Here is a 72,089-nt window from a genome sequence, read left to right on the forward strand (position 1 = left end):
CAGGGAATGAAATTTGTAAATTTCGATTGAAACATTCACGAATGCCTTAACCCGAAATGTTTGAGTAAAACATTTCTTCATTGAGATATATGAAAAAAACGACGGCTGAGCCAGCACATTTATACAAGAAATTTCAACGTCTAGCAACACTAAAATTTGCACCAAAGGTCAAAGAAAACTGCAGAATCACCGCACACACAGCAAACGAAGTCCTCGTGAACGAAAATAACTGAGGGCAAGAGACGAACAGCAGAACAAAATGGTGCTGGCGAATGATATCACAGTTCAGTAGGTGACAAATACGGATAAAATAAAAAATAAAAGAGAACGACCACCATTTACAGTGGAAACGTGGGATACAATGAAGGGTATAATCAACTTTTCCTATGTAGGTAACATTTCTCCACAGACAATAATCCTGTTTAGGCTACATAACATGAAAATAGCTTTTTACATTATCAGTGAGTTGCTTTACAGCTCGGTTTATAAGGCGGATCGGTTCTCGGGTTCGTGGGAGTACATATTTATACATAAAATTTCTTCAAGCTGCTACAGGGAACAGACACAGTTCCAAACTCAACATTGTAGACATAAATGCTACATGCAGAATCGTTTCACAAAAATGCTCGATGCCACGCACAAATAAATGAGTCTGTCTCCAATTCTAAAGCATAGATCTTAAGATAACTCACTAGTGAAAAACAGTCATGACATTGGTTTAATGTACCAATTAGAAACGTATGTTCCTTACAGGAAATAAGGTGAGAAAATCCAGAATGACAAGCCTACCTCTTTCATATTTTTCTCGTGTAGTATACTTGTAAACGTGTCAAATGCAGTTTATATAACAGCACAATTAGAACAGAAATTTCAGTAAATACATACCTTAACGTTAGTCTGCAGCAGAAACCATGTGCGCTCTTTTTTGTAATGTGCTTGTAAAATCTTTATGTCGTATTTGACATCTGCCATCAAAAAATTTTAGGTGTATGTTTATGTTCAGAGAATAATGCACAACTGGCGTAAAGAGTTTCACTTTTAAGCTTCAGTTAAAAATAAGATTTTCACAAATGCCGGTGGACATGAATCTTCGATGGCGTTCTGTTAAAGTGGGTATCTCTCATGCGTAAAGCACTTCGGATTTCGGTAGTTAAAACACCTCGGGATTCAGAGTAATAAATAACCAGTAAGTGAAATTATTTCTTCTTACAAGACGCAATATTTAATGTCCTTTTTTTTTTAAAAAAAAAACACACACACAACACAGTCATGTTTCAGTAGTGCTGTACGATACGTAGTGGATTAGGTTTCGTTTCGACAGGTAGTTGCACCCTTCTGAAAATATCATTTTCTTATTTTCTACGCTATTTGAGTAATTTTTACGCTATATCATCTAATGTTCCTAAATATCTTTAGTTACTTTTTTAGTTTTTTTTCACGTTTGGTGGATCTTAATCTCTATCGCACAGAACGTGTCAGGTCTTCAAACAAAATACATTTTCTCTGAGAAAACATTCGTACATTTACGTAACTGTTATTTTTTTAATTTCTATTCTTGATTTTAGAACAAAAATGGGTAAATGTAGCCCAAACAACATATTTTTGATATCTTCGTTATCTACCAGGGCCATTAATTAACAATGAAGTTAGTCGAATAGTTTTATGGCAGCATAATTTTCTCCTTTCTATGCAAAAGTAAGGTTAGGTTGCGATTAGTGGAGGTTATGTCTGCTCCTAATGTTATACCTTTTTTAGTCCTACTGTTATTTTCAAATTGTGCCTAATAGCCTACGAGAAGTTCTAGGATGGACACTACAGACTATACTATCCTTGCAACAAGTTTCATTGCAATGAATGGCGTGTATTGTGTAAGCAAGTATCCCACAAAAAAAGTAAATAGAAGTATGCAAAGTAGGTTAGTTTAAAAAATCTTGCTCTACTCGAACGGTTGAGTATGTGTGTGACGTATGATTTACAGTTCAGGTTCTAGTCAGCACGCATGAACAGGTGTTTTTAGTAATTAATTTCACACATTTCCTTTCCCCCATTTTGTATTGCTATTATAATCATGTATCTTGTCTGGTGCAGAAGTAAATGAACTGTGCATTTTTGTAAGTTAAGTGCACTGTTTAACTACACCGTAAATTTTGAATAATGTTTGTGGAAATGGCAGACCACAAGGAAAGAGACTTTTATTCGAATCCTGGACGTGGACTTTGGTCAAACTTCTATAGGTATGTAGAAATCAACGTCTTTACGAGTGATGAAGATAAATCTTGGGGGCCCATAGACTTGGACTCTACGCAAACATACTGTATGAGTCGTCGAGAGCCTCCGTGTTTAACGTGTGCATGGGCAGATAATGAACTATTGGCATAACTGTCAAGATAACGCAAAATTTGTACGCGAAGGCGACAATTGGAGAATTGTGACTCAGTTGACAACCCAGTACAAAAGTTCTAAAGCGGCAGCACATCACTTTCACTCACACGAGGGCATAAAAAATTCTATTGCCTCCACTGCACCTCACGTTTTATGTGATTCTGGCAGGTGATACTGATGGGTGGTGATATAGCCACACGAAAGATTACTACGTTTTCACTTACGGATTGTTGTTACTGTGGGAGCTGTAAAAATATTTACACGTATTCTTGCGAAGAAAAACAAAGTAGCTACATCGAAGTGGCGAGGTATCGTCAGGGAGATAAATCTTATTCAGCTGTCAGGGAGTGACGATGGGTTTCATTCGTTCACATCCAAACTGCTTCCCTGATGAACTGCCTGCCTCTGGCGACGAGTGGTATGTGCTGGTTTCATAAGATGTCATGGTAAGTAATGCTGTGCTCGCCAGAAGGACTAGCTTTGCTTTCGTTTTGGCAGGCAGCCATGCGTCGTACAATACAATATCTGACGAGGTTTCCTTCCTTGCAAATAAACGACATCTATACATTTTACTGAAGTAAAGCCTGACGTCGCTTTTTCTGTCTGTATGAAAAAGGCTACAAGATATACTGTAGGGATTTTGATAGAATTTTCAATAATAGATAGACTGATTCACAAGGAAAGTTTGTACATTCGGTGCTACCAGTGTGAAACCGGGCGGGCCGCTAATTGCTTTATACAATAAAGGAATTATTCAGCGGATTAAAGGGCACCTCTGAACGATTCGTTAGGAACAAAAACGTTCTGCAACCACCACCATACGTCTCGGAAGATTCACCAGCAGATTATTGCATTCATATATTTGAAGAAGGCTTTCGGTAATGTGGAATGAAATGAAACGTTTTCCATTACTAGGTGGAGTGATGTCAACTAGAGCAGGGGTGTCCAACCCGCGGCCCACAGGATGCACGCGGTCCAAAGCAAGTATCAGTGCGGCCCAAGAAGTGAGTCTTCATCCTACGATCAGTACAGTTATAATAAACTGAACATCTACGATTTTAAACTCTCCCACGTGGTGACATGAGTTAACCACATATATATTCGATAGTCCCCTGCCACCTCTTTTGTTTTCTCTTCTCGGCGGTTCTTGTCAGTGTTAAGTACAGGGTGTCCCAAAAAGAATGATCTGATTTTAAATAGAATTGTTTATTGGGAAGAAGGGCTTAACACCAACAAATTGCACACTAAATTACTCAAAAAAGATAGAAGTTTATCAAAATCCATCATAAATGTTCAATATGTCCTCCATTGGCTGCACGGACGACATCTAGCCGATAGCCGAATTCATCCCAAACTGAGCGTAAGGTGTCACTGTCACTGAAGCTACAGCAGCTGATATTCTGGTTCTTAGTTCATCAATGTCACGAGGTAAGGGAGGAACGGAAACACATTGTTTGACATATCCCCACAGGAAGAAATCACATGGTGTTAAGTAAGAGGATCAAGGAGGCCAAGAGTGTAAAGCCTGGTCTCGCGACGCCCTATCCAACGTCGAGGCACGTTGGCATTGAGGAAACTGCGCTCGTAGCGACATCTAGAGGGTTCAACTGAAACTCTAGACCATGCTGACTACATCTAGCGCCGTTTCAGTTACCTACTGACATTTGTCTCAATATTATTACAAGTTAAAACGGGTCATTCTTTTTGGGACACCCTGTATATTCCGTGTAGTCCAAAATTGCTCGTCTTCTTCCAGTGTGGCCAAGATAAGCTAAAAGGTTGGATACTCCTAAACGAGAGGTATAGGAGCTTAATCCATTCTCCTTATACGAAGCAGTTTGGAATAGTCAGCACTAATTGTATGATAAAATTAGGTAAGATGTAAGCAGTTATTGCTCGTTGTTACCATTTACATTTAGTTTTTGCACTAAAAAAGTAATACAACTTGACTTGCGACTAAATGACAATATAAATAGTGGAGAGAAAACACACTGTCCAGCGACAAATTTGCTTAGAAAGATATTCACTACGTAGCTGCAAGATGGCCGTGTAAATAGATTTATTTTTTTCAGCTGGGTGCTCGAGAATGTGCAGTAGTGGTCTGAAAGTTGGGTTGCAAGATTTTGAAAAGGAGGAAAGTATCCAAAAATTATTGGGAACATCATGTTATTTCGACGTTTTCAACTGCTTCAAAACGTCTCGAAGACGCATTTACTATCAAAGAATTTAAGTCTGCCACGAATTTGTGTGAAAGGGTAAGAAATGTGTCAGCAGAAGAAGAAGAGATGCACTAGCTAATTGTTTCGTAAGTGAGTTTGGTGAAGTGTGTTAGTGGGACAACAAAAGGTAAGATGATACATAAGGCTGCCACATTTAATAGTTCTGTCTTGATTCTTATTTTCGGTAGTTGATAATGAAAATTCGTCTGAAAAAACATTATGCAAACAAATCTGCTGCTGAAACTTCCTTGCAGATTAAAACTGTGTGCCGGACCGAGACTCAAACTCGAGACCTAGGTTCCGAGTTCTAGTCTCGGTCCAGCACACAGTTTTAATCTGCCAAGAAGTTTCATATCAGCGCACACTCCGCTGTAGAGTGAAAATTTCATTCTAAATCTGCTGCCGTTGCTTCTATTTTCTATTTTCTATTGTAAGATGGCAAGAACTATGCCCCTTACATGAAGTCATTAAAGATCACCTAACTCACGTTGAGCGAACAGTAGGGCTGAACAAAATGACTGACAAGGCACAATGCATCTTGCAGAGGGTATAGTATGGATGTAGTATACTTGTAAACGTGTCAAATGCAGTTTATATAACAGCACAATTAGAACAGAAATTTCACTAAATACATACCTTAACGTTAGTCTGCAGCAGAAACCATGTGCGCTCTTTTTTGTAATGGGTTTTGTAATGTTTTTAAAGTAATTCACACGACATGAAAACTTTGTGGAAACGAGTCGATTTACTGGACGCTAGTTTACCCCAGGGAAGTATTTAGAACTGACCGTGGCCGGCTGGGGAGCGGCGAAAGGAAGCGACAATAGGCAGCTTAGGGTGGCTCAAGCTCTGAGAAAGCGGTAATGCGGCGCGGCCTCCAGCCGCCTTAAGATGATTGACAGCATGGGTGGTTGACCCCGACCACATGCTGATGTACCGGGGAAACAGACGGAGAACTTTACGCCTGTTGATAAATGTCCGTCGTCCCGTTTTCAGTGAAACATGCGAGAAAGCCGCGCAAAGCTACGGTGGAGCGGTCAACAGAGGTCAAAATATGCGTGTTCATGACTATAGCAACTTCACGGTTAATTCACGGTCCGCAGAGTCTGAAGTAAATCAGGTGAAGAGCGACAGCATGAAATACGCCGGCCTCCGATGACAACGTAGGACCGAGGAATTTGAAGTACTCTCCTGGGAATCAGAATTACGGAAAACTTGGTGTTTGTGCAGACGCTAACCTTGATGGGTGGCCTGGGAGGAGCTACATAGCAGAAGTTGAGAAGAAGAGAAATTTTGTGGGAATTTGTTCACTTCCCAGACCAGGCATTGGTCGGCGCTGGAAGCGACGCATAATTAATGCGACTTGCGCTGCAATTGGCGTAAGTGATCTTGCTGGAGAGGAAACTGAGGTGAAGAGCGGACTGTGAGAAGTCTCCGTAGAGGTCTTCCATTCCCAGCTTGCCTAGAGTGCGGATGTGGCGTTCTTTACTCAGCTTGCCTGAGAAAGAGTGAGCATCTCTGCAGTTTAGGACTTTGCAAATGCAACGATTGAGCTTGGAGATATAAAGTTTTGGTTCAGCTATGTACTGAGCAAGATGGCTAGGAGTGAATAGATGAGCGCAGCCTTGCAGCACCACGAGGTCGGCCGACGTCCACACAACGACGCCACTCCGCCATGCTGTATTCGGTGATATTGCGCCCACTCCGGCCACTGATTAATTTGTTGGATCACGTCGGCAAAGTTTCCTCGAGGGTTTCATGGGCCGTGTATTGTAGAATTCTTCTCGCACTTCGCATTACGCCTGGGTCAGTCGATAGGAATTACTTTTGAGTTATCACGCTTTACACCACGAAAACGCAATTTATTACCACTGCCTGGCAGGAGAGTCTTGTAATGTGATGATTGAAGGTCGGGAGTTAAAATAAATTTGTGCTAATCGACTGCATCTGTTTTCAATCAAGTAGTTGAAATCCCAAGTCACTTTCTTAATTAATTTTATGTTCAACATTTGCATCTGGTGTTCAATAGCTGAATATAACATCAATGTGCACCCCTTTTTAATTAAAAGTGATCAATTCTGAATAAATTAATGACAACACTGCCACCGCAGTTCAGTCAGGAGTCACAGGGCCATATTACCTTTTGCGTTATCCGATATTGCGGCAGTTTTGCACTCTCTGTTGATCTGTTAGTCAGTTAGTTGGGGTGAACACACGCCAAAACCAGCTAAGTGACGGGTGGGGTGTTACACTATTTTAGAGCTCTGCTTACTGAATATGGTTTGTTTCAAGTATTATGTTTCTTGATGTATCACTCTTTCCAGTGACGTAGTTATCGATGGCGATCACGTGGCTTAATTCATGTGATGGAAAATGAAAAATACCATTATTGTAAGGTGGAAACACTATCCTTTCTCACTCCCTGTAAGAAATTATAATGGGTGCTGCCACCGAAAATGATTCTTTCTGTAATTCATTGCATCTGTTGCGCACGTTTACAATAAATAAGCCTTAACTCACGAGGTGTGGTTTCGTAGACAGCGCGAAAATTTTCACAGTCACTCTCGAAGGTCACTTGTTTGTTGCTGACACGTGTTACTGGCAGGTGTTAGGATCTCTGGACCGCGCCTCGTGAACTATATACCTGTTTTCTTCAGTCCGGAACCGTATAGTATAGGGTGCGGCACGTAGAGTCAAAACATGAACATAAAATAACATGTAATGTATTTAATACGATACTCACCTTCACAGCAGGTGCTGAAAGCGTCCCCCGTCCACTTTAGCACACATGTGAGCATGCTTGAGGGGATTCATATATACCTTTGTCAGTTCTTGTATCTTGGTGGTGTTGATGACATCCTGGATGCTCGTCTTGAGATCTTCATTTGTGTGTGGATTCGTTACGTATACTCTTCCCTTTAACAGTCCCACAAGTAAAAGTCACAACCGAACAAGCCTAGCGACCGAAGAGGTCACAAGCCTTTGCCGATTGTCCTCTCTAGTGTATAAACTTCGTGGACACGGGATAATAATGATGCTGATGTGTGGCATGTTGTAGCGTCCTGCTGAAAGTAACATAACTGACGCTCCTCTTCTGTCAAGTTTGAAAAAACTCGTCCAGGATCCCCAAATAAACGTCACTGTTCATTGTCGCCTCAAAGAATATTGGACCCACAAAGCGTGTGGAGAAAATGGCACACCAAACTCCAATCTTCTCGTCATGGAAGGGGACCTGTTGGATCACGTGTGGATTTTCTGTCGACCAATATCGGTTGCTTTGGGTGTTTATGTACCCAGACCGATGGATCCACGCCTCGTCACTCATGATGAGCCCTAGTGGGTCCAAGACAGCACTGGCAACATGAACAGAAATGCACTCTCTTCTGTAAGTCAAACTCCTTCAGTTCTCGGACAACACTTACGCGGTACAGTTTTAACTTCTGTCACCTTAAGCCACGTTTGCAACTACTCTCAGTCACATGAACCTGTTTGCTCACTCTCCTAATTGACTTGCGAGGGCTTCTCGTCATTATCTTCTGCATCTGCCTCTTTAATTCAGGTGTGCAGACAGGTGGTGGTCTGTTCCTGGGAACATTTTGAACCGATCCTAGGTTGTTGTTGTGGTCTTCAGTCCAGAGACTATTCTGATTCAGCTCTCCATGCTACTCTATCTTGTGGAAGCTTCTTCAAATCCGAGTAACTACTGCAACCTACATCCTTCTGAATCTGCTTAGTGTATTCATCTCTTGGTCTCCCTCTACGATTTTTACCCTCCACGCTTCCCTCCATCGCTACATTGGTGATCCATTGATGCCGCAGAACATGGCCTACTAACAGCTCCCTTATTCTAGTAAAGTTGTTCCACAAATTCGTTTTCTCCCCGATTCTATTCAGTGCCTTCTCATTGGTTACGTGATCTACCCATCTAATCTTCAGCATTCTTCTGTAGCACCACATTTCGAAAGCTTCCATTCTCTTCTTGTCTACACTATTTATCGTCCATGTTTCACATCCATACATGGCACCCACCGCTCCATACAAATATTTTTCTTGACATTGCTAGTCTACATTTTATATCCTCTCTTCTTCGACAATCATCAGTTATTTTGCTCCCCAAATAGCAGAACTCATCTACTACTTTAAGTGTCTTGTTTCATAATATAACTCCCTTAGCATCACCTGATTTAATTAGACTACATTCCGTTATCCTTGTTTTGCCTTTATTGATGTTCATTTTATATCTGCCTTTCAAGACACTGTCCATTCTGTTCAACTGGTCTTCCAGGTCCTTTGCTGTCTCTGACAGAATTACAATATCATCGGCAAACCTCAGTTTTTATTTCTTCTCCAAATTTTTCTTTTGTTTCCTTTACTGCCTGCTCAGTAAACATATTGAATAACAACACTATCTCACTCCCTTCCGAACCGCTGCTTCCCTTTCATGCCCCTCGATTCTTGTAACTGCCATCTGGTTACTGTACAAATTGTAAATAGCCTTTCGCTCCCTGTATTTGACCCCTGCCACCTTCAGAATTTGAAAGAGAGTATTTCAGTCAACCTTGTCAAAAGCTTTCTCTAAGTCTACATATGCCAGAAACGTAGGTTTTCCTTTCCTTAACCTATCTTCTAATGTAAGTCGTAGGGTCAGTATTGCCTCACGTGTTCCAACATTTCTACGTAATCCAAACTGATCTTCCCCAAGGTCAGCTTCTACCAGTTTTTCCATTCGTCTGCAAGGAATACGATTAAGTATTTTGCCGCCATGACTTATTAAACTGACAGCTCGGTAATTCTTACACCTTCTTTCTTTGGGATTGGAGTTGTTATATTCTTCTTAAAGTCTGTGGGTATTTCGCCTGTCTCATACATCTTACTCACTAGATGGTAGAGTTTTATCATAACTGGCTCTCCTAAGGCTATCAGTAGTTGTAATGGAAAGTTGTATACTCCCGGGGCCTTGTTTCGACTTAGGTCTTTCAGTGCTCTGTCAAACTCATCACGCAGTATCACATCTCCGATTTCATCTTCAATTACGTTCTTTTCCATTTCCATAACATTGCCCTCAAGTACATCTCCCTTGTATAGACCCTCCATATACTCCTTCCACCTTTCCGCCTCCCCTTCTTTGCTTAGAACCGGTTTTCCATCTGAGCTCTGGATAATCATGCAAGTGGTTCTCTTTTCTCCAAAGGTCTCTTTAATTTTCCTGTAGGCACTATCTATCTTACTTCTAGTGAGATATGCCTCTACATCCTTACATTTGTCCTCTAGCAATCCCTGCTTAGCAGTTTTGCACTTCCTGTCGATATCATTTTTGAGACGTTTATATTCCTTTTTGCCTGCTTCATTTACTGCATTTTTATACTTTCATCAATTACATTCAATATATCTTCCGTTACCCAAGAATTTCTACTAGCTTTCGGCTTTTTACCTACTTGAACCTCTGCTGCCTTCACTATTTCATCTTTCACGGATGTTGTCCGCAGCTCGTGGTCGTACGGTAGCGTTCTCGCTTCCTGCGCCCGGGTTCGATTCCCGGCGGGGTCAGGGATTCTCTCTGCCTCGTGATGACTGGGTGTTGTTGTATGTCCTTAGGTTAGTTAGGTTTAAGTAGTTCTAAGTTCTAGGGGACTGATGACCATAGCTGTTAAGTCCCATAGTGCTCAGAGCCATTTGAACCATTTCTTTCTCGGATCCTGTACGCCGCCATTTTTCAATCAGTTCCTGTATAATGCTTTTTGCTAGCACAGAACGTTCTGGAAATTTCTCCTGAAAGAAATTCTTTATTTTCACAAAAGATCCAGTGCGAATGAACGCTTCAACAATGGCAGCCTGCAGGGGTAACGAATACGGCAGTATCACACACTCACACTAACCCGGTTTTACACAACGAGGCCTTTTTCTCGACTGGTTTCTACAAGCTTCACTGGCTGCGGCTGCAGCTGCCTTACACAACAACAAGATTCCGCGCAGTGTCCGTACATCAGAGGAAATAGTTAATTCGTGCGCGACTGCTTCGCTTTTTCCATTATAATTGACGCGGCGCATGCACTGGTACATTATTGCTGCGTACGACGGGTCGGTTTTACGTGCCGCACCCTGTACAAAATGTATTGTTAGGAACGTGTCTGTTTTAACTTTCCCGACTTTGATGAATTACTTAGAAAATGGATGGAGGAAGGGGTCAGTGATGTAGATCGAGTAATAGATGAAAAATGCGATTCACAATAGCCAGTGAGCACCGTTCTGCTTTCGAACAAAAGCATTATCCATGGGAAGGACTTCAGGAGAAAAGTAATGGGAATCTGCCTGTTGCTCCAATAAAATGCTTAAAAGTGTTAGTTAAAGTCAAATGGGTTCTGAGTGGTGATAAAGGAAAAATTAGATCCCAGCAATGAATGTCAGCTTTGCAGACTTTCTTTTTGTACCTATCGAGTGGAGTTTTTTATGTGTGAATTTAAACCCTGGGATTTAGTATAATGTGGAAATTTACTTGCTACAGAGCTAGTATAGTTTTTCAGAATGTAAAATTCAGTTCTCTAACAGTCCATTTATGTGTACTATTTGAGAAACCACACAAACGCATGTCATTTTTATGTGATAAACAGTAATATGCCGCAGGCTTTATTTAGTGCAATAAAATAAACAAGTAGCATTTAAACAACACATAACTAATTAAAAAAATAACTATTATATAACATAAAAATATCAAATGATTTGTGCCTCAAATGTCGGTTTAAACATAGAGGTCCCGGAGACTCCACCTCGTAGGGAACGTTACAGAAAAGTCAATGCGTGTGTTGAGAGATAATCGAGAAATTAGAAATTTATCCAACCATCTAACAACCACGCAATGAATACCTCAAAAATAACATCGTTGAGAGTTTTTATAAATATTTGATTAGCCCTGTACTTAGTCGCTTATCGAACAATGTTGTCATTGGACTACATCAGATCCGCAACTCAATTAGTCTGTTTATAATGTGCCGTTGTGTTAATTCCGTTGTTTTGTAGACATGAAGATCACTATTAAGTAAACGCAGACTTTTAAAAATGTACGCAAAACTGAACTAAAAGTTATTCAATAAAAAGCAAATATCGGTAAGGCAATAATAATGACGACAGGCGATAACACAGTGCAATCAACTACGATGATTTAACAGCGCTCGATCGAATGTTTCCACTCAGAAGTGAATTCGTCGGACAGCATCGTCTGCTTTCATTCAACTGCTTCCACAGACTGGTTTCACTCTGGACAGTGAATGAATAATTCAACCGATGCGTAAAGCGACAACAGCACCGGTTTATCCGGTTGCATGTGTTAACGGCGCGGCTCGGATTTCGCTCCCAGTCTCTCAGAACAGTCCCAACAGAATTGTACGTGAACAAATGATAGTAGTTTATCGTCGCTTGAAAAAAGAGGCAACAGGATACAGAGGATTCATGCAGTTTTATTTAAAAGGTAACGAATGAGTGTGTTTCAGCGCCCATTTTCTGGAGCTCCGTAGCGATTCTGCGTTCTTCCATTACGTTCGCAATGAGTATATCCAACATTCGACGAACTACATCGGTGACTGAAAGATTCTTTACAGCGCAAGAACATGTTCTTCACGAAAATTATTCGGCTTGTACGTCTACAAATGTTGCCTCTCGCTATCAGATAAATGAAACAAAAATACTATTTCAGCATACTGCAAAGTCTTAATAATTTGTACTCGGCACATCATCATTTTACTAGGTAAGTTAACTATTGCAGGATCAGAGGCATAAAGAAATACATGATTTGTAACTAACCGGTTACTACGGGTTATTCTTTATTATTGGGAATGGAAATACTTATTGCTTATGAAATCGACGTGAGAAGAATAGGGTCGCCACCGACTCAAACCATACAACTAATCAAAGATTTGGTCGAGTCGGAAAATAAATTAATTTGATCACAGACCAAAAACTCACAAAAATGCATACGTTGTGACGTCGCTCACAGCGGATACGATGTAATTAATAGTATTGCCCGTGCGCTGTTCACGAAAATCAAACAAATGCATGAACACTGCATAAGATCAGCTCCCAGCAACACACCTGAAAATATGACTTAATCTAAAGCATTTGTTATAAAATACAAAAGGAGACTAATCACTGGACCTGTGCATAAGGAAACGCGTTGGATGTGCTAACGGGAAAGCTACGAGGTGAGTGGCTTAGGCGCAAAAACGTAATCTCGGAACACAAGAGAAAATTGTAGATAAAATCATTTATTCCTAAACTAAGGATGTGAGGCATGTACACGATTCCTGATAACACGTGGTTTGTGGAGGCACAATTTCTAGTTATAGTGCCAAATTCCACCAATATCACATCACACAATCATGTTAACATTATCTAAAACAAACATGCGATCGGACAGATAGTGATGCCGGTAGCCCAACAAGTATAATGTTGTACCACGTGGTTGGCTCCCCACCGACGAAAGACACATAAAACAGGGAAAATTTACGATAAGGCAAGGCTCTAAATATTTAGAAAGGTGAAAGCTTATGCAGGCACAGCTGAAGGCAAACAGACATTCATACAGAAGCGAGTGCTCACTTCTTATCGACACTTTTGTGTGGCGCTCTTCCGGCGGATCCAAGTCTGCTACAGAAATTTGCTAAAAGAAAAATCTGCCAAAGTTTTGCATTCCTTGCTGCGGCAAGGCAAAGCAATCTTCCAGATTTGAAAAGCGAGACCAAAGGCTAACAGCTCTCCCCTCGCCAAGTAACAACGCGCCACGCGGTCAATCTAACTCACCCTTCTTCGACTGGAGCACAGCTGTGGACGCTTCCCGTACCGGCGGCATACTGCCTCCCGCTTCTCCAGCCTCTTCCACGCTCCGCGTGGACCGGAAAACCCCAAGATGCCATTTCCGCCACCAGCCTAACGCAGGTGGATTTCTCACAAGTAGCGGAAACCTCTTTGCCTACTTGACCACTACCAGAGTTGGCTATTCTGTACCAGTGCTGCTGAATCTGTACGACTATCGCAGACTTTCTGCAGCAGACTACGCCACCGTCTAGCAACGTGACACACAACCACATTCATTCAATCACACTACTATGAGAGTAAAGAGAATAGAGAAACAAGGAAATGAAAGAAAAATGGTAATGAAAATGGGCTACCGGACTAACGAAAGGTGGCTACAGGACCCTTTCAGATTTAAAAGTAATTTATTCATTTATTTATGTTTGATATTGAGCAATAAACGGAGATTTTTCTAACATCTTTGAACTTGGATCGTGATTTTTCTATAAATATTGTAGAATCGTGTGTCGTTTTGCGTAACTTTTTGCTTGACAGAGACGGCCGGGATGGAACATACATAACCGATAATTGGACTTTAACGAGTGCAGGCAGCTATACAAGTACGCGGTGGAATTTCAGCAAATAATATGAACATGATAATAGATTCTTTTTGACTTCAGATTTTCAGTAAACTGACTATTTTTTGAAAATATATAATTTCTGAAAAAATTGTTACTAATCCATTCAACCCAAACACATTTCTGAAAATGTTACGACAGAACCTCTTCAAACCATAACTCACGAGGTATGGTCTCTCAGACAGCGTTAAGATTTTCGAACTCGCCCGCTGTGGTCAGTTGTGACGGAATGCTTCTATGTTCTCCTTACCCTCCTTAAACTGCCAGCCCTATAATTTTTTGCTGTCGAGGGATCTATCTGTTTCACCAGTAAAATCAAATGTGTTCTTTGTGGCGATGAGAAAATTTTAGATCCCAGCAATGAATGTCAATTTTGCAGACTTTCTGTTTGTACCGATAGAGTGGAATTTTTATGTACAAATTTTTACCCTGGTATTTAGTTTTATGTGGAAATTTACTTGCTACACAGATAGTACAATCTTTCAGAATGTAAAATTCAGTTATCTAACAGTCCATTTGTGTGTACTATTAGGAAAAAAAACGCACGAAACTATGTGATATTGTGTGGTAAATAGTAAAATGCTGCAGACTTTATTTAGTGCAGTAAAATAAACAAGGAGCATTTAAACAACACTTAAGTAATTGTAAAAGTAAATGTTGCATAACAAATTTGAAACTTCAAATGATTTGTGCCTTAAATCTCGAGTTAAACATAGGGGTGCCAGAGCCCCTACTTCTTAGCATACGTTGTAGAAAAAAGTCACCTCGTGAGTCAAGGGTTAAAGGCTGTGGATAATGTCACTCGGGTGGCAAGAGCGTTACATGGATATTTCCACTTTGTGCGACCCCTCGCCCACGGAGGCTGATTCATTATATTTAATAATTCAGAAATACTCACGGAGAAACTAAACTGTTTCGTGTATTCAAAGACACTTCGTGTTGCACTGACTATACGTGACATGATAAGCTTGAAAGAAAAAAATCGTTTATAAAAGGACAATCAAAATGATGAAAATGTGATGTTTTGATTTATTTCTCACAGTTAGAGAATTTTACCCACATCTACCGATCTGAACCAGGATGCGAAAACATTTAAAACATTATACAGTGTGTTCCCCTGCACTGATAATTAATTTACAGACTTCAAACACCGTGCCTCCTAACACTGATCTAAAACAAAAGATTCACTATTACTGCAGGAGTCCGGAGAATTCCACACGTGTTATAACAAAGGATGTGAGAACGAAGGAAACACCGAAATGTACTGAGGTGATTGTATGCATGACTTAGTATATTTCTGCTTGTTATACGTATTGTTCAGTGGTTGAATTTTGGTTCATTCCGTTAAAAAAAATCACGGGATGTGTTCTACATATTTGGTGAGGAAGTTGCATCTTTGTATATAAATTAGCCAATGACGTTACGCCGCGGTGGCCGAGCGGTTCTAGGCCCTTCAGTCCGGAACCACGCGGTTGCTACGGTCGCAGGTTCGAATCCTGCCTCGGGCATGGATGTGTGTGATGTCCTTAGGTTAGTTATGTTTAAGTAGTTCTAAGTTTAGGGGACTGATGACCTCAGATGTTAAGTCCGATAGTGCTTAGAGCCAATTGAACCATTTGAATGACGTTACGTGTGCAGATCTTTCATGGTTGATTTTAGATTTTCTAATAGGCTCAAACTGTATGATAAATAGAGTTTTTGTTCTTTTGAATACCATGTATAAAACAGTAATGTAAAATGGGGTTACTTGGAGCAGCGGTGTAACTTCAAAAGATTTGCAGTTATCTTGTTTTCAATGTTGGGATCATGGTGTGCGTAATATAATTGTTGGTTTTGTGTGTGATTCTGAACAACCATACGATGAGCAGTAATTTTAGCAAGAAACTGAAGTAAATCAATGAAGTTCTTGCCCTCTAGATATGGTTTATCTTGTTGATTATTAATGTTGTTAACAGGTAGTGAATCTTATTTCTATATAGTATTTCCCTTATCCTTATGAATCGCAAGTGTGTGTTTGGAGCTTACGGGCACTCTACGGCGATGTTGTCAGCGCTCTGTCAATTGCTAATGAAGAGAAAAGACTTCCACCTGGTATCACCACAATCTTGCAGTAATGTACTAGTGTCTGCATACAGTCACCCAGCAGGACATACCGGCGTTGCCTCCATTCTCACATCATTTCCTATAATACGTATGGAAAGTTTTAGAACTCTTGAAGTAACAGTAAATCTGTTGCATCAGATCTGTGTCAGCAGGCAGGTGGGTAATCAACAGTACTAGGAGACTACTATGTTTTAAATTGTGTGTGATCCTGGTACTGGTCGGTAGATGTCGGATAAGTCTCTAAATTCGTAGCTGATTTTAGATTGTCTAATAAAATCAAACTGTATGATAAACAGAGTTTTTGCCGTTTACAGGTTTTCCGTGAAACTGATAACGAGAAACAAAGTAAAACATACATTTTCGTAATTTTATAAACATTGTAGTTTAAACGAGTTGTTTTTAATTCACGACGTCATATATAGCCCATGTAATACTCAGTGTTTCTAAATACACAACACAGTTTTATTTCTCCTTGATTATTCCTGAACTGTTACATATGAAGAATCACCTTGCGTGGCCGAGGACGCCCACGGAAATATCCCTGTGATGCTGTTACCAGTCGAGAAGCAATATCCACTGCCCTATTTAAGTGACTGAACAGCTTACTTATCGTGTTCACCTTTTCCCTTGTCCCTTAGGTTTTGAAATGATTTACCCAATTCCTTGCATACATCCACGCTTTCCTGTGTATTTTCTAGCGTTTTGTCCTACAGAACCGGCCTTTCAGCCACTAGAGAATTTAATCACCAATGTTTACCAAACCTTACGTAGCCCTACGCGAAGAAGTTGCGAAAACAAAAAGATTGACAAATAACCTCAGAACGAATTTACTGATAATCACGCTGTTGTTGCCTCGAAGACTGCTGTGCCGTGCGTGGAAGGTGCGATGGCGTCATTGTAAGCCACTACTCCATACGTGACTGTGCTAACGGGATGGCAGCCGTCCACTGCAGTGGGAGCGCCCGGCAACTTTACGGCTGCTGTGTGACGTTTGGATGGCAACAGTCCGTGCCGCGCAGATATGATAGCTGTAATACGCCATTCCACATAATGATTGTGTACGTGGTACCGTATACACATTTACTGGACAAGTGCCAAAAGAACCCAAGCCTGTGCTACTACTTCTTAACGTCACTACAGAACATTTCTCTCACGTCGCCTCCGTGGCGCAATCGGCTAGCGCGTTCGGCTGTTAACCGAAAGGTTGGTGGTTCGAGCCCACCCGGGGGCGCAAATTTTAATCATCAAATACGTTATATTCCATTGTTATGTAAGTGAAACAATATCAAGATCATACTCTTCCGAAGCCAACTGCGGCTAATGCGCTATGCAGCGTCTTGAACTTCGTTGCGATGCGGTCTTTGTCTTTCTCACAGAAAGCTACGAAACTTTGTGCGGTTCATCAGAACTTTTTGATCACCCCTAAAATTCTGAATACTGCATAACGTTGAGAAAAATTCGGTTTCTTAATGATTCTCACAAGGACATGCATCTTTCGGCAAAGTCGTGGCTTCGTTCAAAAGGTGTGTTTACGTCTTTCTCAGTTTTATTTGTTCTTCATTTTATGTGAATTGATGATGGTGGTAGTAGAGGCGGAGCGAATCCGTCCAAATTTCCCTCGAAAAATAAGGCCATCAGTACGTATTGACTAACGAGTACGTACCTGCAGTTTCGACGGTAGGTAGTTATCGTTAAGTAGAATCCTCGGCAATGACTAACTAGCGACTACTTAGCGGCCATACCAACGTCGAAAGTACAGCGTACAGTGCTTCAACCCCTCTTCAGAAAAAGAAAGTTCACGAAGTGTGTTTCACTGTAGGGGTTTTTGAAGGAGAAGTTACTTACAGTTGCGCTGTTACGTCCCTCGAATACGGCACTTTACTAAACGTATTTGAAAACAGAAAGTTTACAATCACAGCGTATAGCACGTTTTACTGATGACTTTTCAAGCGAACTACGTTTTTTTTTTTTAAAAAAAAACGAGGTTTGTGCAGTGCGCAATGGGGAGACGCACGATGGAAATTATTAAAAGAGAAAGGAAAGCAAATAAATCGATCGAAGAACATAATGCAGTGTGACATAATTGGTGACTGGAAGTGAAATGAAATGTTTAGTAAACGTAGGAAGCCGTACGGATGGTTAGATAACCGAGGTAGTTCTTCGATATATTCTAAGAGATAAGAAAAGCCCATTAGTGGAAGTTACGAGTATGTGAACGACATTAGAAAACATGAAGAAGCAACGTGATGCAAGTCACACAAAGCCATAATTCATTCTATAGTCTAAAGGGTTCTTTTATCCAGCAGTAGGCGTCAACTGGCTGGTGATATTATTTGTTGTTCAATAGTCCAAAATATGTAAGCAGTATTGACAATGACAAATAACTTTCTAATGGTATAACGACTCAATTGTGTGACTTAAGAAGTAGCTAAAAACCTACCTCATCCCTTAGTTACGCGTAAGTTGTAATAGCTATGTTATGGTTAGCTGTCTCAAGGATCTCAATAATTATGAGGGGTTGTCATCTACTTCAGGAAATTTGTTTCAGCTAAGTTCTTTCAGAGCTCTGTCGAATTCCTCCCATAATATTTTATCCCCCATGTCATGTTCATTTACTTCCTCTCCTGTTTCTATAATATTTCGTCCAAATTTGTCTCTAATATTTCGTAATATTTCGTTCAAGTTTAATTCCTTAAAGAGAACACTATGTATTGCTTCCACTTTCCAGCCTTCCTTTGTTTGCTTAGTATGGTCTTGCCATCTGAACGTATAATACTCATACAGGTGCTGTACTTTTCTCCAGTCGCCTCTTTAACTTAGATATACGCTGCCATTTGTCTTTCTCAGCGACATGAATACTTCTGTACCATGATTTCTCGTCTACACATTCGTGATTTTCCTGTTTTTACACCCTGTCAGTTATATTTTTTAGACATCGGTATTCCATTTTCCCTGCTTCATCTTTTTATATTTTTATATTTTCCCCTTTCGTCATTTAGACTGTATCGGTAAGGCCGACCCAACCCCCATTGTCTAAGAATGGAGCTCCACTCTTTAAAGATGTTATATCTCCCGAACTATGTGCCGTTCAATGTCCGCCCCCTGTAGCTTGGCTGGCTTCCCGCCTGTGAACACGTGTGCCGCTGCACATAGTGCGTCCCAGGCAGCCGAGGATTACCGGCCTCTGAGCCTTCGCAGCGCAGGATTAGCCGAGCGGACTCGGGTGCTGCAGTCATGGGCTGTGCGGCTGGTCCCGGCGGAGGTTCGAGTCCTCCCTCGGGCATGGGTGTGTGTGTTTGTCCTTAGGGTAATTTACGTTAAGTAGTGTGTAAGCTTAGGGACTGATGACCTTAGCAGTTAAGTCCATCAGATTTCACACACATATGAACATTTTCTGAGCCTTCACCGGCCGCCAACGGAATTCTTGATTTCTGTCTTTGGTAATTAACTTTTGGAAAACCACGGCTGCTGTAAATCGTAGTGAGACTGTGCAATGCACGTTTAATCGAAACTTTGAGAGACCTACTGCCTTTGAAATTATGGATTGGGTAATAGACGATGTAAGAATTCCCCCGGAAAACATTACTGGACTGCAATAGGGCTTCATAGTGAACTCGTTGTTCATAAAAATTGGTAACACTGGGGAAATAGAGAGGATTCTGGGGACAAGTAATGGTATATGGAAATTTCGAGCCGGCCGGGGCAGCCGAGCTGTTCTAGGCGCTACAATCAGGAACTGCGCGACCGCTACGGTCGCAGGTTCGAATCCTGCCTCGGGCATGGATGTGCGTGATGTCCTTAGGATAGTTAGGTTTAAGTACTTCTAAGTTCGAGGAGACTGACGACCTCAGAAGTTAAGTCGCATAGTGTTCAGAGCCATTTTTTTTTTTTAATTTCGCCATAGGGACGGACAAATCAGCAACATCTCGATACAGCACTCAGGATATGGTGTTAGAAACATAAAGATATACAACCTGCGCTTTGAAGTGCCAGACGAGGAGATTGCGAAAACTCTTAGGATATACAGGCACGTAACCGCGATAGCCAGAGAAAAATGGTCAAGGGCGTACAGGATCCAAGTAAACTCTGGAGTGCGGTCCGTGAAAATAGACCTGCGAAAACACATCCCGTCCTTCGTCACGGTATGTGGACACAAAGGTTTCGTGGCATATAGCGGACAGCCGCAGACATGCTCCATCTGCCACGCTGCGGAACAACTGCCCACGTAGACGACCAGCTCAGCTGCCAAGAGAAAATACATATGCAGGGGCAATAACAAATCTGAACGCTCAATTCGCGGCGCTCAGAATCGAGGAAGCAGGAGAGGTGCAGCCATCAAACGGAAGCGATGGAAGTGGAAAACGCCACTTGCCCTGCTAGCCAGCAGCCGCATGAGGAGGAGGAGGAGGAGGAGACAGCAATGGTGAGCGAAGTCACGACGCAACCCCTACCCCCGGCCCGGAACAAACACCTGCACCGTCCAGCCTCAACAAAAGGCAGATTAGCGAAGGGAGCTCGGAGGAGGCCGAGGTGCCGCGGAAACCGGCTCGCACGCAAACCCAAGGCCTTGCCGCGAAGCAGACCACCGAACCGAGGTTAGCCGAGGCAGCAGCGACGGAAACCGCAAAGAAAAACACCACTCCGGAGATGATACGAGAGCACATCATCAAAGAGAAGGCAAACCACAGCACGAAAGCTACGACGAGGAAAAGTGGAGAGACTTCTAAATAAAACCCACCCTCAGACCACGGAAAAGAACATGGCAACAAACAAAAACCATGAAACGTAGACATCGAGACACAGCAGAAGGAGAGAAAGAAAGAAAGAAAAGCATCTCCTCGAGCTTACAGGAGGAAGGCGGAAGCGGCAAGTTGTAACACCCTAATGAAACCCAAAACCCAATTAGTAAAGACCATCATGATGAAAAGTAGGGAAAAGTTATCCTGACAGGTACGACAACTTTGGCGATGATATAGCACCAGCAAGTCTTGATAAACACCAACATTAAGCATTACAGAGTAAGTTTTGGTAGAAAGGAAGAAGGAAGAAAGGACATCTTTAGTTATTTGCCAAACATCTAAGTAATAATTGCAAAAAATAGTTCAAATGGCTCTGAGCACTATGGGACTTAACTTCTGAGGTCATTAGTCCCCTAGAACCTAGAACTACTTAAACCTAACTAACCGAAGGACATCACACACATCCATGCCCGAGGCAGGATTCGAACCTGCGACCGTAGCAGTCCCGCGGTTCCGGACTGCAGCGCCTAGAACCGCACGGCCACCGAGGCCGGCTCGAGTAGGAGACATTGACACGAATACATGAAGAAGATACAATTACGCCGAGGGTTAAAGCTGACGTAATTTTCACGATACTTGAAACTAACAGAACTACCAGTGCTAATTAGTCGTGCGTGCGTGTGGCGTGATGTTTATAAAGTATTTAGCGAAAAGGAACAATACAATTGTTCATCAAAAGTGGAAATTCAATGTGTCGTCTCCACCATTCTTTGAATATTTGGCAATTGCTCATCAAAAGTTAATGAACAGGGACTATTTAACTTGGAAGTAAATTCGTGGACTGTTAGTTGTGACAAGGAAGGTATAGACATACATAATATTACGACGCAAGATAATTAAGACATTGTTAAAGAGTATCTGTGGATCTCGCGTCATATAGAGCGAACAATTTTACTTAGCAACGAACAAACAACGACCAATACGATCTGCAATTGAACTTTTTCCTCGCTTTTGGTGATGTGGACGATGCGCATGAGGGAAGATTCATCAATTACTGCACCAAAGTGTTAACCGGGCACATAATAATTCAACTTCAAACCATGAGAGACAATCAGAGTGCGCAGTTCGCATTAATAAGGAAACTGTGCGGACTCGCAGCCTTTTCAGATCTTGTCTCTCGTTAACCGACGGAGACATCCATCATCGCGCATCGCGTCTCGACTCCACCGACCGAGCTGTTGCACTAACAGCTCCACGGCGTCGAGAACACCAGCACGCGGCGGAGTGGGGACATCACAAAGTCCAACCGACCTGGGAGGTCCCCTCACGCCTTGGACACTGACTCCAACTCAGAATGATCACAGCAATTGGTCGCAGGTACACAGTTGCTACAATAAATGTAAATAAGATTTCTTCACCAGTGAAACTCAGCTTGCTAGCTGATTTCCTGCGCCACAATGCGATAGACAGAGCACTGCTGCAAGAAGTCGTCTCAACAAACATAGAGTACGTAGCCGGATACAATGTTATAACAAACATCGACCCTGAGGTAAAATGCGTCACAGCAACCGTTATCAGAGACAACATTGAATTTGGTGTGGCACGTCGACTTCCTAACAGCCGCGGCATTGCAACAAAAATTCAAAATACTCTGTTTGTAAACATATACGCTTCCTCAGGTACAGAAAATAAACAAGCGAGATACCGTTTCTTTAGGCAAGAAATCTGCGGCCTATTCAGAGAAAACGACGAGAAATTACGAGGGCGAGTCAAATGAAAACCTTAAATATTTTTTAAAATATTATTTATTGTGCAAAGGTGGAACAAAGCTGTATCACTTTTCAATATAATCACCCCCACGCTCAATGCAAGTCCTCCGGCGCTTACCAAGTGCATAAATTCCTTTAGAAAAAAATTCTTTTGGTAGTCCGCGCAACCACTCATGGCGTACCTCTTCATCAGAATGGAACTTCTTTCCTCTCATTGCGTCTTTGAGTGGTCCAAACATATGAAAATCACTTGGGGCAAGGTCTGGATAATATGGTGGATGAGGAAGGCATTCGAAATACAGGTCTGTGATTGTTGCAACTGTTGTACGGGCAGTATGGGGCCTTGTATTGTCATGTTGCAAAAGGACACCTGCTGACAGCAATCCACGTCGCTTTGATTTAATTGCAGACCGCAGATGATATTTTAGGAGATCTGTGTATGATGCACTGGTGACAGTAGTCCCTCTAGGCATGTAATGCTCCAAAATGACGACTTTTTCGTCCAAAAACAGAGTCAGCGTAACCTTCCCTGCTGATGGTTCTGTTCGAAACTTCTTTGCTTTTGGTGATGAGGAATGGCGCCATTCCTTGCTCGCTCTCTTCATTTCCGGTTGGTGGAAGTGAACCCAGGTTTCGTCCCCAGTTACGATTCTTGCAAGGAAGCCATCACCTTATCGTTCAAAGCACCGAAGAAGTTCTTCACAAGCACCAACACGTCATTCTCTCTTTTCAGGAGTCAGTTGCCGTGGCACCCATTTTGCAGACACTTTGTGAAACTGGAGCACATCATGCACAATATGGTGTGCTGACCCAAGGCTAATCTGTAAACTTGTTGCAATGTCATGCAGTGTCACTCGGCGGTTTTCCTTCACTATGGCTTCAACAGCTGCAATGTTCTGTGGAGTCACAACTCATTGTGCCTGACCTGGACGAGGAGCATCTTCTACTGAAGTCACACCATTTGCGAACTTCCTACTCCATTCGTAGACTTGCTGCTGTGACAAACATGCATTACCGTACTGAACCTACATTCGTCGATGAATTTCAATAGGTTTCACACATTCAATACGCAAAATCCGAATAGCAGAACGCTGTTCTTCCCTGGTGCAAGTCGCAAGTGGGGCGGCCATCTTTATACCGATACTGCGACGGTATCTGCACTATGCTGCCACCAACAGGCCATTCTGAACGCTGTTTGTAGCACGCCTACCAACTTACAGCATAACGGCGGGAAATTTCGATTTGTTATTACAACTTTAAGGTTTTCATTTGACTCACACTCGTAGTTATTGGAGGTGGCTTCAACTGTGTTGTGGTGCGATAGGACCAGATACCTACTCCAAATATCTGAACGGAACTGCGGGATGAGACAAGAAAAATGGAGCTCAGGGATTTGTGGAGACAAAAACACCCACACAGAACTGACTTCACATTTTTCCACCACAACGGCAAAAGTAGGCTGGACAAATGTTTCAAATGGCTCTGAGCACTAAGGGACTTAATATCTGAGGTCATCAGTCCCGTAGAACTTAGAACTACTTAAACCTAACTAACCTCAGGACATCACACACATCCATGCCCGAGGCAGGATTCGAACCTGCGACCGCAGAGGTCGCGCGGTTCCAGACTGAAGTGCCTAGAACCGCTCGGTCACAATTGCTGACTAGGATGGACAGAATATATGTGTCTCGCCCCCTAGTAGCAGCAATAGGTAGTGTGGAAATTAAACCAATGGCTTTTCCCGGCGGGGTCAGGGATTTTCTCTGCCTCGTGATGACTGGGTGTTGTGTGATGTCCTTAGGTTAGTTAGGTTTAAGTAGTTCTAAGTTCTAGGGGACATGACCATAGATGTTAAGTCCCATAGTGCTCAGAGCCATTTGAACCATTTTGAAACCAATGGCATTCTCCGACCACAGTTGCCAGATATGCCAAATAAGCTTGCCACAACAGAAGAAAGAAAGTGGCAAAGTACAGTGGAAAATGAATACAAAAGATCTGAAGGACAGCAGACTTCGCAAAGAAATTACTGAAATGTGGGCAGATTGCCTAAAGATGAGAAACACAGCAGAAACAACGATCGATAGCTAAAGCAATGATCAGGAAAACTATAATAAAATATGCGAACAAGACCTTTTGGAGAAAATGCACAGCGGATTTCTACACGCAGTGCACGAGAGACGTAATCAACTCTTCAGCAGCCACTGAAGCCGACTACCTGTCGAAATTAAGAAGAATAAAAACAAAGCTCATAAATATGCAAAAAGAGGACACACAAGAGAGAGTAAGAAGAAGCCAACCAAAGTGGACGATCGAAGAAGATCCCGCTACAATCCACCACATCTGCAGAATCGCCCGAAAGAAGAAACAGAGGCCGATAAAAGAACTCCAGAAAGAAGGCGGCAATAAGATGAGACACCACAAATTCTGAAAGAGATCCACAATCATTTCTGCCAATTATACAGAAGTGAAGCGACTAGCGAGGCCGAAGCAGACGCCTCTCTCCGCAACCTGTCAGATGTTCTGACAGACGAAGAGACGGCAAAACTGTTAGAGAAAATGTAGAATGACGACGAGTATGACATCGTAAAATCTAGCGCAACGGGAAAGTCGCCAGGAGCGGATGGCATTCCGACGGAATTTTGCCGCGCCTTCTGGGATGTAATCGGAGACACCATCACGGATGTTGTCAATGAAGTGATCGGTGGGACGGAGCTCCCACAAGAGTTCACAAAAGAAAACCTAATTCCTATCCCGAAAAATGGAATACCAAGCAAGATCGACCAATACAGACCAATCACGCTATTAAACGCCGACTACAAGATAGTCGTGCGATGCATTGAGGACAAAATGAAACTAGTAATGGCCAAGGTCATAAGTCCACATCAAACATGCTCGGTACCAAGAAGAACATTTTTGAAGCAGTTGCAGAATACAGGAGGCCATCAGTCTATCGGCCGTAAACAGGACAGAAGCGGTGATCGTGTAGATAGACTTCAAAAAGGCCTTCGACAGAGTGAGACACGACTTCCTGTTTAAAACTATGGAGAAGTTCGAACTCGTGGATCGCTTCCTGCGAGTCGTAAAGAACATCCTAAAAAGTGCTACTTCAACAGCCACGCCACAAAACGGATACCCATACAAAAATCAGTAACACAAGGATGCCCACTGTCTATGTCTTTGTTCGCAATCGCGCTGGACCCGATGTTGAGGCAAGTCCAAAACGACATCAAAGGACTCACTCTCCATGGAGTGACGCTAAAATGCAAGGCCTATGCGGACAACATATGTTTCTTCGTCAGCGATAAAGCAGACCTCGGCAAGATAAAAGATACCCTACGAAGATTCGAGCAAGCGGCAGGAGCGAAAATAAATCCACAGAAGACGATTCTGCGACCTATCGGAAGCAAAAGACTTGTAGATAGAAGGGACTGGTACGAAGTGGTAGACACACACAAGTGTCTCGGGTTCCAGTTGTATGCATGTCCGCTAAAAATGGCCGCGCAAAACTGGAGATCATTACTGCACACCATAAGAGGGCTGGCGGGGACAAACGCCAGCAGAGAGGTTTATCTATACCAGAAATCCAAAATGATAAATGAACAGCTCCTATCGAAAGTATGGTTTCTCGCCCAAATTTGCTATCCACCAAAAGAAATAGCACGCGCCATAGAAGGGGCAATCCAGTATCTTCTCTGGCGATACGAAATTTTCAATGTGCAAAGGACAACTTGCACTTTAGGTGTGGACGAAGGTGAACAGGGCCTCGTCGACATCCAACGTAAAAGCGCGGCGCTGCTGATACATCGCACGAGTGTTATCGCAGATAACTACCCAGACGACATTACATCTCGCATGGTAAATGCGTACAGGACAGGATCTCAGGAAGCGCCGGTTAACGTCGCAGATATCCCGTACAAGCTAAAATACCAGGTGGTCAAAAAGTCAGTATAAATATGAAAACTGAATAAGTCACGAAATAATGTAGGTAGAGAGGTACAAATTGACACACATGCTTTGAATGACAAGGGGTTTTATCAGAGCCAAAAAAAAAAAATACAAAAATTCAAAAAATGTCCGACATATGGCGCTTCATCTGATCAGAATAGCAATAATTAGCATAACGAAGTAAGACAAAGCAAAGATTATGTTCTTTACAGGAAATGCTCAATATGTAGAGTTGTCGGTCGATCACGATACACTTGCGACTTCAGGTAACCCCAAAGCCAATAATGGCACGGACTGAGGTCTGGGGACCTGGGAGGCCAAGCATGACGAAAGTGGCGGCTGAGCACACGACCATCACCAAACGACGCGCGCAAGAGATTTTTCACGCGTTTAGCAATATGGGGTGGAGCGCCATCCTGCATTTTGGTTCTAATAAAACCCCATGTCATTCCAAGCATGTGTGTCAATTTTTACCTCTTTATCTACATTATTCTGTGGTTTATTAAGTTTTCAAATTTATATCGACTTTTTGATCACCCGGTATGTAACAGATTTTTACTTACAGAGAGGCTATGTACTAGAAACGGTCGTCGACAGCCGCACGAGGACAACAAAGAAGTTATACATAGGACTACGAGGGGAAGCACAGAGAAACAGGATAGAGAGCAAAAAACCAGACATAAACTGGAAACAAGTATGGAAGAACTTGAACGAAAACGCACTTCACACGAAGATAAAATCCACCTGATATAAAGTTATAAACGAGACAATACCGACCAACGCCAGACTGGCTGCAGTATGCGGTAAGGTTAAGGCCGTCGGAGAAATGCCACACCTGCGATCAAAGAGTCACATTAGAGCACCGCTTCCAGTGCGGCAACGCAGCAACAATATGGGAGACTTGTAAAGAAATGGTAGCGCTAATAAACAGAACGGCACGATAAGAAGCGAGCTGCTGACCGCACCAGACATAAAACCCTTTCCGAGACAAAAGAATACAGCAACTTCATAGATCCTAGGCCAAAGAGCCCCCTCAATTATAGACTTCAAACAAAAAAACAAAACTGAATACTTCACATACCTATGGGATGAAAACAGAAAACCCATGGTGTCCAAAAGCTATCAAACAGAATTCACGAATTTCCTACGGATAGCCCTGGAGCGGCCGTCAGCAAAGGCATCCCCCCCCCCCCCCCCCCACGTGAGGTTGTCTCCCCGTCCGGTGCAGACGGAGACACAGCTGAGGGACGACAGCGGCCAGCCGCAGACCGCAGTCGTCCCCCCCCCCCCCCCCGCGCCATCCCCACAGCCACAGCCCCGTCAACTGCTCCCAGCCCACATAGCAGCAACATTGCCCTAGTGAAGTGCGCAAAAATAATCAATGTGCCCCAGTGATTGTGCATACAAAAGTGATACACAGTGATTTATGCCCACAGTAGTGCCAATCTCAAATATGTGCCACTGCCAGCCGGCCGCGATGGTCGAGCGATTCTAGGCGCTCCAGTCCGAAGCCACGCGGCTGCTACGGTCGTAGGTTCGAATCTTGCCTCAGGCACGGATGTGTGTGACGTCCTTAGGTTAGTTAGGTTTAAGTAGCTCTAAGTCTAGGGGACTGACGACCTCATATATCAAGTTCCATAGTGCTTAGAGCCATTTGAAACACTTATAGTGTCCCTTTTGAAATATATCAAGCCGATACATATGAAGTAAATAATAAAAGGACTCTCAATAATATTAGATGGACATAAATGACAAATTGATTATGAAAATGAATTAAATTAGCTTCAAAGAAAGACTACACTCCTGGAAATTGAAATAAGAACACCGTGAATTCATTGTCCCAGGAAGGGGAAACTTTATTGACACATTCCTGGGGTCAGATACATCACATGATCACACTGACAGAACCACAGGCACATAGACACAGGCAACAGATCATGCACAATGTCGGCACTAGTACAGTGTATATCCACCTTTCTCAGCAATGCAGGCTGCTGTTCTCCCATGGAGACGATCGTAGAGATGCTGGATGTAGTCCTGTGGAACGGCTTGCCATGTCATTTCCACCTGGCGCCTCAGTTGGACCAGCGTTCGTGCTGGACGTGCAGACCGCGTGAGACGACGCTTCATCCAGTCCCAAACATGCTCAATGGGGGACAGATCCGGAGATCTTGCTGGCCAGGGTAGTTGACGTACACCTTCTAGAGCACGTTGGGTGGCACGGGATACACGCGGACGTGCATTGTCCTGTTGGAACAGCAAGTTCCCTTGCCGGTCTAGGAATGGTAGAACGATGGGTTCGATGACGGTTTGGATGTACCGTGCACTATTCAGTGTCCCCTCGACGATCACCAGTGGTGTACGGCCAGTGTAGGAGATCGCTCCCCACACCATGATGCCGGGTGTTGGCCCTGTGTGCCTCGGTCGTATGCAGTCCTGATTGTGGCGCTCACCTGCACGGCGCCAAACACGCATACGACCATCATTGGCACCAAGGCAGAAGCGACTCTCATCGCTGAAGACGACACGTCTCCATTCGTCCCTCCATTCACGCCTGTCGCGACACCACTGGAGGCGGGCTGCACGATGTTGGGGCGTGAGCGGAAGACGGCCTAACGGTGTGCGCGACCGTAGCCCAGCTTCATGGAGACGGTTGCGAATGGTCCTCGCCGATACCCCAGGAGCAACAGTGTCCCTAATTTGCTGGGAAGTGGCGGTGCGGTCCCCTACGGCACTGCGTAGGATCCTACGGTCTTGGCGTGCATCCGTGTGTCGCTGGGGTCCGGTCCCAGGTCGACGGGCACGTGCACCTTCCGCCGACCACTGGCGACAACATCGATGTACTGTGGAGACCTCACGCCCCACGTGTTGAGCAATTCGGCGGTACGTCCACCCGGCCTCCCGCATGCCCACTATACGCCCTCGCTCAAAGTCCGTCAACTGCACATACGGTTCACGTCCACGCTGTCGCGGCATGCTACCAGTGTTAAAGACTGCGATGGAGCTCCGTATGCCACGGCAAACTGGCTGACACTGACGGCGGCGGTGCACAAATGCTGCGCAGCTAGCGCCATTCGACGGCCAACACCGCGGTTCCTGGTGTGTCCGCTGTGCCGTGCGTGTGATCATTGCTTGTACAGCCCTCTCGCAGTGTCCGGAGCAAGTATGGTGGGTCTGACACACCGGTGTCAATGTGTTCTTTTTTCCATTTCCAGGAGTGTATATCGATTGCAATGTAATAAAAAGACATTATCTATATTAGATGAGATCGCAGTGCATAACGTTCTCGAAACTAATATTATTCTCTTTGTCATTATATATAAGAGAAAAAAGATATTTAAAATCACTTCGAGTCAGATCATTTCTTCTGCTGTACGTAAGGTACGCTTGCTATTGTAAAGCGGTAGCTTTTGTTCTATTTGTCCTCGTACGTAGCGAATAATCCAAGTGTGTATTCTGTGCTTAGTGGAAATATATTTACAAAAACTGAGTGCATTGTGTTACTTAAAGCACCAATACAAACAGTTCCTCCTGAATTAATAATTACAAGAAGTTATTTAATATTTTTTCAATATCTGCGAAGCGAGCAGCGATGATCTTTGACTGGCAAGAATTGGCCGCCATTACGCAGCGTATTTAAATTTATTTTTCTGTGTAACATGTCACCACAGCCGCAGCAGAAAGAATTATTTGAAGTTATTCAATTAACTAAAGTGCACTCTTCACTAATTTTATTTCGTCAAAAAATGCATACTTTCAAAGATACAATTTATTCTTGGTCAGTGAACTTCGCCTGCATTGCATTTCGCTAAAGCATTTGAAATAATTTGTGGAAGTCTGGCGCTCTTTTGAAACGTAATTTAATATTTGTCTTTGGCCACCTACAAATCAATATATATATATATATATATATATATATATATATATATATATATATGTATATATATTATCCCTTTCTTGTGTTTCACTTAATAATAATAATAATTAATAACCACAGAAAGGAAGGGATAATATAAAATCTCTGTCATTAAACTCGATTCGACGAAAATCGAAATCGTGCCAAACCCATCTGCCATGAAACTCGATTCGACGAAAATCAAAATCGTGGACCCCTGTAGTCCTTCATATTTAATCTTATTACTTCATGTGTCAATTAGTGCTCTCGCATTTAAAATTCCTTCCTTTTTACCCTTTTTTGTGACATTAATACGTAGTGTGTCTCTTCGCTCCAAGCCTCATGTAACCTTTGCTAAACATAATAACCTTCGATTGTAATAATATGTATTGTATGTTTGCCACTATTGTTACTATATTTACTGCCACGGCACAAAATTAACAAAATTGACATTGATTGTAGCGAACTGTGTGCCTAAAACTGAATACAGGCAAATAACACGGAGGAACTATGCGATGAACTCTTGACATGAAGCCAAACAACAAAACGAAAATGTAAAAGGAAAATTTACTACTTGAAAAAATTGAAACAACAGACGAAATTCACAAACTTTGCACCTCATTGTTATCTTTGTACATCGTTACAAGAAATAAAATTTTATGATACTGTTAAAAAAAAAAAAAAAAAAGAAAGTGGTCAGCGCGACAGAATGTTTGTCCTAAGGGCCAGGGTTCGATTCCCGGGTGGGTCGGAGATTTTCTCCGCTCAGGGACTGCGTGTCGTGTTGTCCCAATCATCCTCATTTAATCCCCATCGACGCGCAAGTCGCCGAAGTGGCGTCAAATCGAAAGACTTGCACCCGGCGAACGGTCTACCCGACGGGAGGCCCTAGTCACACGACATTTCCACTTTTTTTTCGTTCAACAGTATAATTTTGCAGGTTCACTCATCATGTGTACACTGTCTATAAAACGTATTGCAAACAGAGTTGGTAGTATATAGGTATTAAACTAAAGTGCCATGCCTGTTGCAGGTTTTACTACGTGATCAGCTAAAACGTAGTAAGGGCTAAACTTTTCTTCGTTTCACCTTTTTTGGGGGTGCTAGCGAAAAAATGTTCCGAAAAGATTTGAAATCGTAGTATCATTGCCACAGATACTACTACAAGGCCGCGCCAACACAAGGTTGGTAGCCCGTCGTCTGCCGAGCACACGCACTCTTAGCGTGCTGTGCAGTTCGACGGAACTGGAGTGTGCCTCGTTCACTCCTTAGCTAGATTTCAACCTAGGCAGACGCACTTTCATAACCGGCCCTCAGCCAATTCTGTTTGCATTGATTCTCTGAGGAGGGCCCGTCAGGCTTAGTCCCTGAGAATATGTTGTAATAGTTCATGGTATTCCATGTTTCGAGATTGTCAGTTCATAGCCGCAGCTGCAGTCCTACAAACTACTGAAGATAAGTAATTTTCATTGTACTATGTGTTTCTTAAATAATAATCCTTCTCTCTAACAGTGTGCCGTACCGCATATTATTGCAACCTGGACTCCTTCAGCTCCTATCAACTCGGCCTTCTACTTATTTGCATTTAGTAACAAGCTGAAAACACCCACGCGTTTTGTGCCTCTAAACAGTGAGACACAATAGAAATTACGTGTAAAATGTGTTGAAAGTCACTACGGCTTTTCCGGACTTAATGACAGCATTTTAAATTTTAAAATTAAGTCACTGCTTGCGGGAAATATGGAAAATCAAATTTTTATTGTCCTTGGAAGCTGTTAGATAGGCAGCCTACATAAAGCTGGAACTGTGAATCTTTTCAGCCTATTAGTGTATGGAACAATAACCTGAAAACCGTTCACCTGCTACAGTGGGACCATGGAATGATTCCATTCAAATACAATCACCACACTCATTAAGACACTTATCCCATTGGGAGACGAGATGATAAATTCGTGTTTCGTAGAACGTGGTCGGCCGCTGACGGATCCACAGCAGCACCCCACTCTTGCACTTTCTTGTTTGGCTGAAACCGACATTCGCGCATGTCTTTTTTCAGGTCACCAATGATATGAAAACCACACGGTGAAAGGTATGGGAGTATTGGAACAACAGGGGTACAAGCAGAAAGTACCATTATCAATGATGGCGTCGATTACGTCACAGACACACCCCCTGCGACCTCACGGCCGCCATCTAGGATGACGTCACTTGGAGTGTGTCTGTGACGTCACATCCGCCATTTTGGATGACGTCACAGGGGGAGTGTCTGTGACGTCATCGCCGCCATCTTGGATAACGGTACTTTCTGCTCGAACCCCTGTTGTTCCAATTCTTATGGGGTGTATGGAGAGTGTTGCAATGTTTCCCAGCCAAATTGCTGAAGTGTAGTCTCCGTCCGATTGGCAGTGTGGCAGTGGGGGTCATCGTGCAACAGGACGATTCCGTCCGACGGCATTCCTGGGCGTTTTGACTTTATGGGGCGTCACAGTTTCTGCAAAGTGTGTTAATAGCGCTGCGCATTGACTGTGTGCTTCCGTGCTCGAGGTACTAGGCGAGCAGAGTGTCCCTGCATTCGAAGAAGGATTGTGTCATGACCTTTCCGGAAACTGTGTGATTTCTTTGCCGAGAGAGATGTGAAATGATCCACTGTTGGCTTCGCCATCTGTCCTCGGGCTGTTGGAATGCAATCAGGTGGAATCATTCTGCTGCACGATAATGTCCACCCCCACCCTGCTAATCAGACGGAAGCTACGCTTCAGCAGTTTGGTTCAGAAACACTGCAACATCTTCCATACACCCCAGATCTTTCACTGCCTGATCTTTCACGTTTTTGAAGACCTGCAGAAAGACAGGTGTGGACGTCGGTTCCAGTTAGATGAGGAAGTGCACGAGTGGTTGTAATTGTGAAACCGACAGCTGCCGACAGCATTCTACGAAGCAGGAACTGATTGGCTTGTCTCGCAGGTCTCGCAGTGTGATAAATGTCTTAACAGGTGTGGTGACTTGAATGGAACCATACGTTGATTCCGTATTGGAAGATTTCGGTTTTCATTTGACTGGCTCTCGTAATACACATATTTCTCTGCATTTACTGGTTAAATTCAGCTGCTAACTTCATCGTGCAAACTGACTTATTTTTAAGTTCGGTAATTCACAGAGATTTTTCTGTATTTCTTTTCCGCCAGTATGTTATTAATACACCGAACAAACAGTGTTGCCAACCCACAATTTGGGTTCGTTTGTGGTTTTCTGCCTTCAGGGTGAGAACACCGCGAGCCGCATCAAGTTTCAGGAGGAGAGAGAGGAGTGTCTGTCAGTATGTCAGGAATTTGCTCAAAAATGGTTCAAATGGCTCTGAGCTCTATGGGACTTAACATCTGAAGTCATCAGTCCCCTAATACTTAGAACAACTTAAACCTAACTAACCTATGGACATCGCAAACATCCATGCCCGAGGCAGGATTCGAACCTGCGACCGTAGCAGCAGCGCGGTTCCGGACGGAAGCGTCTAGAACCGCTCGGGCACAGCGCCGGCAATTTGCTCCTGAGGCCCATCTTCCCCCATAATCTGGAACAGTGTCATGGATAGTCTTCCTATATGTCACCTTCGTTCTCTCCCCTTTGTAACTCTGTTCGGATGCTGTTCCATTTCCTTGGCTGACATTTTGAATGTGCTTATTCCAGGGATCCTGATCTGTCAATATCTGATAAACAGTTATTGCGTAGTACTCTCTTTTCGTAGTATGAAATGTCTTCTGTGTTGGCTCACTAACAAACAATATGGTCTGAGAAGTTCAGCAATGAAATGTATCTAGACTTCGTTGGTGTATCCAGATACGAGTGATGTAGATTCTGCTGCGAGAGGCGCATCGGCATGTACATACACTACTACTAGACATCAATATGAGCTGTATTCACCCTGCCGGCCGGAGTGTCCGAGCGGTTCTAGGCGCCACAGTCTGGATCCGCGCGACCGCTAGGTCGCAGGTTCGAATCCTGCCTCACACATGGATGTGTGTGATGTCCTTAGGTTAGTCAGGTTTAAGTAGTTCTAAGTTGTAGGGGACTGATGACCTCAGCAGTTAAGTCCCATAGTGCTCAGAGCCATTTGAACCATTTTTTGTATTCACACTTCTCCTTACTGACGGCTTGAATTCTGGAGAGGGAGGGGGGGGGGGGGAGGGACACACTTTCAATCACATGTCTGAATGTCTTTGAAGAAATGACAACCCATTTCTCCTCAAAAACCGAGAGGGCAGTATTGTTGGACGTTGCGATCTGAAGCGAAGTCTGCATGGGGGCTTAATTAAATACGATTGAAAATATTTTTTATTTTTGGTAGCTGTATGTCCGATTACGCTGTGTCTCGTAATCGGTTGGCCCTGACTAGTATTATTACGCTATCTGACTGCAAAGAACAACAACAAGAATGAAATGAAATTTTTCGTTAACACAATTAATTAATTAAGTCCCCAGCAACTATAAAACCTACAAAACCCAAGCACAAATGTAATTGTTCTGTGTGTGGGAGTGTGACTCAACGTACACATCTGGCACGGTTCTTCTTCAACAAGACAAGAATTTTTAAATACCAATTATACTGACGTGATAAAAGAAAATTAGAAATACCATAATTGCTCAAGGAAAGTTGAATTACACTCTAATACAAGAACACACGCCAGATGCTTTGTTGACTGAACCTGTAATGACGCATTATTTAGGACACTAAAATAAAAACAAACTAAGTTAATTATCTCATTTATATTGATGAAAATCATTCTAATCCTTACATTATATCTCAACCAGAACTCTCCAATATCACATCTCAGCAAGCACTGCCTAATAGCACATCTCAACAAACACTCTCTGCTACAACATCTCAGCACAGACTACCACGAGACCTCGACAGGCACTGACTTCTACGAGCTCTCTCCAAGCACTGACTTCCACGAGTTCTTAACAGGCACTGTGGAGGCGGCTTAATAATACTCTTTGGCGCAATCTCTGGCGCAGTGGCTCAGTGTAGCCACCTTTCAAGTCGATGTTGTAGCTCATCCTACTCCATTTCAGTAATGTTATTGTCCACAGACCAGTGCCTCGCCGATGCTGCTTTGTCTCTGTCAGGCTGATGTAAACTGTCATCTTCTCCAAACTGCTCCTCTACTGTAAACAGTACTCAGTGCTCCAAAATGTGTCAATATACTTCCGTATTTAGCGTTTTCGTAAGAGTGCAAGCACTACCAACGCGCAACGCTAATGAACACTCTTTGCAGAAACTGCGACGTACTGTGGAGTCAAAACGTCGAGGACTGCTAACGTGCACCTCATAACCGCGAAAAACACACGTTCTTTAACACCTTGTAAGGTGGCTATAATTTCGCACCTTAGAAGCACTCATCCACATACTTTGCCGTGATCTACAAACACAATTATGTATCATGTGATGGGTTGTACATCATATACAGGGTGTTACAAAAAGGTACGGCCAAACTTTCAGGAAACATTCCTCACACACAAAGAAAGAAAATATGCTATGTGGACATGTGTCCGGAAACGCTTACTTTCCATGTTAGAGCTCATTTTATTACTTCTCTTCAAATCGCATTAATCATGGAATGGAAACATACAGCAACAGAACGTACCAGCGTGACTTCAAACACTTTGTTACAGGAAATGTTCAAAATGTCCTCCGTTAGCAAGGATACAAGCATCCACCCTCCGTCGCATGGAATCCCCGATACGCTGATCCAGCCCTGGAGAATGGCGTATTGTATCACAGCCGTCCACAATACGAGCACGAAGTCTCTACATTTGGTACCGGGGTTGCGTAGACGAGAGCTTTCAAATGCCCCCATAAATGAAAGTCAAGAGGGTTGAGGTCAGGAGAGCGTGGAGGCCATGGAATTGGTCCGCCTCTACCAATCCATCGGTCACCGAATCTGTTGTTGAGAAGCGTACGAACACTTCGACTGAAATGTGCAGGAGCTCCATCGTGCATGAACCACATGTTATGTCGTACTTGTAAAGGCACATGTTCTAGCAGCACAGGTAGAGTGTCCCGTATGAAATCATGATAACGTGCTCCATTGGGCGTAGGTGGAAGAACGTGGGGCCCAATCAAGACATCACCAACAATGCCTGCTTGATGCTAATACTGTAGAGCAATGAGTCGCATGTGAACACAAGCACCGAAGTCAACATTACCTTCCTTCAATTGGGCCAACTGGCGGTGAATCGAGGAAGTACAGTACATACTGACGAAACTAAAATGAGCTCTAACGTGGAAATTAAGCGTTTCCGGACACATGTCCACATAACATCTTTTCTTTATTTGTGTGTGAGGAATGTTTCCTGAAAGTTTGGCCGTACCTTTTTGTAACACACTGTATATGAATATATAAAGGAGACTGACATTGTCACGTAAGTCTTGTAAATAATTGTTAACGCTTATTGCATGAAAGGTGACGGAGTGTCTTTATTATAAAAAACGGCGTAATGAATGATTGCCTATACTAGTAGAGGTTGGAACGCCAGTGGAAATGAACGGCTGGTGGAACTGAAGCCCTGGGTGGAAGGCCCACACGGGTGTGTTGGTCCTGCTTAAACACACGAAATAGCAAGACGGACGTCGTAGCACCTAAGCGTTGGAGCACAATAGAGTCGCGACCGGACGGTTTTTATACTTTGGAAACGCTGAAAATCTTGGACGCAAGGTAGAGAAACGAAGAAGCGGCACCTCGGAAACCAAGCAGGCTGGGTTATTTCCAAGGATTTTTACTCAGAAGCGTACCATTGTACGAATATAGGTTTTTACTTGCAAACTTTCCCCACTGGACGACAAAAGACTAAAACATGGTTGGTCGGCGTTCGGAAGAATCTGTAGAGATGGAGAATATTCCATGGTTTTGGAAATATGATTCGTTTTGGAAATTACGATGGTGGGGAGCCAAGCCTTGCTCGGAAGCCAGCGCTGGAGAGATGCGGTCTTCCGTTGTGAGCCTCTATGTGTGACGGTCACCCGATATCAGCTTTTGTTGGTACAGACGGAATTGCTGTCTTTGCTCTCAGTAGAGTTTATACTTAGAACAGTTAGGAACTGTAATGTTGCGAACCTATGCGATTCTGGACTTCACCTCCGGGTTGGAAGTCGTCGTTGTACGCAGCGTTCAGTAACTCAGAGCACATCCTCTGCCTATACTTAACGTTGAGACGTTATATGAACTCCGTGCTTGTGGTTCGGAGTTCGCGTTTCTCGTCTGTAGAACACAGAGAGGAGAAGACAGTATTATAGTATGTTAGTCAGAGGACCGCCTTCTGCCGTCCTAGTGTTTGAAAGAGTTTATTTGTGGCTGGAGTTCTTCCATCGTCGCAGACGGGTACGAGAATCATCACTTCGACGCATCGGACGCAGTACATACGGTGATATTGCAAATTGCTTCGGCTTATTAGGGCTAGAAAAGCGAAACAGCTGTGATCACGTTAGTTTATTTCCACTGAGGTTCCACAACACCGTAGATCATCTTTGAAAGTAGTGTTTGGTAAGTAGATGATGTCAGTCATTCCGCGTTATTGATATTAGATCGCGCAGTCATAATGAGGTTCAAATGACTCTGAGCACTATGGGACTTAACATCTGTGGTCATCAGTCCTCTAGAACTTAGAACTATTTAAACCTAACTAACCTAAGGACACCACACACATCCATGCCCGAGGCAGGATTCGAACCTGCGACCGTTGCGGTCACGCAGTTCCAGACTGAAGCGCCTAGAACCGCATAGTCATAATAACGGGCAGAGTTGGGCAACTGATTAGTAATTTTATTTATGTAATGTAAACTTTGTTTTTTTTATCTCCAATAAATATATATGCAGGAACAACGTTTATCATTTAATAGTATTAGTTACCTTAATCATTCATTTATGTTTAGGTTGTAATTTATATGTTAAAGTCCATTAAGAGATCCTAAGATCTGCTTCAGGGGGTAGTCAAACAGGGCCAAATCTTCATTTTAGTGTTTATTATTTTTCGTTGCGTATATTCTTTTTACACAGCCTGGAGTAACATCTTGGAACCTTTTCTTTTGTACTTGCCTGCTGGCACTACGTTCGATGGCAGGTAATATTTTCCAGACATTCACCAAACTCAAACCCTTCAATCAGATTGCCACAGTGTTTAGCGTGATTTATCCCTCCACAAATTTTTTTCCACTCATCCACTGTCCAGTGGCATCGCTCCGTACATCACATCAGGAGTTGCTTGGACAGACTACAGAAATGTCTGGCTTATCATGAGCTGCTCCACCACTGAACCCCGTTCCTTTTTCCCCTACGCACAGTCATTGTGCTAACTGAGCTGCTGGTGGTACTTTGAAACTCAAGTGTGATTCCTTCCGATGATTTCATGCGATTATTTACACCCACCCTGCGCAATCCCTGACGTCACGAGGTCTGCAGGTTCTTGGTTTAGCTGTGGTTTCCACTTCATAATCGCATCACTAACACTCGACCTGGGAAGCCACAGAACCATTGAAATGTGGCGGATGGATTATTTGCTGCCGGCCGCTGTGGCCGAGCGGTTCTAGGCGCTTCAGTCCAGAATCGCGCTGCTGCTACGGTCGCAGGTTCAGATCCTGCCTCGGGCATGGATGTGTGTGATGTCCTTAGGTCAGTTAGGTTTAAGTAGTTCTAAGTCTAGGGGACTGATGACCTCAGATGTTCCCATAGTGCTTAGAGCCATTTGAACCATTTTTTGATTATTTGATTGGATGTTATCCAATGACTAGTTGATGTTCAAAGTCGCTGCGCACTTCTGATCGACCACTTGCTATGTTACTCCCTCTCACTCACAACAGAACACTGCAAGCCTCCTTCCACGCTGGCGGGTCAGTCTCCTGTGACATCTAGCAGTAAATTCATCATTAGGTAGGGATATCCGGATTCTTTTAATGAGAAAGTGTATACACTGATGAAGTCACCTAACCGTGTGTGGCGAAAGGTACATCTGTTACCACAATCATTCATCTCGTTTCCTCTTGCATTTTCGAATGGTGCGTGGGAAGTGGAGACCAATGACTGTCGATAAGGTTCAGTATGTACACTAATTCGTATGACATTTCCTTCCCGCCTTCGCGGTTGTTTCACAAGACACATGCGTGAGAAAATCAATAACAGCTCGTGTGAATAATTTGTAACCTACACTGTGTGATCAAAAGTATCCGGACACCTGGCTGAAAATGACTTACAAGTTCTTGGCCCCCCTCCATCGGTAATGCTGGAATTCAATATGGTGTTGGCCCTTCCTTAGCCTTGATGACAGCTTCCATTCTCGCAGGCATACGTTCAATCAGACGCTGGAAGGTTTCTTGGGGAATGGCAGCCCATTTTTCACGGAATGATGCACTGAGGAGAGGCATCGATGTCGGTCGGTGAGGCCTGGCACGAAGTCGGCGTTCCAAAACATCCCAAAGGTGTCCTATAGCATTCAGGTCAGGACTCTGTGCAGACGAGTCCATTACAGGGGCGTTATTGTCGTGTAACCACTCCGCCACAGGAAGTGCATTATGAACAGGTGCACGATCGTGTTGAAAGATGCCATCGCCATCCCCAAATTTCTCTTCAACAGAGGAAAACAAGAAGGTGCTTAAAACATCAATGTAGGCCTGTGCTGTGATAGTGCCACGCACAATAACAAGGGGTGCGAGCCTCCTGCACGGAAACTCCAGCACAGCATAACTCCACCGCCTCCTAATTTTACTGTTGGCACCACACCGGGCATTCGCCATTCCCACACCCTGCCATCGGTTCGCCACACACCTTTTTTCCACTGTTCAATCGTCCAATGACTGCGGTCCTTATACAAAGCGAGGCGTCGTTTGGCGTTTACCGGCGTGATATGAGCAGCCGCTCGACCATGAAATCCAAGTTTTCTCACCTCCCTGCAGTGGATCCTGATGCAGTTTGGAATTCCTGTGTGATGGTATGGATAAATGTTTGCCTTTTACACATTACGACCCTCTTCAACTGTCGGCGGTCTCTTTCAGTCAACAGACGGGGTCGGACTATACGCGATTCTGCTGTATGCGTCCCTTCACGTTTCTACTTCAGTATCACATCGGAAACAGTGGACCTAGGGATGTTCAGGAGTGTGGAAATCTCGTGTACAGACGTTTCACACAAGTGACACCCAATCACCTGACCTGACCATTCTGTTCTCTCGCGATGTCTAGTGACTACTGAGGACGCTGAAAATAGGTGGCAGCACAATGCGCCTAATATGAAAAATTATGTTTTTGGAGGTGTCCTGACACTTTTGATCACATAGTGTATCCTAAAGGTGATATTATCTTCCAGGACGATAGGGCCACCACTCAAACACCTCGCATCATCCATGACTGATTTTTGGGCTCGAGGATGAATTGTTGCATCTCCCCTGGACACTACACCACAAGATCTCAGTATTATTGAGCCTTTGTGGTCTTCTTGGGAGAGAATGGTGACGATCGCTATCCACCTTGTAAAGGTACTTGAATTACATAACCATTACGGCACCTCAACTCAACCTCTCGATACCAGCGATATTCTACTGTGTTTCTGTTAACTACTTAATATATTTCTGAGACAACATTCAGATTTGATTTCATTTGTGATACTTCGATATGTTTATATTGCAATGATATTATTCTTATGTGTATTCTTTCTTTTGTCACTATGATCTTTGTCGTACTTGTAACTCTGATTTTTGGGCGCGTAAGCTATTACTAGTTAGTTGTTAGAGAGTCGGACCTTGAAAAGGTGAAGTCTTGGACGTCATGTTGGAAAGACGCATAACATAGTCAGCTTATAAAATGTGAATTTTAACAGTGAGGAAGATGTTTTCATGTATGTTTTGTATTGTGAAGTAATGTTTTGTGTGTTACGTGATATTGCAATAAAAGCAATTAAAAGGAAGTGTAACTTAAATTCAGAGTGCTGATTATTTTTTTTACATCACTATTGTGCTAACTTTGAAAGGTTTAAACTTCAAGAATGGTTTGTGAAGCGCATCTACAAAACTTTTGAATATAGCAGAATAAAACCAAGGCCTCTTTGCATCCGAGCTTGAAATCATCACCACCTAAATTTTCGACGATTGAGCCATGATTTTACAACGAGACCAGCGTGGGAAGCACGAAAAGATGAGTGCCTAGTTTATTCATTATTACAGGAAATGACTTTATTAACTGTGCTCTAATGACACCTGCCACATAATAACTTTGTTGTTGCCCGAAAATGCAGTATTTAGCAGCGTGAGCAACACCACAATCATTAAATTTTGACCTTTAGTGTGGTAGGGTTGTTAGAACCTCCATCATGTATACCTGAAATTGCCTTTGTTTTCGAGGAAGAGTGCTATGACATTCCCTCAGAAATCATACAGGCGCTATATCAATCCATTCCGAGACGACTGGAAGCTGTTTCGGACGCCAACTGCTTCTCTACATATAGGACACGGTATTGGTTCAAATGGCTCTAAGCAATATGGGACTTAACATCTGAGGTCATCAGTCCCCTAGAACTTAGAACTACTTAAACCTAACTAAACTAAGGACACGCACACATCCACGCCCGAGGCAGGATTCGAACTTGCGACCGATGCAGCAGCGCGGATCCCGACTGAAGCGCCTAGAACCGCTCGGCCACAGCGGACGGCGACACGGTATTCTGTTGTGTTTTTTGGCATTTCCATATTTTGCACAACCCCTCTAACTGTGACACGAAAGAGCGTTATTAAGAAGTATCACGCGTTGTTCCTTCGGACAGGAACCGATGATCTTGCGTTTGGTTCCTCCCTCAACCAGACAACCAACCAATCCTTCTGACATATATGCATGTTTATGCAAACATTGCATCATAACTTCTTAATAACGCAATGCTCTTTCGTATTTATTCTCCCAGGTCCTCGATTCTCAATAAAGTGTCCTTTCTGGACGGGAATATACTCAACTTACGAGTGCAAGTTGCGACGCAAGGATGACGGCATACGGAAGCTTGGATCTGGCTGTGATTCGTGCACGAATAGGCGAAGAGGTTAGGGCGACTACTCGCGTAAAGAGGTAAATCCGGGTTCGGTTCCCGGTCCAGCACAAATTTTCTTTGTCGTCATTCTAATATACAGCCGAAGGTGGTTCAATTTGCAACTGCTAACACATTCCTCGTAACTGTCCTCACCTGCAGCATAGTACTTATAGTGGCGGCAGCTCATGCCTCGGTCGCCGGCAGGTAGCTGCGGTGGCTAGCACGAACGGACAGACCACTGGCTGAGTCAACAGGCTTATCAGGCGACTACAGGCGGAGGGACAGCCCTGTATAAATAGAAGCCGAGCCGTTGCGACATCTGGGCGCCACGTCAGGCGTGGACTGGTGGCCGCGACGCTGCTGTGGGCCGACCAGCCCACCCGGTGACGGAGCCGCGTGCGCGCGATAACGCCAGAGGCAGCCTTCCGCAATCTCGAGTGGGATGGACGACCGAAATGCCGATAACAGATGTGACAGGATGTAGAGATTAGCGCTGCTGTGGCGTGAAGTGGAGTTAGTGAGGGATATCGATACTAGCTACGATGATCACATTTCTGAGAATCGATGCTGGAACCATGTTTATAACTGCTCCCTGCTCGGAATGCAACAATGTTCTGTAATTCTTATACATTATTAAAGATTACAGCGAAATGAGTAGTAGGTACCAAATGGTACTATAACGAACATAATCTAAAACATAAGCACAGTCACAGTTAATGTATAATTTTAATACACTTAAAAGTTAGTAAACAGGACACAACTCTTGCTTGGGTAACTACTCTCTCTTGTTCATGCCCCCCGTACTTTTCCGATAAATATGTTTGATTGAGCAGAAGTTTGCTTTGCCGCAGTGGTAACACCGATTTCCGTCAGATCACCGAAGTTAAGCGCCATCGGGCTGGGCTAGGAATTGGATGGGTGACCATCCGGTCTGCCTGGCGCTATTGGCAAGGGGGCTGCACTCACCCCTTGCGAGACAGTCTGAGAAGCTACTTTAGATTAGACACCGTAGGAGGTGGGGTCTTCATTCAGTTGACAAAAATATTGTGTCTACCGAAGTCAAAGTAGAGTGTGATTGTGAAGTTATCTGGACACGTTTAACAGGGCTAGGAGAATTAAAGTAAATCGTTGGGTGTTATTACCGGCCACCAGGTTCCACCGCGACAGTTCTAGAATCATTCAAAGGGACTCTACACTCTGTATCGCAGGAGTACGCGGATCATGCTATATTAGCCGGAGGCGACTTCAACCAACGTAGTATAGACTGGGATGCCTATGGATTCATTACAGGTGGTACAGACAAGCCATCGTGTGAATTACTTTTGAACACATTATGTAAAAACTGTTTTGAGCAGGTAAATCGACAGTCAACGCGTTATGGAAATATTTTAGATCTGGTAGCCACGAACAGACCAGACCTCATCGATGGTGTCAATGTTGAGACAGGGATTAGTGATCATGATGTTGCCATTACGACTATGGTTACGAAAGTTAAAAAGTCGATCAAGAAGGCTAGGTGAGTATTCTTACTAGAAAGAGCAGATAAGCAGCTGTTAGCATCCCACTTAGTAAATGAATCGACTTCATTTACTTCCGGTACGATGGACGTGGAAGAATTATGGGCAAATTTTAAACACATTGTAAATCACACATTGGACAAGTATGTGCCGAAAAAGTGGGTTCCGGACGGAAAAGACCCACCGTGGTTTAACAGCGCAATTCGGAGAATGCTCAGGAAGCAAAGATAGTTGCACTCGCGGTACCTGAAAGATCGGGAGAATGAGGACAGGCAAAAGTTAGTAGAGATTCGTGCCGCTGTAAAAAGAGCGATGCGCGAAGCATACAACCAATACCTCCGTCATACCTTAGCAAAAGATCTTGCTGAAAACCCAAGGAAATTCTGGTCTTACGTAAAATCGGTAAGCGGGTCGAAGGCTTCCATCCAGTCACTCACTGATCAGTCTGGCCTGGCAACGGAAGACAGCAAAACGAAAGCTGAAATTTTAAATTTAGCATTCGAGAAATCTTTCACGCAGGAGGATCGTACAAACATACCGCCGTTTGAGTCTCGTACAGATTCCCGTATGGAGGACATAGTGATAGACATCCATGGCGTTGTGAAGCAGCTGAATGGGTTGAAAATAAATAAATCGCCAGGTCCTGATGGGATTCCAATTTGGTTTTACAGAGAGTACTCTACTGCATTAGCTCCTTAGTTAGCTTGCATTTATCGCGAATCTCTTGCCCAACGTGAAGTCCCGAGCGACTGGAAAAAAGCGCAGGTGATGCCTGTATATAAGAAGGGTAGAAGGACGGATCCTCAAAATTACAGACCAATATCCTTAACATCGGTTTGTTGCATGATTCTCGAACATATTCTCAGTTCGAATATAATGAATTTCCTTGAGACAGAGAAGTTGCTATCCATGCATCAGCACGGCTTTAGAAAAAATCGCTCCTGCGAAACGCAACTCGCCCTTCTTTCATATGATATCTTGCGAACCATGGATGAAGCGTATCAGACGGATGCGATATCCCTTGACTTCCGGAAAGCGTTTGACTCGGTGCCCCACTGCAGACACCTAACTAAGGTACGAGCATATGGGATTGGTTCCCAAATATGTGAGTGGCTCGAAGACTTCTTAAGTAACAGAACCCAGTACGTTGTCCTCGATGGTGAGTGTTCATCGGAGGTGAGGCTATCATCTGGAGTGCCCCAGGGAAGTGTGGTAGGTCCGCTGTTGTTTTCTATCTACATAAATGATCTTTTGGATAGGGTGGATAGTAATGTGCGGCTGTTTGCTGATGATGCTGTGGTGTACGGGAAGGTGTTGTCGTTGAGTGACTGTAGGAGGATACAAGATGACTTGGACAGGATTTGTGATTGGAGTAAAGAATAGCAGCTACCTCTAAATAGAGATAAATGTAAATTAACGCAGATGAATAGGAAAAAGAATCCCGTAATGTTTGAATACTCCATTAGTAGTGTAGCACTTGACACAGTCGCGTCGATTAAATACATCGGCGTAACATTGCAGAGCGATATGAAGTGGGACAAGCATGTAATGGCAGTTGTGGGGAAGGCGGATAGTCGTCTTCGGTTCATTGGCAGAATTTTGGGAAGATGTTGTTCATCTGTAAAGGAGACCGCTTATAAAACACTAATACGACCTATTCTTGAGTACTGCTCGAGCGTTTGGGATCCCTATCAGGTCGGATTGAGGGAGGACATAGAAGCAATTCAGAGGCGGGCTGCTAGATTTGTTACTGGTAGGTTTGATCATCACGTGACTGTTACGGAAATCCTTCAGGAACTCGGGTGGGAGTCTCTAGAGGAAAGGAGGCGTTCTTTTCGTGAATCGCTACTGAGGAAATTTAGAGAACCAGCATTTGAGGCCGACTGCAGTACAATTTTACTGCAGCCAACTTATATTTCGCGGAAAGACTCCAAAGATAAGATAAGAGAGATTAGGGCTCGTACAGAGGCATTTAGGCAGTAATTTTTCCCTCGTTCTGTTTGGGAGTGGAACAGGGAGAGAAGATGTTAGTTGTGCAAGAGGTACCCTCCGCCACGCACCGTATGGTGGATTGCGGAGTATGTACGTAGATGTAGATGTACTGAGAAGTAGCGACTCCGGTCTCGTAAACCGGGAGCGCCGACCACACGCCCCTCTATATCCGCATCCAGCGAAGTCTATGGGCTGAGGATGATATGGCGGCTGGTTGATATCGTTGGACCTTCATGGCCTGTTTGGGCGTATGTATGTTCAAGATATTTGTTTCCCTTTAAGTTTAAGAAATCATAGAATGAGGAAAATCTGCGTATAAAATTAATTTTCATCATCATAATTGCTTTCAAAGTCTCTACTTCCATTTGGATTTTCATGCCGGTATCTCAATCATCAAAGAAAATGCACGATCGACTACAGAGTTTATACCGGGTATGCGTAACATAATCTCCACTATGTTAGAAATATTTCCAAAAGACGTATTTTTAAATGTGAAGTGCTGAAACATTTGTACCCAACGCACATCAACGCCAATTTTTTTGGTGCTCTATTTCTCTATTTGCTGAGGTGTGACAATCTGCTGCATATTATCACGCTCTAGGAACAAGTCATTATCATTAATTTTGCAGTTTCGTAACTTATTCATAAGAGACTTCTAGCCTCTACATCCCATGTAGGAGCACAGTGCAAAAAAACCCATTTGTAGTCCGAAAAGCCATTAAAATTATCCATCTACTCTTCAATGTATTGTGCATTGCTCTCATAAAATTCATACACGGTTTCAGTGAACTTAATAACATTTATAACCCCTCGGATTCACTTTTGTTTAAGCACCACTTACGTGTGACATGAATATGATAATTCGCTTTTCTGTCATATTGATTCTTAAATCATGAAGTGTTCCTCGAACGTCTAAAACTGCAGCATGCTGTCCTACTACCTTCGGTACCGCTATGTGGAAAGTTCTTACGCTACACATGACAAGAAAACGCACGAGAAAGCTTTAGGGTTACCGCTAAGCAAATGCCCTTAGTACTACCAACTTCAGCGCCAATATTACTACAGATCTCGAACCTGAGCGCGTCACCAAGTAGGCTGTGTGAACCCATTTCATAATACGTAGTGGTATGGTATGTAATTTAGGGATACGATATCGAAATGAAGTATAGATACTTGCTAAAAATATAAAAAGTTATATGTTAAAAACTAACATTACCGAGAATTTGATTTGATTTCTAGAAAAAGTTCAAATGGCTCTGAATACTATGGGACTTAACTGCTGAGGTCATCACTCCCCTAGAACTTAGAACTAGTTAAACCTAACTAACCTAAGGACATCACACACACCCATGCCCGAGGCAGGATTCGAACCTGCGACCGTAGCGGTCGCGCGGCTCCAGGCTGTAGCGCCTAGAACCGCTCGGCCACACCGGCCGGCGCGCCTGTAAAAATCGGAACCAGGTGAGACTTGAAAATGTTCGCCTCTTAGCCAGAGAGATCGAAGTCTGAAGGCGCTAAGTTGGGACTGTACAGTGGACGTGGTAACACAGTCCAGCCGAATTCTGCAATCAGTTTCGTGGTCGTAAAACTGATGTGAGGCCTGGCGTTATCATGTTGCAGGTGGAAGTCGGTCTTCTCTGGTCTTACCCTGGAAATTCGGGCTTTCAGCTTAGCCAGTGTTGCCTTGTAGCTTGCTGAATTGACAGTTTCTTCAGGTTCCAGGCCATCCAAAACAACCACACCCTGGCTATTCCAGAAGACTGTGCACATCATTTTGCCTGCAGACGAACTAACACGCTGTTTTTCACGTACCGACATAATTGCGTTACACACCACGATGTTACTCGCTATCATTCGGGCCCTCTAGCGGCAGAGGGCTGCAAATATGTAGACACCAGGAATAAAGGTGTACAATGTTAGTAACGTATGTTTTACACTACTGGCCATTAACATTGCTACACTACGAAGATGACGTGCTACAGACGCGAAATTTAACAGACAGGAAGAACATGCTGTGATATGCAAATGATTAGCTTTTCAGAGCATTCACACAAGGTTGGCGCCGGTGGCGACACCTACAACGTGCTGACATGAGGAAAGTTTCCAACCGATTTCTCATACACAAACAGCAGTTGACCGGCCTTGCCTGGTGAAACGTTGTTGTGATGCCTCGTGTAAGGAGGAGAAATGCGCACCATCACGTTTCCAACTTTCATAAAGGTCAGATTGTAGCCTATCGCGATTGCGGTTTATCGTATCGCCACATTGCTGCTCGCCTTGGTCGAGATCCAATGACTGTTAGCAGAATATGGAATCACCAACTGCGACGTGGTCGCGTATACAAACAGTGATCCAATACTGTCAAATGTTTTTTATTCCAGTCTTTGATCACAATATGGCCGGCCAGGGTGGCCGAGAGGTTCTAGGCGCTACAGTCTGGAACCGCGCGACCGCTACAGTCACAGTTTCGAATCATGCCTCGGGCATGGATATGTGTGATGTCCTTAGGTTAGTTAGGTTTAATAAGTTCTAAGTTCTAGGGGACTGATGACCTTAGAAGTTAAGTCCCATAGTTCTCAGAGCCATTTTGAACCATTTGATCACAATATGAATTCTTTAGACGATGACCGGTTTCAGTCCGTAATGACCATCCTCAGATCTTTTTGCAATAATGACTGTGTGGACGATGCGGCCTATTCTACACCTAATTTGATATCTATTCGACGATCCTATGCTGATTATATTTACATCTTTTGACGATGCCATTATGGCCTTATCACTGTAGGACATGGTGTAAAAAAGATCTGAGTATGGTCATTACGGACTGAAACAGGTCATCGTCTAAACAATTCATATTGTGATCAAAGACTTAAATAAAAAACATTTGAGTATGGAATCGATGGGTTCAGGAGGGTAATACGGAACGCCGTGCTGGATCCCAACGGCCTCGTATTACTAGCAGTCGAGATGACAGGCATCTTATCCTCATGGCTGTAACGGATCGTGCAGTTTCGTCTCGATCCCTGAGTCAACAGATGGGGACATTTGCAAGACAACAACCATCTGCATGAACAGTTCGACGACGTTTGCAGCAGCATGGACTATCACCTCGGAAACCATGGCTGCGCCGGCCGAGGTGGCCGAGCAGTTCTAGGCGCTTCAGTCTGGAACCGCGCCACCGCTACGGTCGCAGGTTCGAATTCTGCCTCGGGTATAGATGTGTGTGATGTCCTTAGGTTAGTTAGGTTTAAGTAGTTCTAAGTTCTAGGGGACTGCAGGTCCTGTACGGGCCTTTCTGGATCCAGAAAATGTTCGACTGCTGCCCTGGCCAGCACATTCTCCAAATGTCCCACCAATTGAAAACGTCTGGTCAATGGTGGCTGAGCAACTGGCTCGTCACAATACACCAGTCACTACTCTTGATGAACTGTGGTATCGTGTTGAAGCTGCATGGGCAGCTGTACCTGTACACGCCATCCAAGCTCTGTTTGACTCAATGCCCAGGCGTATCAATGCCGTTATTACTGCCAGAGGTGGTTGTTCTGGGTACTGATTTCTCAGGATCTATGCACCCAAATTACGTGAAAATGTTATCACATGTCAGTTCTAGTATAATATATTTGTCCAATGAATACCTGTTTATCATCTGCATTTCTTCTTGGTGTAGCAATTTTAATGGCCAGTAGTGTATTTAATAAAATTTAAAAGTTTTCACATAAGGAATTTGAGTGCCTTAATTTTCAGAACGTCCTCGTAGTTGGCTTGAGGAATATTTGACTAATAGAACCCAAGACGTTACATTGGATGGCAACTGACGAAAGGAAACGAAAGTAACATCGATTGTGCCCCAAAGAAGAAGAATACGACCACCAATGTACTCAGTACACGTACATTAACGATTTATCAGATAGGACCAACAGCACTATTTGGGTTTTAGTTGAAGATGTTGTTATATCTAGGAAAGCATCGACATTCGACAATAATAAGGAGTACAAGACCTGAACAAAATTTCCACTTGGCGTAATGAACGGCAGCTATCTTAAAATGTTGATAAATTACAAAATAGTATCTATAAAAAAGAGAAAAAAAGCCTAGAGTATCCGGCCACAGGAATGCTCGTAAACATACATTACAACGTATATTTAGGGGCAGTGCTGAGAAGCGATATCAAATTGAACGAATACCTAAAAGAAGTATTTTGAGAAGATTTGAAAGTGCTGTGCATTTCTGAAGGAAATAGTATGCAAGGCACTAATGGACCAATTCGTGGGTCTTGCTCCAGAGTTGGAGTCATAATCAACTAGGCACGACGAGAGAGATTGAAGGTAATCAGAGACGCACAGCTAGGATCGTAACAGTCAGTACAGCCTACGCAGAAGAGTAACAGACGTGGCAGAGGAAGCCAAATGTATATCCCTGAGAGAAACGAGGCCGGATTATCTCGAAATCCCGTCTAGTAAATTTACATAAACGCAGTTCGAGGAAAACTGTGCGACCGTTACGCTGTTTTCATCCCGTTTCTCTCCTATGGACTGAGAGCTAATGTCCCGTACATAGGCATTCAGACAGTCATTCTTTCCATGGGACAGTACGTGAATGCAATAAGATAAAAAATCGCCAATATTGGTACCAATTTCCACCGTTTATCATTATAATAACTATATGCTTTTCAGCAACAGGATTTTCAGATTCGATAACAGCTGTTGAGGGCCCGTTACACTCTCAGGTATGTCTGAACAGACCATGTTCGCAACGATCGTCTGCACATCTGGTCAGTATTCAACTCACATTTACAACTGCCAACCACAATGCAGCTTTTGTACCGTCCTGAATCAGTAGTCCGAGAGTGGAGAGTACTTTCTAACGTAGCCAAACTAATTAAATTTGCGTCTAACTTAATTATTCTGTCTAGTGCTTTTATTTACGAAGTTTAGGAAGTTTTTGAAGATCAGTGCGGAGCAGTTGGACGAAAGAGTAGATTTTAAAACATGTAACGCTTTCGCACGCTAATTTTTTGAAGGAGCTAAATATTCAAAAAGAGTTGTGGTTTAACTACCTTGGCCGAAAAGACATCCTTTGTGTCGTTGCATTATATCACATTTATACAAGCACAAATAACACTGTAGTGAGCAAATCGGTAAGTGCTTATGAAAGACTTACAGTAACGTTGAGTTATTTGGCAAATGACAAAGTACGCTGATCTGAAATTTTCTGCTATTTTATCACTTTCATCGTTGAGCCACATCATTCTGGAAACATGTCGTGCTATTTGTGAAGTGCTAAAGAATTTCATCGGTTTTGAAACACATCTGACCTACGTCAGTTCAAGGGCTGCTAGAGTTCTCTCAGACCAAACATAGACAATTTTTTCAGTCGGCGATTCATTCTTACTCAACGTTTTCTCTGATTGACAGGTCGGTGTGAACCCATAAAGGTCGTTTTTATTCTGCGTGTGTGCAGACCAAGGCGAAATCATCCTGTCGTGTACAAGAGCAGGTGATTTTAGCATTATTCTACAACGATCTCTGAAGGGGATAACACAATTTTTACACAGTAAAGTAAGATTACACCAATTTTTTTCCTCGTACAAAGCAAAAGCAATTTATTGTGAGAAGAAATACGCATTCAGGCAATGAGAAGGACAGAGATTTGGATAAATACACTCCTGGAAATTGAAATAAGAACACCGTGAATTCATTGTCCCAGGAAGGGGAAACTTTATTGACACATTCCTGGGGTCAGATACATCACATGATCACACTGACAGAACCACAGGCACATAGACACAGGCAACAGAGCATGCACAATGTCGGCACTAGTACAGTGTATATCCACCTTTCGCAGCAATGCAGGCTGCTATTCTCCCATGGAGACGATCGTAGAGATGCTGGATGTTGTCCTGTGGAACGGCTTGCCATGCCATTTCCACCTGGCGCCTCAGTTGGACCAGCGTTCTTGCTGGACGTGCAGACCGCGTGAGACGACGCTTCATCCAGTCCCAAACATGCTCAATGGGGGACAGATCCGGAGATCTTGCTGGCCAGGGTAGTTGACTTACACCTTCTAGAGCACGTTGGGTGGCACGGGATACATGCGGACGTGCATTGTCCTGTTGGAACAGCAAGTTCCCTTGCCGGTCTAGGAATGGTAGAACGATGGGTTCGATGACGGTTTGGATGTACCGTGCACTATTCAGTGTCCCCTCGACGATCACCAGTGATGTACGGCCAGTGTAGGAGATCGCTCCCCACACCATGATGCCGGGTGTTGGCCCTGTGTGCCTCGGTCGTATGCAGTCCTGATTGTGGCGCTCACTTGCACGGCGCCAAACACGCATACGACCATCATTGGCACCAAGGCAGAAGCGACTCTCATCGCTGAAGACGACACGTCTCCATTCGTCCCTCCATTCACGCCTGTCGCGACACCACTGGAGGCGGGCTGCACGATGTTGGGGCGTGAGCGGAAGACGGCCTAACGGTGTGCGGGACCGTAGCCCAGCTTCATGGAGACGGTTGCGAATGGTCCTCGCCGATACCCCAGGAGCAACAGTGTCCCTAATTTGCTGGGAAGTGGCGGTGCGGTCCCCTACGGCACTGCGTAGGATCCTACGGTCTTGGCGTGCATCCGTGCGTCGCTGCGGTCCGGTCCCAGGACGACGGGCACGTGCACCTTCCGCCGACCACTGGCGATAACATCGATGTACTGTGGAGACCTCACGCCCCACGTGTTGAGCAATTCGGCGGTACGTCCACCCGGCCTCCCGCATGCCACCTATACGCCCTCGCTCAAAGTCCGTCAACTGCGCATACGGTTCACGTCCACGCTGTCGCGGCATGCTACCAGTGTTAAAGACTGCGATGGAGCTCCGTATGCCTCGGCAAACTGGCTGACACTGACGGCGGCGATGCACAAATGCTGCGCAGCTAGCGCCATTCGACGGTCAACACCGCGGTTCCTGGTGTGTCCGCTGTACCGTGCGTGTGATCATTGCTTGTACAGCCCTCTCGCAGTGTCCGGAGCAAGTATGGTGGGTCTGACACACCGGTGTCAATGTGTTCTTTTTTCCATTTCCAGGAGTGTATACCGATGGAAAAAATCGCGACACCAAGAAGGAGTTTTGCGACATAAAAGAAAGGTGAAAGGCGTGTTTCAGCATCTGTAAGATGATGTCTGTTCTAATTTCGCGCCAGTCGCATAAGAGTGGCGATAGTAGCGCCCCTATGATGCAAATCAGATTTGCTTTCAATACACCCTGTAATGGTCATGATCATTAGTTACCTTTGAGATTGGACGTGGTAAGATGATGCTAGTCAGTAATGTATTTAAGGCGACAAAGACGCCATTGTCAACACACCACTGAATTGGAGCGAGGTTGTGTAACAGGGCTACGACAAGTTCGATGTCTCTAGTGCGATACTGCAGAAAGTCTTGGCCGTAATGTAGCTGAAATGCCTAGGCTAGCAGGACAGAGCGGTTTAGGTTGCGGAAATGGGCCAAAATAAGTTGCTGTCAGTTTACTCAACATACAAGCTTTATTCGTCAACACACAATATCACAACAAGGATGCAAAACACTCAAAACTTTAATCGACCTCCTTTGATTAACCTTCGATCGGCTGAAGGCCACACTCAAAATCCAAGACACAAGGCCTAAGCGAGAAATTGAAATACAAGGTTCTTCTGGAGGTTTCACCCAAGAATATTTTATAAATCTTCAATCTAAACAGGCTGAAGGCCTTAGCAATTTAGTTTTAATGGAATTTGGCTGGAGGCCGCATATTAAGCAATAAGAAGAATATCAATCAAAAGGCAGAAGGCCTTATCTTAAAACAAAAGCATAACAATCTTATGGCTTAAAGGCAAGACAAGAACATTAGTTTAAGAGACATTAAAACTCGGCTGAAGGTCGCACATCAACAAATAATTTAACGGCTAAAGCCCTAGAAAGAAGAGTTTCAATTTTAAAAGGCAGAAGGCCGTATCTTAAAAGATTTCATATGAAATTCGTTTTAGGGCCCCTATAAGATATAACAATCTCGTCCCTTAAGGGCAAGATAAGAACTTCAATTTAAGAGATATTAATACTCGGCTGATGGCCACATAACAACAAAATATGTTTAACGGCTTAAGGCCTAGATTAAGAGATTCAATTTAAAAGGCAGAAAACTTTATCTTAAAACATCTCATGTAAAATTGCGCTAAAGGCCCCATTTAAAAGAATAACAATCTCATGCCTTAAGGGCAAGACAAGAACATTAATTTAAGAGATACTGATACTCGGCTGAAGGCCGCACACATCAACCAAATAACTAAAACCCAAACAGGGAAATTACTATGTATCACACAAGGAACGGCGCTGAGAAGTTTCCAAGGGTTGGCCTGGAATTCTAACAGTAATGCCGCGCGGGATTAGCCGAGCGGTCTCAGGCACTGCAGTCGTGGACTGTGCGGCTGATCCCGGCGGAGGTTCGAGTCCTCCCTCGGGCATGGGTGTGTGTGTCTGTCCTTAGGATAATTAAGGTTAAGTAGTGTGTAAGCTTAGGCACTGATGATCTTAGCGGTTAAGTCCCATAAGATTTCACACACACTTGAACATTTTTTTGTAACAATAACGCCAGTTTAGGTGAGACAGGCAGCCTGTGCAACGACTTCTTAATCTGAAGGCAACTCAACCGACAGACAGCCGACCGACCAATGAACAAGATCAGTTCCGTTCCACGCAACCAGCAAAACGACCACAAGATTTCAATACGATGCACAGAATATTGGCGCCCACAACGACCAACAACACCTCAGGTGTCGAACTACATGCCGCACTGGACAGCAACAAGATGATGAGGAAAATACACTGCCTAAAATTACGTCAACGACCAGGGCAGGTAACCGAAACGTCAACGGTCACAAGGCAGAAGATACCGCTGGTAAACTTCAATACCAGGGAATAAATTAAGATAAACTCCACAGGAAGAGCCGGCCAGAGTGACCGAGCGGTTCTAGGCGCTACAGTCTGGAACCGCGTGACCGCTACGGTCGCAGGTTCGAATCCTGCCTCGGGCATGGATGTGTGTGATGTCCTTAGATTAGTTAGGTTTAAGTAGTTCTATGTTCTAGGGCACTGGTGACCTCAGTCCCATAGTGCTCAGAGCCATTTGAACAATTCCACAGGAAGACGGCTGGAAACTTAGCCGGCTTGAAAACACACAAATTGTGCTCGCAGGAATGTCCCAAAAGCGATAACCAGTGTAAACGAACAAATGTAAACAGCTGAGGCTATATAGTAGGGTAAGTGAGGACTCAACTCTCATGTCCAAGATCGGTGGGCGACGAACTTCGTAGCACTCACAGGCAGCACCTCACACTGCAACCGCGCGTTCACACCACCAGCGGCTCCGGTCCGACTCCGCGCGATGGGGAGTTTCTTGCTGCTCCACGCCAACCGACCGACTGGTCACACAGGGGCCAGCCAGAAACTACATCCGCCACAGCAAAGATAGTACAGCAGTACTAGTATCGATACACGCTGCTGCTGCTACTCACGAAGAGGACAGCAACATTATCGCGATAACCGCAGGAGATATAAAACCACAGGACTGCAACCAAGGTTTAACCAAAGACAAGCATAACTCGAGCCAGCCACGGCTCAGTAGCCACTGTGCCCGGTTGCTGGCAGTTGTGGTTATGGGAATGTGCTGTCGCAGGAAGACTGGGCTCTGGCGCATTGTAATACATCTGCAGCAACAGTCTGAACAGCAGTTGGCACTAACCTGATGCAACAAACTGTTACAAATCGGTTATTTCAAGGACAGCTCTGGACCAGTCGATCTGCAGGTTACATCCTACTGACCCAAAACCACTGCCTTTGCGACTTCAGTGATGTCAAGCGAGAGCTCATTGGAGGGCAGGGTGGAGATCTTTAGTGTTTTTTTATGAAAGCTGGTTCTGCCTCGGTACCAGTGATGGCTAAGTGTTGGTTAGGAAGAGGCCAGTTGAGTGCCTGCAACCAGTCGGTTTGCGTGCTAGACACACTTGAAGTTACGATCTGGAGTGCGATTTTTATGACAGAAGGTGCACTGTCGTTGGTATCCCACGCACATTGACTGCAGATTTGTACATCAAAAAGTGATGATTTGTCCTGATGTGCTGCCAGTCATGAATGGCGTTTATAATGGTCGCCTAGACGTAGATATTGCTATAATCGCACTATTTCACTCCCATTTACGGAGCTTGTTAGCACTTGATGTTAGGTTGGCGCCATTAAAATGCATTGTGGTAATCGCTGCTGCTTGCTGGATTGCTGCTGTATCTCGATGCTAATGCTGGCTCTAAATCTGGTTGTCTAGGGTTAAAAGATGAGGTCCCGTGTTTTTGATGTGCTTTTGATGATAAATAATGAGCGAAACCAACAAATATTTAAATTTCAAATATTTATTACTCTGGTGGCCATCTTAATTCCACTGTCCACCAAAGACAATGACACGACACAAAGTAGCACTTCTTTTACATGTTCTTTGCAATGTTTATCCACCTAGAACAGTAACACACATACACTTTACCAAAGTGACATTCAGACTCCGCTCCCGACCCTTCTTGCTGCTTGTATTTATAACCTTGTCAAAGAACTACTAAAAAGAGATATAGTTTATAAGTCACTTGTACATCTGTTATCGTAATTTGTGCAGAAAAGTTATTAATTTATATCGAGTGACATAATTTAACAGGTTATTAAAATGACAGATTTGTTGACTTGACAGAATAATTCTTTGTTACAAAAAGGCCGTTTTTTAGAAGTTTGTCAATTGACTTTTCTAATTTGCATAAATGAGTAAATAACATGAATTATTAAGAATTACATTGGTTTTCGTCTAAAATGGGAGTGTATACGTGAATACTGAGTGAAAACGGTCCTAGTGAACAAATAGGTTTCACTGGGTGATTTTTATTTAAGGAGATCCAAAATGTGTAAGTTGGCCACTATTTTTCGTACTTCATATTAATTATTTAAGATGAACTTAGTGTTTTTGCATGATGACATTTCCTGTATCAGTGTTCAAGTCATATTAACTTTTGTGTGGGTCAGTTATTCCGTATAATTTAATGGGTTGACTGTTTATGGAGACATGTTATGCAATCATTGTTAACATACACAATAACTTTTCTATAATCATAAATACTCGTTAAACTGGTTGAATTTGGAGGGTGTCGCATACTTCGGTAAAGTAAAGCCTTCAATAGGTTTTGTTGCACGTTCCAGGGGGTGTATACTAACAGGATAACGCTCATCCATATACCGCTGTTGTAAACCATCCTACTTTAAAAAGTGTCTACATGTTGCCTTCGCTTGGTCGATCACCAGATCTGTCTCCAATCGAGCACATGTGCGACATCTTCGGACACCTCCAGCGTCATCCACAAACGGAATTAACTGTCTCTGAATTGACCGACCGAGTGTAGCAGGCTTGGAACTCTATCCCACAAACTAACATCCAGCACCTGTACAACACAATGCATGTACGTTTGTATGCTTGCATTCAACATTCTCGCGATTACATCGGTTATTAATGTACCAACATTTCACATTTGGAAAGGAAAGGCTTCAAATTGTTCAAATTGCTCTAAGCACTATAGAAGTAAACATCGCCGCACGTGATTAGCCGAGCCGTCTTAGGCACTGCAGTCATGGACTGTGCGTCTGGTCCCGGTGGAGGTTCGAGTCCTCCCTCGGGCATGGGTGTGTGTGTTTGTCCTTAGGATAATTTAGGTTAAGTGGTCTGTAAGCTTAGGGACTGATGACATTAGCAGTTAAGTCCCATAAGGTTTCACACACATTTTTTTGTACTTAACATCTGAGGTCCTCAGTCCCCTATACTTAGAACTACTTAAACCTAACTAACGAAAGGACATCACACACACCCATGCGCGAGGCATGATTCGAACCTGAGACCGCAGAAGCAGCGCGGTTCCGGACTGAAGCTCCTAGAACCACTCGGTCACAGCTGCCGGCAGAAAGGCTTGTCTCGCGCTTAATCTGTGAACCTGCAATGTTAATCACTTAAGTAAGTTACCTAGACAAATGTACTCTCAAAATTTCAGTACTCTACATTAATTGATGTCAAACTCACTTAAATCTTGATAACCAGCCATTGTAGCAGCAGTAACCTATCTAACAACTGCGCCAGACACTTGTTGTCCGCGCGACCGCTACGGTCGCAGGTTCGAATCCTGCCTCGGGCGTGCATGTGTGTGATGTCCTTAGGTTAGTTAGGTTGAAGTAGTTCTAAGTTCTAGGGGACTGATGACCTCAGAAGTTAAGTCCCATAGTGCTCAGAGCCATTTTTGAACTTGTTATCCTATGTAGGCGTTGCCGACCGCTGCTCTGTGTCTGCCTGTTTACAAATCTCTCTATTTGAATACGCATGCCTATAACACTTTCGTTGGTGCTTCAGTGTAGTAGAAAAGTATGTAAATGAGAGGTGTATTTGGAGACTGAATCCGAACCGGTTATTCACAGTCTGTTAATGAAACTTGAAACTGAAGTAAGTGTTGCTGCATCCCTCTAGTGGGTTCCAGATCTACATTTTATTAGTCCGCTGTGGAGAAGAGTTAAAAATTTCGCAAGCTTGCACAAGTGCATGGTGCCTCCGCAGACCTCAATGCCACAACGCTCACTTTTTCTTATTCTGGTGTACGAGATCTTGCATATGTTGTAAACAGTGACCTAGTTGCTAAAAATTCCACAGTGAGTGACGCAGGCCAATTCGGTGTCGCCCGGCTTGCTCTTATCTCTGTGCAGGCGACACATGTCGCAGAAGGTCCCCAGGACAGGGGCAGACCGCATACCGCATTTCTCGGGCAGTGGGGCAGGTCAAACGTGACCGGTTGCTAACGAAAAAACACATTGCGAACACGTCAATCGCGTGTTCATGCGGCATGTAACTTCAGTATGTTTCAATAATTTTACGTTATTAAGCAAAAACTATATTCTCGTCTATATGACGAGGGTGAGTCAAATGAAAACCTTAAATATTTTTTAAATTATATTTATTGTGCAGATGTGGTACAAAGCTGTATCACTTTTCAACGTAATCTCCCTCCAGCACTTAAAAAGTGCAAAAAATCCTTTAGAAAAAAAAAAATATATTGGTAGTCCTCGCAACCACTCATGCACCGCGTGGCGTACCTCTTCATCAGAGCCGGGGTGGCCGAGCGGTTCTAGGCGCTACAGTCTGGAACCGCGCGACCGCTACGGTCGCAGGTTCGAATCCTGCCTCGGGCATGGATGTGTGTGATGTCTTTAGGTTAGTTAGGTTTAAGTAGTTCTAAGTTCTAGGGGACTGATGACCTCAGAAGTTGAGTCCCATAGCGCTCAGAGCCATTTGAACCATTTTTTTGGACTGATGACCTTAGAAGTTAAATCCCATATTGCTCAGAGCCATTTGAACCAATTTTTTTCTTCATCAGAACGGGACTTCTTTCCTCCCATTGCGTCTTTGAGTGGTCCAAACATATGGAAATCACTTGGTGATGAGGAATGGCGCCATTCCTTCCTCGCTCTCTTCGTTTCCGGTTGGTGGAAGTGAACCCAGGCTTCGTCCCCAGTAACAATTCTTGCAAGGAAGCCATCACCTCGTTCAAAGCACCGAAGAAGTTCTTCACAAGCGTCAATTCGTCGTTCTCTCATTTCAGGAGTAAGCTGCCGTGGCACCCATCTTGCAGACACTTCGTGAAACTGGAGCACATCATGCACAATATGGTGTGCTGATCCATGACTAATCATGCTGCAATGTCATTCAGTGTCACTCGGCGGTTTTCCTTTACTACGGCTTCAACTGCTGCAATGTTCTGTGGAGTCAAAACTCGTTGTGCTTGACCTGGACGAGGAGCATCTTCCACTGAAGTTACACAATTTGCGAACTTCCTACTCCATTCGTAGACTTGCTGCTGTGACAGACATGCATCACCGTACTGAACTTTCATTCGTGGATAAATTTCAATAGGTTTCACACCTTCATTGCGCATAAACTGAATAACGGAACGCTGTTCTTCCCTGGTGTAAGTCGCAAGTGGGGCGTCCATCTTTATACTGATACTGCGACGGTATGTGTGCATCTGCACTATGCTGCCACCTACAGGCCATTCTGCACGCTGTTTGCAGCACACTTACCAACTTACAGCACAACGGCGCGAAATTTCGAGTTGTTCTTACAAATTTAACGTTTTCATTTGACTCGCCCTCGTATAATCACAAGTGGACACTATTCGGCATTAAAAGAGCGTTTTACTACACGCCATGCTTACGTGAGTGACGAGGGAACTTTTTAAACGTGACCCAGAAAGCAGCAGTAACAGTAAGTCAGTGTACAAATAGTATACAACAGTGTGGCAATTTTATAGTAAAGCAAACATCTGCCACAGAAATTTAAGCTCACCGGACCAAATATTACCCTTAAAAAACTGATTATTTGCGAGTGGGACTCACGCACTGAAGTTTCCGTAGAAACTTAATTATGTATACAAGGTGTTCTAAAATTCCGTTACTAGCTTCTAGGACTTGCAGACGGGAGTGAGTACATAATATTTTGAATAGGAACCCATCTCCGGAAACGTCATCCGACGACGCCACAGAGTGTCAGAGTTCTAGGCGCCGCTGCCAGCATATTAATGTATGTGCATATAGGGTGAATCCGTGATTCTATTTCAGACTTTCAGGGATGAGAGAGAAGGATAAATGTATCAATTTGGGGTATGGAAATGGAAATGAGCGTTTGGCGTCATTGGCCGGGAGACCCCTTTCGGGGCAGGTCCGGCCGCCTTGGTGCAGGTCCTATTATATGAATGATGATGAAGACAACACAACACCTAGTCCCTGAGCGGAGAAAATCCCCGACTCATCCCAGAATCGAACCCGGGCCCGTAGGACGGCAATCCGTCACGCTGAACATCAGCTATCGGGGTGGACAATATGGGGTAAGGATCCCTGTACTGGAAACGGACGAGTCGAAAGTACTGTTGTTGGTAAGCCCATAGGTAGGCAACTTTTAGAGGTGGTAGACCATAAGAGGAAAAAATTTCTGGTAAACATGGGCTCTAAAATACATACCTTAAGAGCCAAGAGCACTTCTTCGATAAAGAAGTGTCTCACAGTAGATAGGATGAACAGTTACTCCTAGCTCCTCAGGTATGAGTTTTAGATCCCGTGTTTACCCAACATTTTTTCTGGTTTTGTTCCATACTACCATCTTTGATAGTTATATACACTATGTTCTTAGTGACAACAGTACTGGGACATGCATTCCACTGCCGAAGATATCAGAATTATTTTCGATTGGAACTTTCGATCGTTCGCTTGTGAACCAAGTATCCTTACTTAAACTGATACATTTATCCATCATATTTGAAAGTTAGTAACGTAATAACAGAGTCACTGTGTATACGTACATTAAGGGGAGGTTTACTATCTTTTGGTTCAAAAAAATCGATTTTTTTAAAATTGCATCTTTGGATCCGTGAAAATGTTTAGAATCCATCCCTGAAACGGTTTTTCCGAATACGGAACGGAAATGTTTGTTATTCGCGGTTGAACAAAGAAATGCAACTGCCTGAAATAGGCCTTTTTCACGCACCAGTTTTTTTCTTTCGGAGGACGAGTTACTGTACCGGTGCTTGGGAGGAAACACAAAATTCAAATGAAAGTTTGAAGGCGTGTGTTTGGAAGTTAGCCCCCAAGCATTTGCATTCTGCTTCGAAGGCTGTGGAGACCGCGACTTTCCTGGCAGTGAGCAGCTTCAACGAAGGGTATTCAGAAATTCTGAAGACCATGACAACGATGGACGTCACCCTGGGACTCTATTCGACGCAGGTCGCTAAGCATTCGGACGGCCACCGGATTCAAGCGGCCGAACACCGCTTGTCACCGGCCGTACGAGCGGCTCTGGAGCAGCGCAGGGTAGCCCAGATCGAGCAGAACGCCCCCTATGAGGAAGAGGAAGAACTAGTTTATGGACCCGGAGTAGCAGATTGAACGTACGTTCCATAATATTGCATTTATATGTAGTAAAAACGTCAAACGCGTTTTTCTCGAAATGACGTTTTTATTTATCGCGCGGTATGGTAACTTCAAATCTGCTGAACCGATTGGCATGATCCTTTGTTTCCGACGAAGCTAACTAAATTGTCTAAGAGTTGGACCACTTTTATTCCGATCCATCGGCTTGGCCGACGAAGTCGAAAAATCGATGTAACGAACCGTATTTTTTTTTCTTCAAATGGCCGCCATTTTGTGTCCTATGGTCCACATAACGTAAGCGAGGTACAACTCCTAAACAATCTAATATAATTCGCTGACATCAACTGAATTTTGATTTCAGACGAGCCGGCTGACCTGTGATATACCGCGCGTGGAGAGTTACATCGAAATTTTGTTTCGTTCCGACGGCACTTCCGCCTATGCTCTTCGACATTTCCGGTTGAAAAAATTCCAGTTTGTAGAGGAAATATCAAACGTTTGGTCCAAATTTGATATTGATATTTGTAACACATCCCTAGAAAAAAATTCTCGAAGAACATGCCTTTTTCGGGCCAAAGATAGTAAAACTCCCCTTAACAGACGGCGGCGCCTGTAACTACGAAGCTCTGTAGCATCGTTGGATGACGTTCCCGGGTGTGGATTCCTCTTCAAAATATTATGTACTCACTCCCCTCTACGAGTCGTAGAAGTTTGTAACGGGAATTTCCGAACACCCTGTGTAGACAATTCATCCATGCCGGGAGCAGAGGATCCTGGCGATTTTTGCCTGCTTATTGACATTGATACTGGCAAGATATCGATACCAAGCATTCCAAGACCTTAATTTCAAGTTTGAAGTCGAATAACAAATGACGAAAGAAATATTTTTTTGCCATATGATTATAAATGAACAATTTTCGGATTTTTTTGCTTTAATTGTACAGTGAAACTTTGCTTCTTACCAAATTTCACGATTCTTGACCAACGGGAAGTACCGTCCAGATTCTGACGACTGCCTTTGAGAGTATTAAAATATGTGACATAAATGGCCGTTTCTTTTGAATACATTGATTTAGCAGCTAGCATTTATTATACTACCAAGGGACCAAAGACATTAGTATGTGGCAAATTTCAACTTGATATAAGCGTTTTTGAAACAGCCGTTAAGTAATGTACGGGTGTTTATAAATGAATATCGGGGTTTTAACGCTTTATAATGTTTATTACATTAAACTTACAGTTATAAATGGCATGTCAAATGAAAGAGCAACTCAAACAGTTTTAGTGAGGACCTTATAAATGTTCAATGTGAGCACCATTTGTCACACGGCACACGGCATGTCTATAGCCGAGTTCTTCCCAAACGTTGACAAGTGTGTCTTCAGTGATTATAGCAACAGCTGCTTCAATCCGGTTTCTTAATTCAGTGTGGTCTGCTGGTAGCGGAGGCACGTACACACGATCCTTGATGAAGCCCCAAAGGAAAAAATCTCATGGCGTTAGGTCGGGTGAACGTGGAGGCCATGCAAAGCAAGCCCTGTCATTGGGCCCCTTGCGGCCTATCCAGCGCTTGGGTACAGTGAAGTTCAACCAATCGCGTACATCGCTATGCCAGTGAACATTTATAAGGTTCTTGGTAAAACTGAGTTGCTCTTTAATTTGAAATATCATTTATAACTGTAAGTTTAATGTAATAAATATTATAAAGCGTTAAAACCCCGATTTTTAGTTATAAACACCCTGTATAAAATGCATATTTGAACCGTCAGCTGCTTTTATTTTAAACCAAAATTCTATCGGTTTCGGTCTTGGACCATCTTCACGGATGAAGGGTTAAAATGCTTTAAGCCATCATATTGTATTAGTCATTACTTAAAATGTGTACTGCATGCCATGAATGTAAATATATGAGACAGGACTTTGAAACCAAACTTACCAATTCTAAATGTATACAGAGCAGAACTGGGCGAACGGGCAGGTCAGACCATTTGCTGAGTTTCCTCTCGTCCCAAGAGTTCCTCCACCTGAGATGGTCGATGCGGTGGCGCATTGTCACCCATAAAGATGAAATCAGGGCCGAATTACCCATGAATAGATGCACATGGGGAAGTGGTGCTGTTTCACAACATCGTTGACTGCTGAGTGCCCGTGTTCAAAGATTTTGGAGGGCAGTACGCCCATGCAACATTATGCCTCCCCACTTCTGCTTATCTGTTATTATACCCCACTGAAGCACCACACGGCTTTGACAGTTACAGCAAGTAGAAAAAGAGAGTGGGAGGGAGAGACTGGGTGATATATACGTGCGTATGATAAGCCTCTTCCCTCAAAAATATTTCTGTCCTTCATATCTCCTCTGTGTTACCACAGATGACGTGTTACTGATCTCATTTGTACTAATATTGCAGTACACGCCAGGCGCCTATTTGCTTCCACCGTCCTGAGTGGAATGCGTAAGTTCTAATAGGTGTTCACCAACCTGCAGTCTTCTATAGTAGTTGTCCCCTGCTCAGAAAACAGCACGTAAGACGTGTATCCGTTATCTTGAGGCTGCAAGAAACTCTTAGAGAGGAACTGTTATTTTAGAAATAATTAAATTTCGAATAAGTTTGTATATACGGGACGCCTGCCACTCGCTTTTTATTTGCAGAACACGAGAAACTGCACAATTACTTTCCACTCTTTTATCATTGTGCTGGTTATTAAACTTATGAAATAATGGAATGATAACATGATACTGAGAGAGGCTTTAAATTGAAATGTAAGTAAATACGCCGTTTAGTATGTCTAATATCAATAATAAAAGATAATCGTTTTGGCACGCAACTTCCGAATGCATCAGCCAATCTTTTAGGAGACCACAATTTAGGCAGTCTTTCTCGCGATACCGGTACCGAACAAACCATCTGACATCGGTACCTCACATCACATTACGTCATCTTGTCACTTCTGCATTCTCAACTGCTCTACGAAGAGCTTCTTGTTGCCGAATTTTAATGGCTGCAAAGCCAGAAACATTACACCGTCTGATTTCTAGTATGGCTGAATGATAGTTAGAGAAATAGCTTTTGTGTGTTTATCTATACGATGTTTGTATGTACGAATATTTGTCTGTAACTGTTATGTCCTAAACTGTCTGGTTAGGGTCGAGACTGATTTCTTATCTGTTCTGTTCATGTGATCGTGATTTTACATTCGACAATGAATAGTTTTCCTGTTTTGAAATAACAAAACATCCAGGTGTTATCCGTTAGAAGCGATTTTATCCAGCTGCACCTTGCTGAATTACGATTGGTGCTTCTTATGGTTAATCCTTTGCTGCAGTTCGTTTCTTCATCTGTAAAACTGATACTACTTGCATACGAGTACTGTTTGTGAAATAAAACCTGCTGCAGAGGCCAGTGTTTCAGTACAATTCTCCTGCACGTTCCAGATTTACGCATGTAAGCCCGAAGTACAACAAAAAAAAAAAATGGCTCTGAGCACTATGGGACTTAACTACTGTGGTCACCAGTCCCCTAGAACTTAGAACTACTTAAACTTAACTAACCTAAGGACATCACACACATCCATGCCCGAGGCAGGATTCGAACCTGCGACCGTAGCAGTCACGCGGTTCCGGACTGCGCGCCTAGAACCGCTAGACCACCGCGGCCGGCCCGAAGTACAAGGTGCCTGTTTGTGAGCAGGTTCCGCTTTAGTCAGAGTCAGTTCTTTTTTCACAAGGAGAAACCTATCAAAAAACAAGTATCATTTGTGCAAACACGGTAGTTACCTCATAATGAGTACAGGAGGCTGGTACCATCAGACTCTCGTTAAGACACCTATAGTCTACATTGTAAAATCTGAGCGTCTAGCGTGATGTTAATCTGAACAGGTGGGCCAGTCATAGTTGGATGGATTTAATCTACACTAACGTTTCCAACACTGAACCGCATACCACCAATAAACGGTCGAGGGCGAACAATGTCTCAAGGAGAACACAACACATACAGAACACCAGCACTAACGCCATTCGTGCGAGTGTATCAACATTCAAATAGACGTGAATTTAAAAACTGTGCAAACTACTCGAAAATTTCTTTTGCAAGGGACAAAGTTTTATGTGTTGGGACGCCTCATCCAGTTTTGATTATGCCCTACTGTGACCAATGACTATGTTGAACACCACTGGACGTAGGGCGCGTGAGATACTTTAAATAAACGAATACCCACTATCCTGTTAGCGATTGGTATTATTCAGTCATGTTGGAAACCATCACTAATTCAACTGCTTGCCTTTAGGTGAGGGAAACATTTATTTGGTATTTTAGAATGCAATTGGCGTTGAAATCGTTTTCTCGTTTAGAAAATTGTAATTTTCTCCTCCACAGATAACCGTTTTATTTGACTGATGACAGTGTTTTATTACTTGAAAAGTAACATTGTAACAGGCCCACGTACTGTTAGTGATAGAGCCTTCAAAAAGGCTTTGCTTGTCAATGAAATGTTCCGAAACAAAAGCTGTAAGTAGGCTGTTTAGGTTTTTATGTTGGTAACGCCACGTAGCGCTCTGTATGAAAATCACTGACTATGCTGTGTGCAGTCTGTGTCTGATTTGCATTGTTGGAATATTCGCTATTGTAGCGTTGGGCAGTTGGATGTGAACAGCGCGTAGCGTTGTGTAGTTGGAGGTGAGCCGCCAGCAGAAATGGATGTGGGGAGAGAGATGGCAGAATTTTGAGGGCGAACGATATGGACGTGTGTCCGTCAGGAAAAAGAAATTTGTAAGACTGGATGTCATATATATATATATATATATATATATATATATATATATATATATATATATAAGTTCATGACATCCAGTCTTACAAATATATATATATATATATATATATATATATATATATATATATGTGACTTTTGAACACTATTAAGGTAAATACATTGTTTGTTCTCTACCAAAATCTTTCATTTGCTATCTATGGCTATCAGTAGTTAGTGCCTTCAGTAGTTAGAGTCTTTTATTTAGCTGGCGGTATTGGCGCTCGCTGTATTGCAGTAGTTTGAGTTACGAAGATTTTTGTGAGGTAAGTGATTCATGAAAGGTATAAGTCATTGTTAGTCAGGGCCATTCTTTTGTAGGGATTACTGAAGTCAGATTGCGTTGCGCTACAAAAATACTGTGTGTCAGTTTAGTGACGATCAGAATAAGTAAAGAGAGAAATGTCTTAGTACGTTCAGTTTTGCTCAGCTCTTTGAAAATCAAATAACGTAAGAGGTTTACCAGCACTGTCATTCTTGATTTTTCTAAGGGGATGTTTCAAAGCGACAACGTAAAATGTTTCGTTCGCGATCTCGCGCACGCACACCAGTGTGTATGTGTGTGTGTGTGTGTGTGTGTGTAGGTACGTATCTATCTGTCTACCTAACTGTGTTTTTTTGATGCCATAGATACGTGTGGAAAAAGAGGAAGATTGGGTTTAACGTCCTGTCGAGATAGGGATCATTAGAGACGGAGTACAAGCTCGGATGGTGACGAGGATGTGTAAGGAAATATACTGTGCCCTTTCAAAGGAACCATCCTGGTATTTGCCTGGAGCGATGTAGGGAAATCATGGAAAACCTAAATCTGGATGACCGGACGTGGTTTGAACCGTCGAACTCACGAATGCGAGTCCAGTTTGCTAACCACTGCGCCACACTTACAACGCTTAATAGATGCTGCATTGCTTCAGTTGCAATTATTAGGGTGAAGTATGAATCCGCACACTGTGACTTCTCTTGCGAAACAACTGTTACTCTGAACCAACGTGACAACAGAAGTCGAGTTTATCAGTGATTCCCAAGGCGCTCCAGTCTACTATACCAATCCAGCTGCATACAAAAGCGAGAAAAGTAGTAACTTCCCCCCTAACTCCTAAGATTCCATCCTACGACCAAACACCAGCAAGCCCTGTCCAACAGTACAACACGCTCTTCAGTCGCCGCCACTTGTTCGCGCCTCTATCGTAAGGGAGGCAACTCACAATAACTGTCGCTCAGCAGGTTAAATGCCTTTACTTGCATATATGTTAAGAGAGGTTTTGTGACTCCACTCTTTTGAAAGATATCCTTTGGATGATAAACCTAAGGATTTAGCTGTCTATTTAGCTGGTGATTTAGACGGTGGGTCGATTTGGGAGTCTTCTCATAGTGTTTTCCTGGCTTCGTTTTCTTGTAAGTATGGATGGTTCCTCTAAGAAGTGCGTAAAGTATATGTTTGCTGCGTATCGGTCTGCTTCGGCGCTGACGTGTAGAATTCTGTTTTGCCCTCTCTGAAGTTTTTGCAGATGCCGATCTGCAGCTATTGAACAAATTACAGATCCGTATGAAACAGCAGGGAGGCTATGCTAAGCCCCCACCCCTTGGAAAGTACGAAGTTTGATAAAAGCATTGCAACCTCTACTCCTGGATCTACCTATCTGTTTCGCTATAGTTAAGCGTTTACGTGGCACAAGGCTGAGATAAGTAGCTTAATTGCTCCATTCTATTTCTTTCTCAGTTACAGTAATCTCTCTATTTCGGGGTGTCAGATTTCTCTGAAGCATAACAGCTACGTATTTCTCGCGGTTTATCCTGATTTTCCGTATGTACCGTTTTACAATTTTGTTCAGGTCCTCCTGTAGCTTTCGTGCTATGAAGTCGAGGCTGCTGCTACTTTCGTAAGCTGCCGTGTCATCGACATACAGTGCTATCTCACCTCCTGCCGATTTCGGCACATCGTTGGTGTATAACGAGTATAACATGGGGCTCAGAACTGAGGCCTGCGGAACTCCTGCCATGGCTACCCTGATCGTGCTTAAATGCTTGCCACATCCGACGTAGTGCTGCCTACCCACCAGAAACGAGTCAGTTATGTTGATCATATGTCCTGGAATGTCCAACTGGGATAACTTGTAAATTAAGCCATCGTGCAAGACTGTGTCGAATGCTTTCTCGATGTAGAAAAAGACCTCTCCTGTGCTTTGTATCTCGTCTCTCGCCCTGCACCCGTCTCTCCACCAGATGCAGGGACTGATAGCGGTCTGTATTGGGGCGGAATCCAAACTGCTTGGGGATGATCATGTTATTGCCTTGTTGAAATTTGGTTTGGGCTCTGAGGATAAGACACACTAGTACTTTCCCAAGAAAGCGCAGCATCGAAATGGGTTCATAGCTGTGTGGAAGGATAAAGTTCTTATTGGGTTTAGGCAGCTGGGAAGTAGGTTAGGGAGAGGCACTGGTTATATCGTGTGGTGAGGTAGGTGATTACAGTAGGTGGCAGGCGCTTCAGGTATGGGACGTGGAGCTTGTCAGTACCGGGGGATTTATTGCACCCTAAGCTACTGTTGTAGGTACACACAAGTCGATAAGAAACCTGCGTAAATACTGTCTTGAGAGCAAATAATCTGATCTATTTACATGTAGAATATGAATAATGATAAAAGGGAGGCGGGGGGGGGGGGGGGAGGAGGGGGGAGAATTTCGAATGGAAACTGCCAGGGATAAATTTATTTGCCAGGAATACCGCATAAGATTTTATGGGTAACTGTTTGAACATATTTACAAATAGTTTAATACAAGGCCATCAATAATTTTAAAAATTAAAAATACTCCAAAAAATTTAAAGAACGATGATTGTTTACACTCATGGCCATCAAATGAACTAGAAGGCACTGTAATTAGAATAACAGTTATTCAAGAAATGATATTTAAGAAAAGAACAACACTTTAAAAGACAACCTCGCAATTGCCAAGATTTGTGCAGAAGGTGGCTTACTGCGTTAAAGAATTATGTTATGTACACTACTGGCCATTAAAATTGCTACACCACGAAGATGACTTGCTACAGACGCGAAATTTAACCGACAGGAAGAAGATGCTGTGATATGCAAATGATTAGCATTTCAGAGCATTCGCACATGGTTGGCGCCGGTGGCGACACCTACAACGTGCTCACAAGAGGAAAGCTTCCAACCGTTTTCTCATACACAAACAGCAGTTGACCGGTGTTGCCTGGTGAAACGTTTCTGTGATGCCTCGTGTAAGGAGGAGGATTCGTACCATCACGTTTCCGACTTAGATAAAGGTCGGATTGTAGCCTATCGCGATTGCGGTTTATCGTATCGCGACATTGCTACTCGCGTTGGTCGAGAGCCAATGTCTGTTAGCAGAATATGGAATCGGTGGGTTCAGGAGGGTAATACGGAACGCCGTGCTGGATACCAACGGCCTCGTATCACTAGCAGTCGAGATGACAGGCATCTTATCCGCATGGCTGTAACGGATCGTGCAGCCACGTCTCGATCTCTGAGTCAACGGATGGGGACGTTAGCAAGACAACAACCATCTGCACGAACAGTTCGACGACGTTTGCAGGAGCATGGACTATCAGCTCGGAGACCATGGCTGCGGTTACCTTGCACGAATAGCAAAACGTCATTTTTTTTCGGATGAATCCAGGTTCTGTTTACAGCATTATGATGGCCGCATCCGTGTTTGGCGACATCGTGGTGAACGCACACTGGAAACGTGTATTCGTCATCGCCATACTGGTATATCACCCGGCGTGATGGTATGGGGTGCCATTAGCTACACGTATCGGTCACTTCTTGTTCGCATTGACGGAACTTTTAACAGTGGACGCTACATTTAAGATGTGTTACGACCCGTGGCTCTACCCTTCATTCGATCCCTGCGAAACCCTACATTTCAGCAGGATAATGCACGACCGCATGTTGCAGGTCCTGTACGGACCTTTCTGGATACAGAAAATATTCGACTGCTGCCCTGGCCACCACATTCTCCAGATCTCTCACCAATTGAAAACGTCTGGTCAATGGTGGTCGAGCAACTGGCTCGTCACAATACGCCAGTCACTACTCTTGATGAACTGTGGTATCGTGTTGAAGCTGCATGGGCAGCTGTACCTGTACACGCCATCCAAACTCTGACTCAGTGCCCAGGCGTATCAAGGCCGTTATTACGGCCAGAGGTGATTGTTCTGGGTACTGAGTTCTCAGGATCTATGCACCCAAATATTGAATTTAATTGATGAAAGGAGAAAATATAAAAATGCAGTAAGTGAAACAGGCAAAAAGGAATACAAACGTCTCAAAAATGAGATCGACAGGAGGTGCAAAATGGCTAAGCAGGGATGGCTAGAGGACAAATGTAAGGATGTAGAGGCCTATCTCACTAGGGGTAAGATAGATACCGCCTACAGGAAAATTAAAGAGACCTTTGGAGATAAGAGAACGACTTGTATGAATATCAAGAGCTCAGATGGAAACCCAGTTCTAAGCAAAGAAGGGAAGGCAGAAAGGTGGAAGGAGTATATAGAGGGTCTATACAAGGGCGATGTACTTGAGGACAATATTATGGAAATGGAAGAGGATGTAGATGAAGATGAAATGGGAGATACGATACTGCGTGAAGAGTTTGACAGAGCACTGAAAGACCTGAGTCGAAACAAGGCCCCCGGAGTAGACATTATTCCATTGGAACTACTGACGGCCGTGGGAGAGCCAGTCCTGACAAAACTCTACCATCTGGTGAGCAAGATGTATGAAACAGGCGAAATACCCTCAGACTTCAAGAAGAATATAATAATTCCAATCCCAAAGAAAGCAGGTGTTGACAGATGTGAAAATTACCGAACTATCAGCTTAATAAGTCACAGCTGCAAAATACTAACACGAATTCTTTACAGACGAATGGAAAAACTAGTAGAAGCCAACCTCGGGGAAGATCAGTTTGGATTCCGTAGAAACACTGGAACACGTGAGGCAATACTGACCTTACGACTTATCTTAGAAGAAAGATTAAGGAAAGGCAAACCTACGTTTCTAGCATTTGTAGACTTAGAGAAAGCTTTTGACAATGTTGACTGGAATACTCTCTTTCAAATTCTAAAGGTGGCAGGGGTAAAATACAGGGAGCGAAAGGCTATTTACAATTTGTACAGGAACCAGATGGCAGTTATAAGAGTCGAGGGACATGAAAGGGAAGCAGTGGTTGGGAAGGGAGTAAGACAGGGTTGTAGCCT

At 43.6% G+C, this 72,089-nt stretch overlaps 1 non-coding gene across 1 annotated transcript; it reads left to right on the forward strand.

The window, feature by feature from the left end:
• The first annotated feature begins 17,280 nt into the window (after positions 1–17,280).
• Trnan-guu lies at positions 17,281–17,354 on the forward strand. The gene has a single exon. It is a non-coding gene; the product is annotated as a tRNA-Asn (tRNA).
• The last annotated feature ends 54,735 nt before the right edge of the window (positions 17,355–72,089 follow it).

This window comes from Schistocerca piceifrons, chromosome 1 (genome assembly GCF_021461385.2).
Source record: "Schistocerca piceifrons isolate TAMUIC-IGC-003096 chromosome 1, iqSchPice1.1, whole genome shotgun sequence".
NCBI classification, from domain to species: domain Eukaryota; kingdom Metazoa; phylum Arthropoda; class Insecta; order Orthoptera; family Acrididae; genus Schistocerca; species Schistocerca piceifrons.